General features: G+C 40.7%; 3 protein-coding genes across 4 annotated transcripts; 2 read left to right on the top strand and 1 right to left on the bottom strand.

The window, feature by feature from the left end:
* Positions 1 to 1,144: 1,144 nt before the first annotated feature.
* On the top strand, positions 1,145 to 5,148 carry LOC139213149 (organic solute transporter subunit alpha-like). Its single transcript, XM_070843783.1, has 8 exons — positions 1,145 to 1,505; positions 2,337 to 2,488; positions 2,683 to 2,756; positions 3,634 to 3,792; positions 3,978 to 4,089; positions 4,183 to 4,329; positions 4,765 to 4,870; positions 4,971 to 5,148. The coding sequence occupies exons 1-8, from the start codon at positions 1,403 to 1,405 to the stop codon at positions 5,120 to 5,122; spliced, it is 1,005 nt and encodes a 334-aa protein (XP_070699884.1). The 5' UTR covers positions 1,145 to 1,402; the 3' UTR covers positions 5,123 to 5,148.
* Positions 5,149 to 14,697: 9,549 nt separating this feature from the next.
* On the bottom strand, positions 14,698 to 29,653 carry phldb2a (pleckstrin homology-like domain, family B, member 2a). 2 transcript variants are annotated; one of them, XM_070843393.1, is made up of 17 exons: positions 29,580 to 29,653; positions 27,493 to 27,617; positions 25,703 to 26,670; positions 25,257 to 25,583; positions 22,346 to 22,480; positions 21,963 to 22,100; positions 20,863 to 21,009; positions 19,897 to 20,007; positions 19,730 to 19,819; positions 19,421 to 19,558; positions 18,883 to 18,982; positions 17,892 to 18,090; positions 17,335 to 17,425; positions 17,091 to 17,237; positions 16,731 to 16,950; positions 16,500 to 16,585; positions 14,698 to 16,294 (listed from the first exon to the last, which is right to left on the bottom strand). In XM_070843393.1, exons 2-17 carry the CDS (start codon positions 27,545 to 27,547, stop codon positions 16,154 to 16,156), a joined length of 3,093 nt encoding a protein of 1,030 aa, XP_070699494.1. In that variant the 5' UTR covers positions 27,548 to 27,617; positions 29,580 to 29,653; the 3' UTR covers positions 14,698 to 16,153. The 2 variants fall into 2 exon arrangements, with proteins under 2 accessions (XP_070699494.1, XP_070699493.1); XM_070843392.1 differs by having other exon boundaries at positions 19,421 to 19,561.
* Positions 29,654 to 46,032: 16,379 nt separating this feature from the next.
* gabrr3a (gamma-aminobutyric acid type A receptor subunit rho3a) lies at positions 46,033 to 54,536 on the top strand. The gene is made up of 9 exons (XM_070843512.1): positions 46,033 to 46,175; positions 46,809 to 46,921; positions 50,135 to 50,202; positions 50,299 to 50,522; positions 51,308 to 51,390; positions 52,131 to 52,268; positions 53,124 to 53,276; positions 53,914 to 54,107; positions 54,234 to 54,536. Exons 1-9 carry the CDS (start codon positions 46,033 to 46,035, stop codon positions 54,534 to 54,536), a joined length of 1,419 nt encoding a protein of 472 aa, XP_070699613.1.
* The last annotated feature ends 6,516 nt before the right edge of the window (positions 54,537 to 61,052 follow it).

Below are 61,052 nucleotides of genomic sequence, written 5' to 3' on the forward strand. Positions count from 1 at the left end.
TCTTATGTTATTAGTAGTGCACCCTCAATAGTTAATTTGTTTCCATCGCTGTCACTAATGCTAACGTACCTCCTCAGGGACTGAAGCTGTTATTTTTCTAATTTTTACCTGTAAGAGCACATTGATTAAGGCTGTGAGGACAATGACTGTTGGCAATCGTTATTAATAACGATAATAATTTTGTTTAAATTCCGCAATGTAACTTAGTTGGTGAACCTATAGAAAAGAATTAGTTTGATTTATTCTTATGATTGAACTTATTATCATTGTATGCTATTGTTTTCTGTGAAGCACGCCTAGACAGGATTAAAAGACTGATCACAGGCGGCATCATGCAGCGATGATAATTTCTCTGTCCTCCTCTGCCAAACATCGATACATGTTTTAGCATCGAAGCCTCCAACCAACTTTTCCCCTCACATACTTTCTGTTAAAATGTATAGCTCATAAGAACTACAGATCAGAGAATGGATTGACACATAATATATCAAAACTTAGAATGAATAATTCTTAATGCTTCATTATATATGCTTATTTTATGTTTATTGGAACTCTTTTAAAAACAGTAATATGAGCAAGGCTGGTTCAAAAACACGGCCGCCATCAATAAAAATATCTTCGCAGAAGGCATCACTTAGCAGAACTCCTCAACCTTTTCTCCATTTATCCTGAAGCTTGGTAGATATTTTCTGAACATGTTTGGGAATAGGCCCTTCCTACGTATGTTGAGCCTGACCCATAGGTGGCGCCATAAATGTGCACCTCATAACTCAGTGAACAGAATTTCACATGCTCTGGGTGTGAGTTTAAACCAAAATCTGAAGTGTCATATTGATCGGTACATGTGGGTGTGTCCTATCACATATCTGCTCATAACTCAAGATGCCTCTCAGCAAACTTTCACCTTCACCTGAGGGAAAAAGAAGTATTGTTTGTCTACTAAAGGCACTTAAGCTTAAATATAAGCTACATATAGTCCACATAGCTCAAGGAAGTGTCTTTTATATGAACACACCCTGTCAAAGTTCATCCCTCCTAACTCACCAGGTCGCACTCCTTTAACTAAAACTCTGACCTTGGTTTAATTACTGCAACTTAAGTCTGTGAATGAATGAGCAACAGTTACTTATGGGAGCCATCTCATAAACTTGTAAGCTCTGCACCTTTCATTCCACCATGACTCCTTAAAAGGCACCTGAAGGGTGAAGTACACTTTCTGTTGAATCTACTACTAGAATCCACTGGCTGACGCTGACACGCATTATTAAAGTAGTACTTTGTTATTTTACAATCTGAATCTACTGATTAGGTTTTACTGAAGTCATTTCTACTCAGAGAGAAAGCTCAAGAGTTCAGTATAAATTGTGTAGACCTTTTCTTTTTAAAACTAGAATTCACTAGAATGTCTCAGGAGGAATATCCACACGCCATGGAGGAAGCACTTAACAGCACCATCGATCCAGCTTGTTTACAAGAGCCCCCACTGGCTATCGACGTGATAAAGCGTAAGTGACCCACATCACTACATCCTGTTTGCAGATAATATTTCCCTATCAACCAGTCTGAGATAATGCCATTAACTCGGGAAAGGCACACACACACACACACACCAACAAACATCTGTGTGTCTAAGAACCTTGAATGTATCATACGATATTGGCTTCCTTTTGATCATTTATTTGCCTCTGGTCTAAAATTTAACAATGTGCCATAAAGCAGAAAATACAATACATACAGTATGCTAGTACTTAATAGTGCACAGTCATGGATATAAAATAATCACGTCTTACAGTTAATGAGTTGTGATACAGTATGAGTAACAGAAAAATGGATTTCTATAACCCAAGCAAAATCTGTTTTGTGGTGTTTGTGTGTCATTTTTTTTTTTTTTGATGGAAACCTGAAAATAAGTGTGAGGATTCAGAAATAAGACATTATGACATGCAAAATTAAGAAGAAGTATTTAGGATTCTGCGCTATTACTAACAATCACATTTAAGCAAATTTGCAGCACTGATCCACTTAACTCCTGTGTACAAAAGGTCAGATTTGACACTTGGCGATTTTGATCAACATCCTCTTTTGGACAGCGGAGTAGAATTCAATGCCATAAATTTGCTTAAATTTGCCGAATCTTGAATATTTCTTCCTCAACACATCCTGTGTTTTTAAATGTTTCTGGATCCTCAAACTCTCTAATTGTTTTCAGGTTTGTGTGAAGATATTAGAAGGTTTCAAAATGCTCTCAGACTCTCAGACACCACTACATGCTCTGTGCTCTGTAATGATTCGGACCCCTCTCCCTCCCTGTCTCTGCTCTTCCTGTTTTAAATCAGAGCTAGATGTGTTTGAAGTTTGCCTGTACTCCATGCTCACCTGCATGTCCTGCCTCTCCCTGCTGCTGTACCTGGAGCAGTGCGTCTATATTTATAAAAACCTGCCCTACCCCAAGAAGACAACCATCATCTGGGTAAACGGTGCAGCACCAGTAAGCACTCCAGCCCGTTTTGACATTCTATCATGCTGCTAAAACTATAAACTCAGTGGCGATATCAGCCACTTCATTTGTGGAATAACTTTAAAGAACTCTGGTACAGAGTAAATGGAACAATAAAAAACAAACCATGCTATGTTAACGCTAATCTTGCTTTTTATGCACTTTAATGTATTTCTCTGTTTCAGGTCATTGCAACAATGTCTTGCTTTGGGATGTGGATCCCGAGGGCAGTCATGTTCACAGATCTGACGTCTAACTGGTGTGTTTTCTCTCAACTACACCTAAATAAGTACACAGGACTGAATATTTATATAGAGGGTTTCTTTCTTTGACAATTTATCTCATCAGAAATATCTTTTTTCAGCTTTATTCAAAATATCAGTGTCATTTTAATGGGATAAAACCCTGCTCAAAAGATGTAAATGGAAACAAAACAACTCGTGTGTTCTCTCTTATCTGCTTCTTTTTTCACCTTGAAAAACAAAAAGTACCAGTGATCATCTGTTTCATGTCTGTGACCGGTAGTTACTGTTATCTTTTTTGATATATCAGCTTCCAGGTAATGATAGAAGTCCCTATCTTCCTTTATTATATTCCCCTAAATAAAGCTTTCTTTAATGACATGTAGCTCAAAAGTCTTTTTGCCTTTGAAACGGCCACGCTGTCACTGTCACTGAACTGAAGGCTGTTGCCTCCAAAACCGTCCATGCATATTCACCGTAAGATGATCAGGAGAGGGCATCAATCAAAGGCGTGGCGACCTTGTACGAGCTAGCAGAAGATTGTAGAAGAGTGTTACCACTTGATGAATCATTACACACCCAAAGATTGTGCCACATCACCAGCAAAAAGTTCAGTAAAATGCAGGAAATCTTTATGGGACTCTGCCACCTGCCATATAACTGCAGTGCTTTCTGATTCATGTGCATCATGTACAGTACACACAGTACATTGTGTTTAACAGCTGGGTCAAAATCCATTTACAAGGGCTGTTTTTGACTGTCAGGAGTAGTTGTGATTTTATGTAATATGCTAAATAAATGAATTATTTAGTGATTATGTGAAATTTGTTTTTGAGAATTCTTACATGTCAGCTCTCCATGAACTACCTAAATGACTTCTCTGTCTGTCTCTAGTTATTTTGCAGTGGTTGTGTATAAGATCTTGGTTCTGATGATCGAGGAGTTGGGGGGCACCAATGGTTTTCTGAAAGGGTTTTCGGGCAAAACTTTCAAGATCAGCACGGGACCCTGCTGCTGCTGCTGCCTCTGTTTACCCCGTGTGCCAATGTCACGGTATTTATACCTGTTTTATACAAGTACAGTCTGCATATTACTGTTCTGGCTCTAATAACTCAAATCTCTGTTCTTTGCCTCTCATAAAGTAGGATTTTAGATTAACCCTTGTCTTCATATACTATTTCTGCACTGACTGAAAATTGTCTCATGATTGTATAACATTTCTAATGTGAATTACTCAGGAAGTTGCTATTCTGGCTGAAGTTGGGTGCTCTTCAGTATGCAATCCTAAAGACAGTGCTCTCTGTCCTCGTCGTAGTATTGTGGTCAAATGGCAGCTTCGATCTCTCTGATGTAAGTGTTTGAAATGCTTCTCTACATGTGTGATTTTACTGAAACTTGAATGAACATGACATGACTGTAAATATTTCTTTGGTTCTCTTTCAGCTAGAGATCACTGGCTCGGCCATTTGGATTAACCCCTTCATTGGTGTTCTCACTATCATCTCTCTTTGGCCTGTTGCCATCATCTTCATGAACACTAACAGCTTTCTACGCTACCTCAACATAATACCCAAGTATGCCATCTACCAAGTGAGTCGACGCAAACTGAAAACTTAACAACCAGCCTCTCCCGCTCTTCTCTGTCAAATTGTCGATTGCTTTATGGCTCAAAATGATAAGAGTGCTACTCAGTTGTGTTTCTGTACTTTTTGTACACTTTTCTTAGGTATCTTACAATAGCAGATAGAGGGTTATCCCTCCCCGTGTGTTCATCCTATTCAGCGACAGAATGCTAAAGAGCAACAGGGTTCATGGGAAATGTAGTCTCAGTTTAGATAAGCATAAACACTACAAATACAAAATGGTTTGAACACCAATCTCCTTGGCTGTAGTTGCATCTCTTTGGTGTCGTAATGGCAAACTCCTACTGGAAATCACTGAGAAATGTCTCACACTGTACCTGTTACTGCTTTATACTATGCATGAACAGAATGTATATGATTAACAATTGCTTTTCTTCTTTAGTTAATACTTGTATTGAGTCAGCTGCAGACATCAATCATTAACATCCTGGCCTTGGATGGAACCATCGCCTGTGCCCCTCCCTTCTCTTCTCAAGCTCGTGGCTCCAGTAAGAAACATCTCTCATTGTCTTTCTACGTCCGCCGTCGACATGTGATGCAAAATAATCCACCTGAAAGCCTGATTTTCTTTCTCTCTCTGTCTTGCAGTGCTCAGTCAGCAGATGATGATCATGGAGATGTTCATTCTCACTCTGATCACTCGGTTTTTGTACCGTCGTACATATGACGCACCTCTCTCTGAGGCACATGACGAAGACAAAAGCGCTATGCAGGCTGCTGTCGTTGAGCATGATGTCTAAATAGCAGACAGCAAAAGAGCAGAAGACTCTTTGACGACGTATCAGATCATCTGAGTGAGGAGATCAATGAACTTGAGTTTGAGAAACTATTCTTATTTTAGATTTTCTGTCACCTCTAAAGCTAACACGTTATATCTCTTTTGTTTGATCCATACAACAACCAACATTTTAAAACAACACATAGTTGTTTTACAAGGTGTTATGTGCAGGACTTTTTCTTGCGTTTAGTATTTAGTGGGGTTGTATTCATCTTCTCTCATGAGTCTCTACAAGAATGCTTATTTCATATAATGACAAACTATTCCTTTAAGCTTTAAAAGTTTAAAAAGATAAAGAATTAATAGAGACATCAGTGCTTTTTGCAACTAATATATGAAGGAGAGGGACCGAGGCCTCTTACAAAATGCAGAATATACAGTCCGCCAGCCTGGAAGAACAACATTTTTACATTTGCAAAGAGAACAGGAAATAATGACATCTATTTATTTGTGTTGGTGTGTGTAGGCGTGTATGTGTGTGTGAGAGAGAGACAGAGTGTGAGAAACTGTGGTCATTAGAATAGTGTGGAGAAGTGAGGCCTAGAATGATATGTATTTTTTTTGTAGTAAAATGGACAATAAATACTGAGGTAGTATGTATGTATGCATGTATTCATTACAGTGCTCAGGCTGCATGCATTAACCTGTACTGAGGATCTGAGTGGCAAAACATAAATGCATTGAATAAAAACAATGTTAAAAGAAAATCTATTCTTTCCGTTATTCACTGAGCAGCATGTACAGGGAGATATTTGTAACACTGTACATTTTTAATTTAGCTTCAATCCAATGTTAGCTTTACTCTTACTCAGTCCATCTCTGCTGCAACAGACCAACCCTTTGGAAACATCTTATTAAGAAAACTCAAACTGTATGATATATTTCTTTGTCCTCTACAACTGTATGTCAGTGTAACTGTGCCTTTAAACCTTGTACTGTGTCTTAACACAGTCGGTAGCAGCCAGATTTGTTCAAAGATTGCTGACCTACTTGCTCAGACTTATTTGGGACAGGGAAAACATGTGGATGAGACAGCAGCTTTATTTTCAGATTCTGAGCACATTTTACAGCCAGCTAGAGTCCTGATGTTGTTTCTTAAGCAACCACAAGAGGCCGGGCTTGTTCCACCTCAAAGCTTCACTCAGTAACCTGGTAATAAAGAACGAGCAGCTGCTTGTCCCTGACTCACATGACAAATCTGTAAAAAACACAAACACAGTTCAAGGGAACCAGACTAATATTAAATTAGCATTGTGTTGACATCTTTGGGTCACGCCAAAAGAAACATTTAACTTCTAATTATTTGTTTTTACTTCTACTAAGAAGACCTACACAACCACCTGGACTTAACTAAATTCTATTTATTCATATAGACCGGTGTCCTAACAACATCTTGTCACATCAATCACCTGAAAAAGTGTGAAAATAAAAGATGGCCTTACAGGATTGCATTTGACATCTAATTTTCCAAAAATCACATCTCACCTTTTACCAAATGCTGAAATCCTTAAAAAAAAAAAATGCCCCAATTAAAATAGACAAGATAGCAGATAATAAAAGATGATAGATAATAATAACAATAATAGATAATTATATTGACAGACAATAAGAGAGATGATATTAACACTACCATGCTCAGTAAAGTAAAGTAAACTTTTTTCCCTTTCCCCTTTTGCAATGAATAAGATCTATTCATTCATTTACTATTATGTAACCTTTCTCAATGGCTCAATTGTCCTCAGAACTGTTGTTGACTCCGATAAGATGTTCAAAAGGTCACACCTTTGTTGCTTTTAATTAGATTTCATGAAACTAATATCAAATTAACACATCACAGGAAGCACTACATGTGTGTTTTTATATGGTCTCCAATAGGTGTTAAAAATATGCTTTTTGAAGTAATATGCAGCATGGTGAATATATTGAAAGAGGAAAATACAGTGCAAGCAAGCATATAAGCCAATATGCTAATTTTCGCCAAAACTTGAATTGGTTGCACTTTGCTGCAAAACTGATTCATAAAATGTAACGATTTTAGAACATTTCATAAAATGAAATTAGAGTGAGTTTCTATATAAGAGTTTATTTAGAATAAAAGCAAATCTATTCCATTAAAAGATTATTAGGTTGCATATAGACGTACACTGCATTAATCTGGATGAGATGTTTCTATAAAACCAGATCATTTGGAATTCAAAATTTGGCCCTATTAATGGAGTATTTGTCTTTGCTGTTTATGTAAACAGAGTCATCAGACAGAGAGGAAGAGAGAGAGGAAGAGAAAGCTGCGTTCAGGGTGGGTTGATGACAGCCCCTGGCTCTGCATTGCTGACGAAAGCTGCTTAGCTCCTCAGTTGCTATGGCAACCAGGGAGAGCAGCCAGACAAAAACGAGGCAAAGGGGAGGGGCTTTCAAGGGAGAAATAGAGGAGAAAGGGCTGGATGGGAAAGATAGAAAGAGGGAGGGATACAGACAGCCGATAAAGAAACGCACTGAGAGCAACGGAGGTTGCTACAGACGGAGATAAAGATAAGGTCTGGATATAAATGCTGAAGCCACTGGCTGGAGGATAATAACTGCAGCGAGTGGCAGGAGAATACAGAGAAAGGAGGAAACAGAGAGGAGATGGATGTACAAACGGAGAACATGGACCCCCCTCCTAGTGAATCCCAGTCAAGTGGAAAAATCAGAAAAGGATTTAAGCTGTTCGGCAAACGCAAGCCAGGTAACATCTTTAATATTCGAAACAAAGGGGATGGAAACAACAAGTCACCTGTTAACAGGAGCAAAACCCTTGATGGATTATCAGACACCACTGCACCAGATTCGGAGCAGGATCCAGACAAGGAAAAGGGACAGGAGGTGAGTCAAGGAGAGAGGGAGCAGGCAGAGGATGAGCCTCTCGACGAAGATGGCGTTCTAGCTGCCGCCCCTGCTCGCTGCTCCATTTCTTCAGCCAGCTCAGCCAAGTCCCTCAGCTTCCTGTCGTTACTGAGGGGTGGCAGGAGAGGAGGAGGGGACCGCAGAGTCCAAACTGTATCCCAGCCAGTGGGTCGGCAACGTCGTGGCCTGAAGGGTCTTTTTGGCAATGTTAAGTTACGATCCAAGGATAAAGAGGACAAGGAGGAAGCCCCTCCGAGCCCACTTCTCATGTCGTCCCGTGCCAACAGTGTGGAAATCATCAAAGAGGACCTCACCCTCACCCCCAAATCCCAGCCCCGCTCTCTGGACAGCCCAGAGACTGAGAGCAGTGAGCCCCTCAAGAGCTTAACAGCACAGGACAGTGCAGCCACAAGCCCATCAGAGACCACAACTCCCCCGGTGACAACAGGCAATGTGAGTAGAACTAATGAGCATGTGCCGCCTTTACCCACCTCTGAACCACCCTTGGTACCCGGTGATAACAGCCTGAGCTCCTTGCTGGCAGACATCTCCTCTCTCCTGACCTTTGACTCCATCTCAGGGGGTGGAGACATCATGGCTGATGTGGAGGCAGAGTGGGGAAAAGCCAGCAGTGCCATTAGTCCTGTGGTTACTGAAGTCATGGCATCATCCACATCTCTCTTCTCCAAGCCCACAATCTACTCTCCGTCGACTTTTACCTCTGCTAACACTGCTACTGCGGCAAAACCCTCTCCTGTAGCCATCCCCACAACAGCCATGACTCAATCTGTGACACCTCTGAAAAAGACAACTTCAACTTCTTCTCCTATTGCGAAGCCGAGCTCCATCATCACAACATTGACCAAATCTTCCACTTTGACTACTCACTCAGTCAAACTGAGCTCAAACTCTACTTTAGCCCCGGAGCCTTCTACCAGCATTAACATTACATCACCTCCTGCACCCACCACAGCAAAATCCTCAACTACCCCAGTAACGTTAACAAGCCTTTCAGCGCCAATAATGTCTTCCCCTGTGAAATCTTCATCGAGCTCCACCTCTGCTACCACCACAGCCCCTCTGAAGACTCCAGCCACAGAGGTGAAGGTTCCCTCAGTTAGTTCAACTCTTTCCTCTACAGTTAGCAAGTGGGCACCTCCTGAAACTTTTGCTTCAGTAAGCAAACCTAGCCCTGTAGTCACTCCACTTCCTACGCCAGCTAAACCTCCACCAGTAACCCACATCCTTCCCACCTCTGTTGCTTTTACCCAACCTCCACCTGCTAAACTGGATTCTGCTAGTATTTTAAACCTGCAAACATCCACTTCCTACAAATCGCCTGTGAGTTCATCTGCAGGACAATCTACAGCCCCAGTGACAGTATCACAGACCTTTACTGTTACAGCCAAACCCTCCTCTTCCCCACTGATTATCCCCTCCAAGATGACAACGGTTCCCACATCAACAACCTCAGGCTCGGTATCAGCGGCCCTTTCCAAGCCTACATTCACCTCGAGCCCAATGGACTTAAATAAGACCCCTTTTCCTATTGAAACTGTCCCAAATCTTTGTCCTTCCTCCAACTCAACTACGACAGCTAAAGCCCAACCCTGTCCTGCATTGGCCCCAACTCCATCTCCAGCTTCTTTAGATAAGATTCCTCCCACGACTAAACCCACTCCTGCAGCAGTCTCTTTAGATAAGATGCCACCGACTCTGGCCCCTACCACTCATGCTGTTGTTTCCACAGCATTCCCAACACCTCCTGCCCTGGGTCAGATCCCAGTCTCTCAATCTAAGGCTCCGACTGCTCCTGCTCAGATCCGAGTTTCTGTATCTAAAGAGCCTTCTGCTCCTGCTCCGATCCCAGTTTCTGTATCTAAAGAGCCTCCTGCCCCTGCTCAGATCCCAGTTTCTGTATCTAAACCCCCCCCTGCCCCTGCTCAGATCCCAGTTTCTGTATCTAAACCCCCCCCTGCCCCTGCTCAGATCCCAGTTTCTGTATCTAAAGAAACTCCTACCCCTGCTCAGATCCCAGTTTCTGTATTTAAAACCCCCCCTGCCCCTGCTCAGATCCCAGTTTCTGTATCTAAAGAAACTCCTGCCCCTGCTCAGATCCCAGTTTCTGTATCTAACCCCCCCCCTGCCCCTGCTCAGATCCCAGTTTCTGTATCTAAAGAAACTCCTGCCCCTGCTCAGATCCCAGTTTCTGTATCTAAACCCCCCCCTGCCCCTGCTCAAATCCCAATTTCTGTATCTAAAGAAACTCCTGCCCCTGCTCAGATCCCAGTTTCTGTATCTAAAACCCTGCCTGCCCCTGCTCAGATCCCAATTTCTGTATCTAAAGAACCTCCTGCTCCTGCTCAAATCCCAATTCCAGTATGTAAAGACCCTCCTTTCCCTGCTCAGATTCCAATTTCGGTGTCTAAAGATCCTCCTGCCCCTGCTCAGATCCCAGTGTCTGTATCTAAAGACCCCCCTGCCCCTGCTCAGATCCCAGTGTCTGTATCTAAAGACCCCCCTGCCCCTGTTAGTATCCCAATTTCTGTATCTACATACTCTCCTGGTCAGATCCCAGTTTCTCAGTCTAAAGCCCCTCCTGCACCTACCCCTGCCCCTTGCCCTGTCACTTCTCCTCCATCTACCCCTGCACCTTGGCCAAGTGAAGCGCCAGCCTCTGTAAAGATGAGGGGATGTGGACAGGCATCAGTGGATGGCCCAGTTGCCCAGAGCATGCAGCCTAAAACAGAAGAACTGCATGAATCACGGACAAGCCTCCAGGGCCCCTCCAGAGAAAAGAGGACATCACAAGGAAAAGCATCAGGACTTAGCAAAATACCTGTAGTTGGAGGGGGCAGAGCAGGCAAGATACCTGTCCGGGACAGTCAACATGTTGATGAGGAATCAAGCAGGGACCCACCTACTCCTGTGCTCGAAGGAGAGAGGCCCCATTTCAACTCACATGATGCTGGAAGCAAAGATAAAATCAGTGATGCGCCCACCTCAAAACACGTCCAGGAGGAGAGTCAGCAGCCTGCCCAACTGAAAGTCCTCACCAGTTTACCGCGTGACTCAAAGATCCCTGTGAAGCATGGCGCACAGTCTCACGCTGGCTCCCAAATCCCTCAAGCTAAAGAACCACCGCGCACCAAGATACCCGTGTCCAAGGTTCCTGTCCGCAGGGTTGGCAATAAACCTGCAGCTGTGGGTGGCAGCACCCAGATAAGAAAATGAAACAAAGGACTGAATCAATCAACGATACAGATGACGGCTTTGACTGCAACTTTTTCCCCTAATATAACTACATGACCAACTTTTTTAGATTCACATTTCTATACTGTTATTCTTCGCTTGTCTCTCTGTCATCTCTTGGCTTCACTACACCACAGGCAACAGTAACAGAGTCAAGGAGGCTGACAGCACTCAAGCACAAAACATCTCTACGGGGAGCCAAAGCAACAAGCCTGGCTCTATGGTGCTGAGCCAACTGGACATGCACTCAGGAAAGGTTCAGGGTCACACCTGAACACACAGCAGCATCGGTAACTAAGAAGAAGCAAGATTAAAGGTCTTCTGGGAACACAGTCTCACACACACACAACATGGGCGAGTGCCTTTTTACGGGTGCTTTTCCTAAGGACTCAGAATTTGTTCAGTCTTTTCTACAGTACTTTTAACTTTTGTTACTCCCACTTTTTGTAGTAACTGTCAAATCTTTTTGTCTTTCTTTCCAGCGAGTCTCTTTGATAATAACCAGTCCCTTTACGTTTTATTTAAGTCAGGAGAAGAACCGCAGGAGCTCTATAAAGAAATGCAACAACCAAATTTACATTCCACACCTATCTCTGGATGTATGTAGCAGAAAACGTGCCATTAATTTTTTGCACAAAATGTTGAACTGTACAGCGCCTGCTCACATGTAACATGAATCAGATCTCACTGTGAACTATGGGAGAGACTGGTTTTGGAGGACGAATGGAAATAACTCCTTCCAGTGAAAGGGACAGTGGACAGCAGCCATTGTGAATGGCACTGTGGACGTTGTGGAGCGAGACAGAGAGGATGCTGAGATGAGATCTCCAGCTCATACACTGGCACATCCTTATCCTTATCCCACTTATACTCAGATGAGAACAATATCTCTGTGTATAGTCTCATCTATGTTGTTCTGTTTCCTATTTAATCAATAAAACAATATGAGTACTTCGCAAGATGAGATCTGTTTCACTTGTGAATTATATCCTGTTTTCCATTTTGGGGCATTTTGCAGACATGTGAGTACATATAAAATGCTTTACTGGCTCTGTATTAAGTAGGAATACATCATCTCTTGAGTTAATCTTTTATGGAAGGAAATTACATAACTGCCATCTAGGGAAGAGCCAAAGATCAAAGTAAAGAGTAATGGTGAACATTTTATATTTTCACTGATAAATCCCTGCAGTGGCTCACCATCTTACTACAGCCTGGGCTCAGATTGTCCCCATAGGAACACATTTCCAACACTATCCGCACTCCAAGCTCACTGACCTGAATAGCCAGCACATGAATGTCAGCAGAGCCTGGCCAATCAGCTGCAAGGGAAATCGCTTAACATGCATACCTTATTATCAGGAAAAGGGTTAGGGAATGTGTGTCATTGCTATTCTTAGTGTGAAATGCACCCGCATGGATGTGCTGAATAATGCCCCTCAGACTGAGTGGGCGATTTGATTTGGACATTTAGGACCAGTTTGAGAATTTCAGAAAATGCAGATAATTACAAAATACAAAAAGCTTGAGTGAACTATAAAGATGATCTGCACAAAAGCAGAAAATGTAGGAAAAAATGTGGTGAGTAAAACCTCAGGTTAAGGATGGGAAGCTGATGGGAGTCATGGGGTAATGTTAAGAGGAGTCTGGTGTTGGAAATGAGTAAAGGACAAAGGGTGAATTTTTCACAAAAAAAAGCATTGCAGAGGTGACACAAAAAGACCTCTGTTTACTTTAAGAAGCCAGAGGCTGCAAGCTGAGAAGAGAAGACCATCATTTGCTTGAGAAAAACACGAGGGTTTCACCACATCAGGTGCTGATACAAGCCACAGAGGGTAAAACTATCTCCCTGAGAAAAGAACAGTTTCCCCTTGAGGCTGTGACAGAACACAGGTTTGCTTCTTGATAACACCTGCCACATAGGATTAAAACATTTAAAAATGAGCGAAAACAGCATGTAGCTTTACGATCACGTCTGTTAGAGCAGAGATCAGGTTGGTTATGAGGGCTCACGTTGTGCCACAGTGTGATAAATAATTTTTTTTGCTCCCTCGAACAGGAAACTGCTGCTACAAATATGATCAATGCACTTTAAGAGAGGAAACTGGCATATTCAGTGAATGCTGCCTTTTGTCAGCATCCATTCACATGATTTCTCAGCAGTGTGGCTTTCATGCTTATAAGTGATAGTGACAGCAGCCCTGAGTAAAGTACAACAGGGGAAAGTGTTAGAATAAATGTTTCAGCTACAGTATATTGCATAAACTGTCTCAGAGTTACCTCTGTTTACGGGGTTATTTGTGGGTCTTTAAGGCCAGCCCCCTTGCCCCAGATATGTTACACTAATTACAGCACCCATAATGCACTGAGGGCACCCTGGTTTTCTGTGGTCTGCATGTGTTTGTGTCTGCTCCTGCCTCTGGAGAGACGGTGCGCCTCTTTAGGTCCTAATTTAGCATGCTTCATTCTGTGTTTCCATGCCAACCCCACTAGGTCAACCAATGAAAGGCTGCAAGCGTCAGAAGGAGGAGTCTAAAAACACGAGTGTCTTAATGAGCACACTCTTAAGTATACATGCTAATAAGAGCAGTTATTGCTTCATACACCATTTCAAATGGAACTACTGCATGATATCAGTTTAGCGCATCACAATGATGCTTCACTGCAATTTTGCAACTTATTTTACAGAAAACATCAACATCCTTCTGAACTCTTTTTGCATTGACCTGACCTGAACCAGTGAAGTAGAAAAACAATTAATTTGCGGTCTGTGGATGCAATGCAATTGTTTATCAAGACAAATGACACCCATCCTACACATCTATAAATTTGATAGCTGAAAGAGATGAGAAAGAAGAGAATTGTGGAAAACAGATGTACAAATTTAGCTTTTTCTGAAAAGGGCTGCACCTCACTGTATTGTAGATAGTTCTGTCCCCAGAGAAGCTTGTTTTGAAGTTTTTAAGACATTTCAGATAGTTTTCAGATGTGCTATCAGGTTTACTGAATTAGCACAAAATGCCACAGTGACGATAGTATTGACTCTTATTTTTTGATCTTATAGTTTGATAAAAAAATATCTAGATGAACTGCACTAAAGGGTCATTGTGCAGCTCTAGAAAATGAGACCACTAATTCCCATGGAAATACATTACATAACATTGTAAGCATAATGCTATGGTACTCAATATCCATCGGAAAACACATCATCTTGCCATGTTTGCGATAATAAAAGCTTCTTTTCCACTGTTTAACATAATCAGGTTTTCATAGGCCATGAAACATAATGTTCATGTTCATCAGACAAAGTAGCCATAACATTTTACAAAAATGATTCAGGATCAAAAGTGTTTATTCTGATTCATACTGAAATATGACAAATATCAATTATAAAAGCATAATGTCAATTAAAATTACCCTTGTTCCTATGCAAAATATGAAATATTACAATTATTAAAATATATATAAATGTGGCAATTTGTTTGGTTCTTGTGGATGACTTAGTGGATTAGGTGTCTTAGTGTGACAGATACCTCTGCTCACTGAGAAGCATCTGGCAAAGGCAACAACCCATCTGCAACACTGTCAGGTCTGCAGCCTGATCTGCACCCTGCAGTCTGTAACCCGCCGGCTGGTCACACGGTGTTACAGTCTTCTTTCATTACCAAATACAGTCCGACTGTTGCAAATAATCAAATAAGAAACAGATCAAATATATGGATTTTATAACACAATTAGTACAAAATAATAAAAATCGTTTTGTTTTCAAAATCCTCAACAGGATGATTTCTGTTTTGCTTCCATCTTAAGTTTGATATTAATGCGCTTGTGAATGCAAATATTATAAGCGCTAGGAAATATGGATCATCCATTCTTTCAGTAACTGCTCATTTATGAGCCGACCAGCCAGAGCATTATGTCATTTCAGTTCAAAAACTCTGCACTGAGGACCTCTGCTGGTGAAAAACCATGATGAGATGCTTTGGAGTAAGGACGTGCGACATGACCTCATCATATCAGGCCTGCAGCCTCTACTATAGCTAGAGGGAGCTAGCTGCACACTGGTAGACATTAAATACAGTACCATTGTGACTTTCATGAATAAAATATTTGTCAGTACTAACAAATAAGTCATAACAATAAAATGTAAAAAGTGCCTATAATCATCTCCATGAATGACAATCATAATTCATGGAGAAAAGTCCTAATTAAGACTCACTGGAATGAAAGTGATGCAAAGAGAGGTGTGTCTGTATATGGTCAGCCACAAGACCAGCTCATGATGGTAATCTGGCAGCAGCAATCAAAATGCTGGTGTTCAAAATGTAAAACAATGCTCACTCGGATTACATTTGGATATTAGTAACAAGACAGAAATGATAAAATAAATTGTTCTTGCAAACACTAACACACAGGGGGGGGGTCATCTTATCTGGGAAAAGATCCCCAAGAAGTTGTGATCCACTGGCCTGACATTCACACACATTGCTTTTCTGATAAACTGAACAAAAGCTAAACATAACAGGGAATGTATGGCAGAGATTTAGTACGGGGAAGGAGAAAGTCGGAAAATGTTACAGCTGCAAGATTTAGTGATGCTTCAGCCACTCATGGTACAAAAACAAATAAAAAATTACTAAATAGCTTAATTATGCTGTATATCAACTCTTTACATGGTTACATTATAAAGTGTGTTTCTGAGCATGAGTTGACCTACAAATACTACTAAGTGTAAACAGAAGTAGATTTTTTGTTGACCTGATGAACATCCATCTCAGCTCTACACAAGCGAATGCTCGCTTTACGTTGTGTTCTCCAAAGGAATCTAGTGGTGTGGACCCTGATCTGTTGGGATCAGTCACACCATGAAATGCATGTGTCCTTCAGCACCCGTAACCATAACATCCATCCAGATACGCATGGCCTCAGGCGACGGGGCCACCATGTAGTACACCCGATCGTGGGTCTTCAAACTGAAGGTCAGCGAGGGGTTGGGGCTCTTGGGCGCGGAAGTGAATGTAATTTGGAGACAGAACATTAAGGGGGTGGGGGGTGAGGTGATGCATGTGTGGGAGGGAGAAAGAGAAATGTAGGGAGAGAAATAGAGGATAAACAGTCAACAATGTTCAAAGAAAATGAGGCATGTGTAGACGATTCCACATGCTGAACATCACACACACACACGTGCACATAAACTGACTTACTTTGTGTGCGTTCTTTAAATGGTCATAGTACACCTCCTCTATGGCTTGGAAGTAAATGACTCCTTTCATCTTGGTCTCATGTTTGTCTGCAGCAGAGAATATAAACAGAACTGCTCACGGACTGACGGCAAAGTGATCAAAGCTCGTTCTCTGCATCCAGACAACCCGGGCATAGCTCAAAAGTGACATCACTGTTGCAGCAACTTTGTCTGAGAACTGAGGGGAACTCACCTGCATAGTAGGTGAGCGTCCTGCGATTCTGGTCAAAGACAAACCAACGCTTCTTCCAGGTCTTGATCTTGCCGCCCATTTTGACCAGGAAGCCTCGACAGGTTTTGTCAGTGATGGCCAGATGGAAGCAGGCATCTGGGTTGTGTCCAGCTGCCTCAATGTGGCCGTGCAGATCAAAGTCGTCTTTCCTTACAGGGAGGTAGCGGCTCAACAGCCGCGACTATGAAAAAAGCATTGCAATGAAAGAACAGATGTACAGAATAAACATTGTACGTTACTTTGCTCAAGAAGTATATTTACATGAGGCTAATGGTGGAAAACATCAGATTTGAAGAACATGTGATTAGTTATTCTGAATACCTGTGACCTTTGTTTCTCCCTGAGCTTCACCTCCCTCTCTACAAGTCTCTGTCTCCTGCTCGTCTCCTCCTGCAGTCGTTTCTCCAGTTCCTCCCTTCTTCTCCGCTCCTCCTCCAGGGCCTGTCTGCGCATCTCCATCTCACGCTCCTGTGCATATGCCACATGGCGTAAATTACATCCATCGTCAGACAAACACATCCATATCCGTCCACGCGGAGAATTTTGGTTATGTTTGGCGTCTTACCCGATGCTCCAGGAGTCTCTGCTTCTCAACCTGGGCCTCTCGGAGTAAACGCTCCATCTCCTCGAGCTTCGCCATATTGGACGTGCTGGCACTGATGGAAAATGGAAAACATACGCTGTCAGACACAAGGAGAGGCAGATCTCTCTGACAAGGTGATGGGAGACACTCCTGTTTGTGGGACATATAGCATGACCTTAAACAATAAAGCAAATGTAGGTGACAGAAAACTGTAACGAACACAGAGAAACTGAGGCCATGCAAACAAACCAAAGATAGACTTAATGTAAAGGATTTTAGTTTTCAGGCTTTTGTTTATTATTTTTTCAATATGCTAATGTGTGTATAAGTGTGAGAAAGAGCAGTGAGATGGCATGTGGGAATGTTTTTGTGTATTTCATTTCCCACAAATGCACAAATACTCGGTGCATCACAGCCTCTTAACCAAACGCATCTCCTGTTTAGAATATCTCTCCTGAACATCTTTATGCTCCAGTTTCTTTCTTCTGAAAAAGACTTTTCAAAGCCGCCTCTCATCAGTGCGTCATCGCGGTTCTAACCTGGAGATGTTGTCTGGGGAGCAGGCGGAGAAGCTGGTCTCCAGGCTGTCAGAGCTGTCCACGCTGACCGTATCTGAGGCCTGGCTGTTGTCCGGGTAGGAGAAGGAGTCCAGGAACACATTAGGCTCAGAGACCATCCTGCTGCAAAAGTCGCTCCTTCTCTGTCTGTCATCATTCATGTGTGCATGGCTGTTGCCTGCTGACAGAAGAGAATATTACAGTAACAACATGGAAATACGCTGATTTCATGCACAAAATAACAACCGCAAGGTTGGAGTTCATGAGTTAGCTGGCCAAGTGGGATAGCGCCAGGAAAGAGAGAGAAAGAGGATGTTCATTTGAATAAAGAAGACGGGAAAGGTAAATAGTGTTGGTGAGGTATCACAGTACCTTACAAACAGAAAAAGGAAAGAATTTTAGCCACCGTCTACAGAACTAAGATGAGTATTTGTAGAGTAGCTTGTAGAAGTGCTGTTTAGCTTAGATTTGGCAGACAGTCTATAAATCTTCAAGCGAAAAAAAAACTTTGACGCATAAAAAAAAATGTATTGCTATCAAAACTGTTCCATTCAAATGTTACAATATTTAACATCATGCTTTTATGGGGTTTTACATTTTGACAAGATTTAATCTTTTGAAACCAGGTTTCTCAAAATATCAATTATACGTGTCTAATTAATTATACATAGTTCACATATCAAAAGATTACAAGCACTGCCATTAGCAATGAAGAGACTTGTTTTGAACAAGCTCTGCAAAACAAGTACTCTGCTTCAAAATCACAAATTCCTATCTTGTATAATGTAGAGTACTTCTGTTAAGACAAACATTTAGTCTTTGATATCAGATTTGGGCTAAATGTGGGTCCCTTTGTGCATCACTACAGCATTTCCTGCCCTGATACGTGTGTACCGCCTGAGGTTTTAAAGCTGCTCACACACAGTATGGATTTGATGCAGAAAAGATGCGACAGCCTGCTTCTGTGACTCACTCTTGGGCAGACGGCGGGCATTGAGGTCTCGGTGGGAGAAGCTGAAGGCTTGTGGAATGACGCTGCCACAGCTGGAGCTTTGGGACAGAGGCAGGTGGGCCTGAGGGGGACACAGCAGCAAACACAACCACAGACGGTCACACAACTAGAAAAGATCCCTCATGCACGAAGTACTTCATGAGCTGGATGGGTGTTGCAAAGTCAGACCGAAACTTGGGTGGATCATTCTCCAGGGACAACAAGTCCTACATCCAAATAATGAGGGCAGTGCATTCCACAGTCAGGATGAGCACCAGTATTTTGAAACTGTTATTTGAAATTTACGAATGTTTTATTCAGATATACTAAGATCCAGCTTTCAAAATCTGGGTTATTCTTGCTTTAAAGCCTCTATCACAGTATTAGAGTATGAGCTTTGAATAAGAGAAATACTAAAAGTCCTCTGAAGACCAATGGGTCTTTTGAGCAGAGTAGAAACACCCGGTTTGATCCCACTGTATCCAACCTTTAATGTCTGCTAAGATTAAAAAGTAATGACCTTAGGGGGGAGCGTGCGGCCCAGCGATCTACCATAAGAAGTTAGGAGCTGCTGGCTCCTCTTATGAGGTAGGCTGTCACTCGGGTGGGAAGAGTTTTCTTTGCTGCTTCTTCTCCTTTCCTTCAGAGAGTGCAAATGCTGCTGTGATCACAGAAATCAGAGGAATCACAAAGGATAAAATAAAAATAACAGGACTCCTTATCAGGGACATCTTAGCTTTGGTCGTTCATAGTGTGAGCTACTAAAAGCCAGAGGAGTGCTCAGCCGGTGGAAACATAAAGTGTTATTCTAACTGTAATTGACACCCACCTCTGTGATGGCTACAGGGCTGTTAGTGAAGGTCTGCCCCTCAGACAACTCTGCATACTTTCCCTCCAAAGACGCCAGTTTCTCTCTCTCCTGTGGACATCAGCATCGGAGCTTCAAGTAAATAAAATCAAATATTTACAATATCAGCATGCAGAAAATGTCCTTACCTTCTGAAGCATGATGAGCAAATTGTTTTTCTCTCTCTGGAAATTCTCTCGTTCTTGCTGAGCCTGTAAGGTAATCTGTGAGGACTGTTTCTTCAGCGTCATGAGTCTTTCCTGTGACGAGACACAGCACAGTATCACTACATGACATCCTGCAGCTTTAAATGAACCAAAGTAATGTAGAGAGTGCAGATGTGTTATTTTATAAAGCAGCAGTGAGGTGAAAAAGAGAAAAGTCTCATTTTGGGCTGGAAAATGTGATGTCTTCGTTACACATTAATCTTATATGCGCACCCTGTTTCTGCGCCCTCTCTGTGGATTTGACCTTGATTGAAAAATCAATTCATTCTCGCTGTCTTTATTACTATGCAAATAGTGTTTCATGCTTACCATTGCTGGTATTGTTGTTTCTTGTTATTAGTTCATGCTTTGTGCTGCAAATCTCACAATTTTGCAGCTTTATTTTCATGCACAACCTGTTGTAAGATTAATGACAACAAACCACAATGTAGTAATTGAAAAAAAAAGCAAGAAAAAGTTAAGATAATCACCACAAAATCTTTTACAGGATTTACATCTGCTTCAAGTTCTCCATATATGTATTTTATGGTTTATTTCATATGACTGGGGATTAAGATGAGATTATGCACTGAATAGTGCATTTCAACTGATTACATTGGATTAGATTAGATTAGATTATTTTAGATTAAATTAGATTAGATTAGATAATACTAAAAATTAGCACTAAAGATCTACTTTAGTTAAACCATACAACAGCACACATTTCAGATCTTGATCAAAATTTGGGGATTTAACTTACACTGTTGAGGTGTGTTCTGTTATAGTGATCGCATAAAAAACCCCATAGTAGCAACTACGGTACACATTGAAAAGTGATGCAGTGCCAGCGCTAACCGCGGTGCTAAACATGCACTACATGCACGCTCAGAAAAACCCCTCTCTCTGTACCTTGCGAGTGACAATTAGACGCTGACTCTCTGCGATCTCTCGCAGCAGCTCTTGGCTCTGATTCTCTTTTTCCTCGCCCTGATTAATTTCTCTCTCCAGTTTCTGAAACTCCAGATCCTCCAGACTTTTTGTCTGCTCCTCAGCCTCCTGAAAAACACACATACCCCAAAGGAATGAACTATAACTTTTAGTATGCTGTGTATGCCTCTATGGTAAACCATGAATGGAAAATGTGTAGTACTAAGCACAAACTAACTAAGCGACCAGCTGCTTCAGAGCCATGTAAAATAGATGCAAGTTTTGGCGATGTAGTGAGTTGATTTTCATGTCCATGATGTCAGGTTTCAGGGAATTTGGTTTTCCACTAAATTGGAGTCAGACGCACTAAGAATTTTTTTTACACATGGTAACTATTTGGGCCCCTTCCTAAAGGTGGGTCTAAGGAATAACAGGGCTGAAACAGAAGTTGTGAAAGTGAGACAACAGCAAGGGATCCAGGATTACAGAGACCAAGGTCAAGAAGGATAGTAAGGGCACAAAAAGAAACAAATTGAGAAGAAAAAAACCAGTATGGGTGAAAAATGAGAACTGAGATGTTTGGTTTTTCTGAGTCTTGGCATAACAGTCTTGGCTAACATGAGCTAATTCTGGAGAACAGAGAATAAAATGCAACGTATGGAGTTGGTTTAGATGTTCTCCCCAATGGTTTATCATAAGAATACTGCTGCAGAAAAAAGTCAGCAAACAGGATTTTTTGTTTTTACTAATCTTACTACTACTATTAGAAGGCCTTTCAAGTTGCTTTGCAGATCCCTTTTGTGATGACGCCCCTTGGTCTGGTGTTGTACACCTTTCCTCTTGGAATCATGATTTGTTTGTTTGGTTTTAAAGGAAATGTAAGTGATCCCATTTTAGCGGAAGCTGAGGTTGACCTGAACTGATCCCTGTTTGCTTGAGCTTTGGTTTCAGAGTCTCAGGACGCGTGTCCACACACAAAGTTTTGATGATGAGTTCAGCTCTGACCGCCCTGTGCTCAGTTCCAAATGTAGGACACACTAAGTAGAGGTTAATCGTGGCTTGACCGTGTTACATATTTTTACCTGTGACTTCTCAGTGTGGCTCTTCACCTCACTACCATGTATTTTTTTTTTAAGTTGGTCCAGAAGCTCAGTTTCTCTCTGCAGCAGGGCCATCTCCGACTCCTGTTCCCCCTTCAGAAGAGCACACTCCACCTCCATCTGTGGGACACAGCAGCACAGAGTGGAAAAAAACACTTAAAATGAAGCAAACTCAACTAAATATCTAAGCAGACAGAATAACAACACCACTGAGCATTAAGCAGCTCAGTTCATCGCTTCACTTTGATGGGCTTCAGCGGTAAACTACAGTGACACAATGCTCTTCAGTCATCAGTTTATCTGACCCCAGATGAGAAATAATCAGGCTGCTCAGGTGTCGGTTGTGTCCCTACACGGCACTCTACCTCTCGGACAGACTCCTCCATCTGGTTGTCCAGGTCTTTGATCTTCTGCTCCAGCTCCTCTATGTTGTTCAGAACTTGAATCCTCTCTTCCTCTATATGAGTTACTTCCTGTTTCAGCTGCACGCTCTCCAGGGCCTGAAGTGACATCAGGAATGCATATAAATACTTGGCTCTACAGGAGACTTCTGTGAATACTCATATATGCAGTACATCTAAGAGAAAAAATCCCCATTATAAAGTGTGTTGGTTGTAACTTCTCTTGGTGGTTATATCCAAAGTTTCAGAGAGTTTTTAAAACTTGAGGATCTACTTTTTCCATACATAGCTACAGTAAGTTGTTAAACTGATATGCTAGGCAGTAGAATCAGTTTTTTCTGAATTAGATGACAGCAGCTGCTGCTTCAACTCATCCACAGCTGGATCACTGACAACAGGATTCTTTTCCACTTGGTGTAATGGAAATCTCTGTCAGTGCACTCTGGTGCCGGTTGTGCCAAAGCACTCCTTCTCTCATCGTCTACCAACATCCTACAAATATTCATTCATACTCATATTTGGTGATCCTGAATCAAAAGGTATTCTTTTTTTTTTTTGGACTGTTTTTGTGGCCAGCGGCTCTAAGATTTATAGTTTCCCAGACGGGTTGTGAGCGCTCTGTCTTCCTGCACACACTGCTCTGAGGAATGCAGGAGATGGAAGAGAGGGTATTTAGAGTTTGTAAAACTCTGTCACAATTGACCAAGTGTGGAAATGATGGGCTCAACTTGTAAGTCTAATTTTATAAACTCTAGGTGTGTTTGAAAATGGTCTCTTTCACATAAAAAGGACTGGTTGATTACCTGCGTTGATGTGTTAACTACATTCAACCTCAGTATAAAGTTCAAAACATCTGGAAAAACGAATGCCTTTGCCATACATATACACTAGCATTCTTCCACTCACACACACACACACCGTTGTGCATGCACGCACATGTACACACCCACACACACACAAGCACACTAATTCTCCGTGGGATAAAGTCATTTCCTGTTCCCCCGTCCTTAAAGAGTTTGAGTGGCTGAGTGCTGAAACAAAACTGGGGCTTCTTCATTAAAACCAGACACACCACTAGGTTGTAACTGCCCTAGAGTGGAAAAAAGCTACACTTTTACAGAGACAGTAACTCAGCGACACTAGCACTGAGACAGTGGAGGAGGTGGCTAAAATCACAGCATTTTATACATTTGATGTATTTACATTTATAATTAAACGTGTTCATTCATTTCTCTTTATGTGCGGCGAGGCCTCCCACTCTGACACATTCAAAAAAGTTGATGAGAGAAAAGATGAGTCCAAATCATAGCAACATCAAAGCTGTGAGGAGGTCTTGTGCAACGGTGGTTTCCCTGTTTATGTGTCTGAAGAACCCACATAAACAGGAAATGCACGAACGGCTAACTGTACTTCAGTGATTTAAAGGAATCTACCTCAACCAAAAGAGGTTTATGTGCTGAATAATACAGCAACAGATAAACACTATATGCAACCGTCTTGCCATGGATGACTCAGAATCAAGAGCTTGGCGCCACACATGTTTGCACTTTTTGTCTAGACAAATTCACTTAGAACCAAATATGAGGCAAAATTTGTCACAATTTGTCTGATCATTATGTTTCTTGGACCACATTAGTCCATTCAGCTGGTTGTTTCTTTTAGTTTAGCAGAAATAATGGATGCATCAATATATAAATTGTAAAAATGTCTTGGATTTTGCCACGTTGCTCACATACTAACGACATAGTTGGCATCTCTGGAAAGTTTTTTAATCTGCACTAGATTTTAAAATGAAGTTCTGTGGAAATGGAAAGCCTGACCTGACATAGGTAAACAAAGATCAACAAGCTGCCAGAGGTCTGATAAACTACATTCCACAGCAGGGGTGTGCCCCATTAGTCTTCAACACAGATCAGTCCACTCTCTCCACTCACTTTAACACCCATTCTGTAGCAGGAAGTGACTGAAACATGGCAAAGCAATGATTAGAGGAAAGCAAGTAAGAGAGGAGGGGGACAGAATTGGGGCCTTCTTCATCGAAACATTAAGTCCAGGTGATGCAGCCTAATCACAAACTTCACGTCCAACAGCCAGATGCAATGTGTCACAGGTCTCTTTCAGTGCAGGTGTTACTAATATCATTAATGGTGCCTCTGTTCCCAGTAAGCTATGTCAACATACACAATACCAGGACACTGAAACTGAAGCAGCTAAATGGAATTCAGATATATTTATTTTACTTTTACACCTGTGAATTCTCTACTGTCTAAGCTCTTACCAGGACTACTATGACCTGTAATGTTAAAACAAAGCAGCCAAATGTTGCAGAGAAAAACGTGAAATTCCACTTATTAGTATTTTTATATTGACAATAACTCAAATAATGCCAATAATGAAATAGCAAGTTGCGTTTCAGGTTTTAACTTTTCTTTTAGCTCATTTAGCTTTTGGTGCAAGAAAAGAAATACCTCAGTCAGAACTTTGCATGGAGACACAAACTGTGACAAAAAGTGAGTGCTGGACTTACATTAATGTCGCTCCTATCTGCAGGATAAGTAACTGTTTGTGAACATGTTTGCTGATGGGTCTGCACAGTCAATTGCACAAAATGTACACACCACTATACAGCACGTACTGTACTGGACATTTTTTCACATAAGGGTACATCCTTTAGGTATTTTTGGTCATCTGCAGCTGATTCTACTGGCATTAACTTGACTTGTTATTCGGACCAAAATTTCCTTCCTTCCACTAACTTAATTTTGAAGATTCTTAGTCGATATAATTGACTGTGATTTGATTTAATTTCCCATTTCTTATACTATTTGGATGTTTGTGAGGATCTGTTGATAAGAGTGAATTTGGTGAAACTTACTTTGGCTCTGTGGTGGGTGGAGGGTGAGGGGGCACTGCTGTTGAGGCTGATAGCAGGTGAGTGGGACCTGGCTTCTCTGTAGCCGCTCTGCTGACGCTGGCTGGCCTGCTGCTCCTCCTGGAAGTCTCTGGCTTTGGCCCCAAAGCAGCTCTCTGGAGCAGTGCTGCTGGGAGAGTCAGAGAAGACCGACTCATCGTCTGACACCTGCAGCTTCTCCAGCTCCTTGTTGATCTTCTGCAGGTCGGACACAGCTGAACCTGCAGGCTCTCTCTCCACATGGCCCAACTCAGTGCAGAGGTTTAAGATGGTCTCTAGACGCTGGCACTCCTGTAGACAGGTGATCCATATATAACTATTTTAAATTATGTATTTTACCGTTAACTTTCATGTCTTATTTCCAAACAAGGTTGAACAAGATGTTAAGAGGTTGTTAAAAACAAACTCACCAGTCTCTGCACTTTCTGCTCCCTGAGTCGTTCATCTCTCTGGTGCTGGTGATAGTCTCTCAGCTCCTCTTTGCCATTCAAAGAGCTGATGCTGCCCACCCTCTGTCCAGGACCTAGCCCACCCTTCCCAAAGGACAACCTCCTCTCTCCGAAGCCCAGATCTATACCTGTCCCGTCCACCTCTACACCCAGAGAGCTCAGAGAGGCCAGGCTGGCTCTCCTGGGAGTGCTGGGCATGCTGGCTGGTACAGTCACATCTGGCGGCTGCTCCAGGGAGGAGAGGCTGCGCCGCTGCCCTGAAGAGCCCACTCCTCTGTGGGAACCCACTGAGTGGCGTGACGGTAGCGACAGAGCAGGGGGGTCTGCTGCATTGTGAAGCCGCGGCAGAGACCGGCTGTGCATCCCCAGGCTGTTGAGGGAGCCAGTTGAGTATTTCCTCTGTCTGGAGTCTCCTCCAGCTTTGCCCTGAGAGTAGAGCCTGCGGCCCATGCGAGGGCTGGATGGCACACTGGCTGCTCCACTTTTGACCCTGGGAGAACGAGGTGGGGGCTGTCCATAGGCAGATAGCAGAGAGCTTCCATCCATAGCGTTAGAGAGGAGCAGACTGTCTTGTGACTGGTGACGAGAGTGGGAATGACGGAGCAAGCCATTAGGGCTCAGCTGGCGTTCACCTTGGCGAGGTGATGGAGGCACGCTGCTGCTGGTCATGTAGGAGAGGGCTCTGGAGGCAGACGGAGGCCGTTCGGTGTTGCTGAGGATGGACAGTGGCCTGGCTGACTGGGAACCAACAGGTGAAGGCACGCTGAGGTATTTGCGGCTGCACTCAGCTGCCCTCAAGCTGGCCTCCAGAGCACTCTTCCTGCGCTGCAGCGTCTCCATCAGATCCTGCAGCTCTGCCTTAGAGCGGGAGCCCCTCAGCAACGTCCCACCCACTGAGCCAGTGCTGCTGTGCTCAATCTTCACACAGTCTGTAAAAAATAGAAAGTTGACAGAGCATGAAATCCTGTCTGTTTTTAGACTATGTCATAAAGTCAGGTTTAATGTAACCTCTCTAATAAAGCACCAGCTCAGCTTAGAGAACTGCTATCACACATGTGCTGAGTAAGGGGGGGAAAACCAGGGAAGAATGTACGCTCATACAGTTCTGAGCCCAATACAAACATTGGCTCAATCAGTGGTTAAGCCTCTTCTAAAAATGGAAGAATGCTGGTGGACCAAGACAAGTCAGAATGCATCGTAGTGTCGACTGTAAGAGAAATCCTGAGGACAGCCTTTACTCCAGCACAAATACCTCAGCAAGCAGTGTGGGGACATTGTCCTGAGTCATGGGTGGCTGGACACCGAACAAATGGACAGTGCAGTTCATACCATATTAAAGAATATTCATCTTCTGCACCCCTTTGCCATAAAAACTCCTTCACAAATATTTTTATGAAACAATTCTGGACCTTCAAAATGGCAAAGTTAGGCCAATAAAACTTGAATTATTAACACAAGATCTAACCTCCGTTATATTTGTGACAGTCTAGTCATCTTGAAGGGATAATCTGACACCCTCCTCTCTATAAATAAACAGCTGAAGTGACACTGTGCTCTCCACATTGAGATAAAGTCCTCAGCCCTGTTTTTTCAGCTGGTCATCATTGGAAATATTAGATATGAAACGTAGAACCTATAACTGCAGATTGTTGTGAGATTTATGTGATGAATCACTCGGTTGAAGCGATCAGTATCACAGATTCATCTAAATGTCACGAGAAAACAAGAAGCCATCTTGAATGCTGCATTACCTGTGCCGTAGCCCAGCGTGGCGACAGCACTCCTCTGAGGAAGCATGCTGTTCATCACACTGACCTCCTTTCTCTGATCCAGTCTGAGGATGCGGGATTCAGCTGGGCCTTATGTGCTTTGTTCCCTGAGAAGAGGAAATCAATATGAAACTCACAAACATGAAATGACTGTAAGAAACAGCAACTTCTTGTCTTTCTTATATTGTCACATAAGACCTATAAAAACAGATGCATCTTAATCTGGAATATAAATAAATACTAATTAGCTCAACTTTCACCATGCACCAATATTCCTGCAACATCATACAGATGCATGTTGAATCCATACCCTGTGATCCACTAAAAACAATACCTCAATTCAAGAAGATATTTCAGATGTGCATAGTTAAACGGAAAGAAAAAAAAACTTTCCTAAAGGCTGAGTAGAAAAACAGATCCGGAGGAACGTTTTTATGCCTGGCTCAGTGTTACCAATAAAAACCGGGTCTGAAAAGCAGCACTCTGCTCCTTAATTGATCTTTTAGCCTCAAACTCATGACTAGTCCTCGGAGGTATTCCCTCAGAGCCCCACACTCATTGAGATGGCAGTCAAAGTGAGAGGTGCAGGCTGGGTAAATCTGGACTGGGATCGTTTGAGGACTTAAGGTTTGCTGCAGCTCGTGCTGACACAATTAGTCCATCAACTGTAAATGGAATAGAAATTGAAAACATTTTTCTCATTTATGGAGTAAAAACACATATTTTGTAGGTTGTAGTTCAACAGATTCAAATGTTGCTTCATTTTCACTCATTATAAGTCAAATACTTAAAGTAGTTAAGTTAAATACTTTTTAAAACTGCATGCTCTGCTGACTTTAGATTTAAACTGATCTTATAACTGTTGACATTTTACTGAGTAAATGATGAATAAGGTTGTCATCAGCATAATCCATAGATTGGATGGTGATGAAAACTGCACTAACACAGCCTCCAACCTAAAGTTCTTCCAGTGAAGGTGCTAAACAGCCAAATTTAACAAAATTTGTTAAGTCAAGAAAACTAAAATAAATAAATAAATCCAATAAAACTAGGAAATAGATCTTCAGGTCCCCACACGCTATGTCACAACTCAGGAAAATCAGATTGAGTGAGGATATTATTAGTTCCAGTGATATATCAGAGGGATATTAAAAGTCAGACATTACTGTTTCCTGAATTCACAGACAGCACACACACACACACACACACACACACACACACACACACACACACACACGCACACACTGCAGAGAAAGGTGGCTGATCCAAGATTTTCTGGTCCTGCTGTCTGGAGAGAGGGCCTACAGGAAGTAGGGTATCCTTTTACACAGTCACACAATCAATCAGCATGAGTTCATTCTCCAGACCCCTGAAAAAAGGGGGGAAGAAAATCCTAGCCTCATGAGTTTTTACTGCATCACCCAGACTATAGGCCAGTGGGCCAGTACTGATCCTAAACACAGACGTGTAAACAGTTTGAAGAAGGGCCACTGATTAAATGCTGTGTGGTAACGCTGTGAAGATAAACCCGATCTTCAGTTTTCAATGACATAAAAAACAGAGCAAAGCAGCATATACATTAGAAATGTTTGAGAAATAACTTTAAAACAATCAAATATCTAAATAGTTGCAGATTAATCTGTCAGTAAACTAATCCATTCATTGACTAATTCAACTGTACACTGTGCACTTATGGATGCAGTTGTCCACTTTTTTAAATGGTTGTATCATTTTCCAGCCACAATAAGTCAGTGAGGATAAACATAGTGTGTAATCCACCATCTTTTAGCCTCCTCTTTAAAAAGCCAGATAACTGTAGCCATTACTGTAACCATTTCTTGTGCAGCAGCTTGACAGATTTGCTTTTGCCTGAGCTACAAAAAACACGATTCGGTTCAAGTCATTTTTCTGCCATTTAGCAACAACCGTGCATGCATTAGAGATAACAGATGTACTTCCTTAAACTTCACTTTAAAGTAAATCAGACACAATGCAGTGATGTGGTTTTCCCAGAGCATCACTGTTGGTGTCAGCCAGGACTGAGTCGACTTTGTTAAAGAAAAACTAACCTTTGTTTTCTGCCCCACTCACATAGTTACGCCTGAGATTTCTTTTAGCGTGTCTGTTGTTGTTGAAGCTGAAGCCCTCTCTCTCTCTCTGCATGAAAGTCTTCCCATGACAAAGGAGCAAATGGGAGACCCTCTCCTCCTCTCCCCTCCCACCTCAACTCTCTGCTCAGACTCTCCTCCCCAGGAGAGAGAGAGAGAGAGAGAGAGAGAGAGAGAGAGAGAGGGAGAGAGAGTGTTTACTTTTTAGCATTGGGCCTGGTTGCTGCCCCTCTCTGGTTAGACACAAAATTACTCTCATGTAGAGAAGTTGAATGGCAAGAAGAAATGGATGAAGGAATCATTATCACCCTATTAGCTTTAATGAAGTGTGTTACAAGGAATCAGTATGTTTAATCCCTTAAAGCTCCAGAGATCTCTCTGCAGCTCATTTTAACCTCTGACCTCGCAATGATCAATAAGCCACAGTATCATGTTCTCATTATGTCATGTTCCAGCATGGAGACACACTGGGTTCGAGTGAGTTACTGCAAATCTGTGACAGTATCTAATCGCCCTCCTTTAACCTGTATAGACTGTACTGTCTGTTTTTCACATGTTATTTACAAAGCCAACAGCTCTCCTGCTGTCTGGCCAACTTTTTCGTGACAAAAGTAAACTCTCTCACACAGAAGAGTCTCCCCACAATGTGTGTTTTCTATGGGAGAAAAAGCAAGAGTTGGCATTAGTGCTCAAAGTTGTAAAAAAAAAACAAAAAAGAAAAAACGTTGACTCTTAGATTGTTGTTTCAGCAGTGTGTGGAGGCGGGAGGAGGCCCCATCGCTGTGTTTGAAACAGAGCCAACCTCACTCCCCCTCATAACTGTGCAGGCAAAGAGTAAAAAAACCCCTTACAGTCAGAGACGTTACACAAACTGAAACAGGGAGCTTATCAAAAGCTCTGATCGTTTGTCGACCTAATAGATTCTTTATAAATACTGATTATAACAAATGGCATGTGGGCAACAAATGTAGAGAATAAAGCAGCAAGTTCACAGACTAGAATGAATGAAAAGTTACTTTGGAAAAATCCCCTGAATCCCACTGAAAATCTTGAAACATCACGCATAAAAACTCCAATTACATCATAGGGAGGGGGCTGTGGAGTGCAGCCTGGACGAGATGATTACTTCCAGACACAGAGCTGGGGTCTTTGTCATAAAAACACATGCACACACACACACACACACACACACACACACCAGGTCTGTCTGCCTCTCTGTCTCTCTCTCTCTCTTTCGTTCTTTACAATTTCAGGAAAATAAAATAAAACATATAAATCCCAGGAGGGTCTAATTTGAAAGCTGGGACACTTTAAAATTATTGCCAACACAATAATTTAATCATCATACCGCATTGGAATGTTATTCCACCTCCTGTCCAAGGAAGGTTACAGAAAAAAAGTCACAATTTTAAAGTACCCACGCCAATATTTGCTGTGTGTGCGTGCATTTTTGAAAACTACAGACGGAGACCATGTGTCGCGTGATTCCACAGTGAGTCTGAGTGAAGGTCGTGGAAAAAGGAATGGACGGAAGAAAAAATGGTGTCAGATTATGGATGTGGGTGGATGTGTGATTAACTCCGGTAATTGTTGGGAAGTCTGAGTCACAGCGTGAAAAGTCTCAAGTGTTTCAATCTCAAAAGGCTAAAAATTATTATTCCGTATTAATTATTGAATGTGGATCTGTTGTGTTTGCTCTTTTCACTTTGACCTTGCTGGCTCATCTTTCACGTTGTTCTGTCTGATTTGACAGACTTTCCCTTTAAGAAAGAAGAACCTCACCCCTCTGTCTGCATATGGATACTTTGGACCATCTCCACCTTTACGCATCTCATCTACTTCAATTGAAAAATGTGTATTTACCCAGAGCAGTTCCTCTGACCACTACCGGCAAAGTGACCCAGTCCCAAAGCCATGTTGTGGAGTCACCCCACAGTTCATCTTCATTAAGGAAACTTAATTTGCAGGATGTAGATATGATGATATGAAAAGAACCCACATTATAGCTGTTTGCAGGGTTTATCTAAATTCAGTTTAATTTGATAATTGGCTCAAGGTCCACTTGAAACCACAAAACAAGATGTCTGAGCCTTTGTTTTGCCACTGGGCCTGTAATTATATGGCTGTGGTATAATGCAAGTGGCTGTCTGGACATCTCTGGGCAGTGTCATGTTTATACATAAGATTCAATCATGTCCTCCTCTGTAGAGGAACTACTTAAAATCAAACCTGACCATGACCTCTTGTGGTTTTCTTGTGGGTCATTTAACTTTAGCAATTAAGCAAACAAACAGAAACAACCAATTCATGGCTCTTGCTGCCTCGTTTACTCTAAAGTGCAAACTTTGTTATTAATATTCGCCCCTTGTGGCCAGAGTGGGCATCTTTTACAAGTACATATACACATACGGAGTACTCCAGTGGACAGAGAGGGACATGGGGACATGGTAATGACTGCAATTGCAACCAGTGAACTATATGAATTGGTTATGAATGAATGAATATGAGAATGGAATCATGGAATGGAGGGTTTAAACCCGCTGACATCATAATGTCAGATGTCACAGTCTTTAGAACAGTAAACACAGTCTGAGATTCTGAAGGCAGACTGCTTCACTTCACTAGTTCACCATCCTTCAGCCGAAATCATCTCACCAGGAGACCTCATCGTGCAAGCCTCACATTCAGTGAGTGATTCAGTGAATGCAGCATCTGTTAAGTAAATACTTAAACAGCTAGCTTTTTAGCAATGGTGCACTGTAACATTTACTCAAATACTGTACTCAGGGACAAATTTGAGGTACTTTGCTATTTAATATTTCATATAAGTGTCTGAAAGCAGCTTCCCATCAATGTGTGACAGGAGTCCTGTAACCAGCAGACAGAGTCTTCCCTCTGGAAGAGTTCAGTGACAACAGGCTGCAGTGATACAGCACACAAATCATCCCTGTCACCAAAATGGATCTGATTGCAGAGATCGATCGGGCTGTAGATGAGATGGAGTGGAAAGAGATGGTTTTTATTCTCCTGGATACCATTTATAAAATCCTGGGTAACACAACCACTCCTGTCCCTGTTGGGCTGGAGCATAATGCTTACCTTCAGCCCGCAGAAAATCAGGATGGAGGATACAACAGGTGGAGCACCCATGGAGCAGCACCTCTTGTGTTTGAGCAGCAGAATCCAATGACGGCTGGGCCCAATCCCTACATTCACTGTGGACCGCTGCAAAAACAAGTCATGCAGACAGATCACCTTTACACTCAGGCAGGTCCTGGGCTGGCACTTCAAACCCACCCTCAGCCAGGACCACGTCCAGGCAGGTGTATCCCCTTGGGAGCAGCATCTCATGTGTTTGAGCAGCAGAATTCAATGATGGCTGCACCCAGTCCCAGCATACACTGCGGACCTCTTCAAGAGGAAATCATGCAGCCACGTCCCGCGTGCCCTCAGACAGGTCCTTCTAGTCACGGACAGGTAGGAAGTATAGATTAGGGACACGGGGATCATTAGGAGTGATCAGCACCTGTGTTCATACAGATACTTGGCAATAGTGGATGCTTTATGACAAAAAAGGGCTAATTTTACTGTCAGCCCACTCTGTTGACCCTTCACAGAGTCAAACAACACTAATGTGAGGCTCTGCTGATCAGTAAGCTTAATAACTGCCAATTGGTTGAACTGATTTCTGTTATTTCACAAAAAAAGGCCAAGTCATTTTTGACCAAGGCAGAATTAGAGCCAAAATTCTGTTTTAATCAAGTCTGGACTCATTAACTGCTGCACTCATTTGGCCCATATTTCGATTTTTGTGCAGTGGTCACCTTCAAATTTCTCTGAGCAGGAGTGTTCAGACACACTATGGTTATCTACCTTTGTGTTGTGGATTCTCTGTATGTTTAGTAATTATTATTGTCACCTGCTCTGTGTGTGTCCAGTATAACGATGCATCTCTGCTGAGGCTCCCTGAAGGCAATGAGCTGAACCTGTGTTGTGTTGGAGTGCTGTAAGTAAATCATGGTTCATAGCACATTTTTATGCTAAGAGTACATTTTCCTCATTGTAATTATACATTTACTCGAGTAACATTTTCAACGCGGGACTTTTATTTTTTGACAGTGTGGTATTACGGCTATTACCTAAGTAAAGAATCTCAATACTAACCCCACTACTTGCATCTCTCTAACTTTTATCTGTGTAGGAATGGACAGATGTTATACGAGGTCCCAGCAGATTTGGCTCCTCATCTCTTTGCTCCACCTCCACCCTACGCCTCCAATTCAAAGTAAGTTGAATTACAGTTTAAATGCAGGATGTTTACTTGCAAATTTTTATATATAACATATAAGATATTATTACTTTTACTTATGTAAAGAACCTCAGTACTAACTCTCCATTTCTCTTTATCTGTGTAGTAATGGACAGGTGTTGCACCAGCCTCCAGCACCTCTTGCCTTTGCTCATCCTCCACCAAACGCTCCAAAGTAAGTTTGCTTGGCATTTTTGTTCAAATTTTTCTTTTTTTGTGTGTGTGTGTTTGACCAGCTCATGATCCGTGGCACCAACCGACAGACTATAAATAAGCCTCATAAGCGAATCACAATCATCTCATATTTAGTTTCTTAGTTTCTAATAATATAGACAGTTTCTTTTAATGGGTTACATTTTTTTTCCCATGTCTTGTATTGTTCTGTTTATCTTCCTGTTTCTCTCTTGTTACAAAGTTTTAACGTGACCTCTTATTCGTTTTTGTTCCGTAGAAAGAGAGGATGTTACAGCCAGCAGGATGATGGCCAGCCATACATAAAGAGGCCACTAAATGCTTTCATGCTCTTCATGAAGGAGCAAAGGCCAAATGTTGATGCTGAAATCACCAGCAAGGGGAGTGCAGTCGTGAATACAGTCCTGGGAGAGAGGGTAGGTTTGTTTGTTCACACAGTCAGGCTTGTAAAATTCCTCCAACAAGTTTACAGTGATTTGTTCCACTGAACAAAACGAACTTTGAAGGATTTTATGACACATAAGTAGTGTGGGAGCAGAATTACAGTCATTAGTGTGGATCAGTTTGTGCATGTGTGTGAGTGTTGTCGTCTGTCCGCAGTGGAAGGCACTGTCGACGGAGGGGCAGGCCAAATATTTCGAAAAGGCCAATAGAGAAAGACTACTCCACGCTGAGAGACACCCCCAATGGTCCAGCAACAATAACTATGTAAGTACACCCTGCTCACACACGACTCTCACATGTTTACATCACTACACACTGGAGCTGTTGAAACACAGAAAGATTTTATCAGCCGATATCAGTTGGAAAGTCAGATGTTTCTGTTTTTGTGTAGGGCAAAAAGAGAAAGAGACAGAGGGGAAAGATTGCCCACTACGCTAAAGGTAAGACTATATTAATGACTCACGGTGTGTTTTCAGAAATCAAGATAACAAAACTTGATAGCATTTGACTATATCAGACCACAAATTGCTAAATTACATAATAATTTTAGAAGCTGCTTTTAACAAAAAATATTTTCTACCCTAGTGAAACAAGTTGAAGGTCTGAGCATTGTTTTTCTTTTTTTTTGTTGCAGCATCTGCATCTAAACCTGAAGGGGACACTCAACCTGACAACAAGTTGTTCTGTAGACCCCCTCAGACACAAGTGTTGGTGACGCAACGTGAGATGGAGCCTTCGTCCTCCCAGAGAGACGTAATGGAAGCTCTTCACAAGCAGCACACAGAGACTCTCGTAGCTGTGACCTTGTGTCACACCTGTCACCTGCAAAAGGTGCACGAGGTCAGACATGACCCCTGTCTGGATGCTCCAACAGCAGCGTCCACGTCGCAGGCCTCCCCTGCTGCACGGACATGGAGTCCAACCAGTCAGAGGACGTCAGAGGACAGATGTCATCCAGCGACAGAGCAGCCTGAGGCAGGGAGCTCCTCTCCTGTCAAGGACTTCTGGACTTTGGACATTAATCAGCTGAGCCTGTAAAAGAACTGAATTAAACCTAAAAACAAGGCATTTTCAATAAACTGAACTATACATCCTCCATTAAGTGGCTTTTGTACTGCCTCATTACCCTGTGAATGTATTTAAAGGTTTTAAGCTCATAGCTTTTGACTGTTCTCACTTTTGTGACCATCAGCATTGTTCCTTTCTGTTGTTTGAGATGTATCTGTTGACATATGATCTGTTGATCTGCGTGACAAGCCATCAAAGTTTTTGATATAACTTCACTTTCAGTTCATCATTGTAACATTCTGGGAAAATATAATCCAGCTTTGACAATTTCAAAAAATGTCAAATAGGCCTGTTTCATGTATGAAGCTCATAGTGGCATTGGCACCAGGGCAAACACTAAAGGGGGCTGTGAGGTGTCACATAGGCGCACCACATTTGGACAAACTTTGCTGCCAATAAAGCAAAGGAAATATTGGAATAGCCATCAAATAAGGAAGTAACGCACGTATCCCACTTTTAAGACCCATCACAAACAATGGCTCAAGGCACATCAGACCTGCGATCACCTGACATGTTGTGCAGTGCACTGTGTCGTTTTTGTACTTGTATATTTATATATTTATATCTTAATATCATCACTTGTAATGTTTCTTTTCCTGTAACCTGCCAAGGGACTACAGATGTAAATTAGCATTTTGGTATGTTTACATCTTGTATTTTTATTCTGCTGTTCATTAATGTGATTTGTCCCTGTCAAACAAACAAACAAACAAATAAATGAACAAACAAATAAAGCTGCTGCATACAATTACCTGGATAAACTGAATAAAGGTGAGAATGGAAGTTGATTTTCAGATATCATCACTTTTCATGAGCTCAGAAAAACGGCCACGTTTTCAACTTTGTGGCTTTGTAAACATATTTTCCAGCTAATCTAATGGAGGTTTTAAACAGTTTATTTAGTTTAAGAAGTAGGAGAATTTAATTTAATCCTTTAGTTTATCAGAGGAATTCACATTGAACTTTTGTAATTAAGTATGGTTCATGTGTAAATGTTGTTACTTTACCTTAAGTACCACACTGAAAATACAGAAGTCAGAAATCAGAAGTCAGAAAAATGTTTTTTTAAGAACCATAAGTAACAGTACTCACTGCCGAAAAATGTGTGCTGTGATATTTTTATTAGATTTTGAGCACTCAGCAGTTGGTTGAGGTGGAGCTGAACTGTTCAGTTGTTGACTGCAAGTAATGATTATTTTCATTATGTATTAATCTGCTGATCATTTTTCAATGAATCGATTTATTGTTTGGTTTGTAAAAATGATCAAAGTGGTGAGAAATGCCGTCACAATTACACAAGGGCCAAAGTGACACCTTGACAGTGTTTGTTCTATCCAATCGTCCACACGAGTGAATTAAGTCTTAAGTAAGCGAATTACTTAAGACTTAAGTAAAATACAAGAACCTCATATTTGTACTCACTTACTTGAGTAAATGTACTTAGTTACATTCCACCACTGGATATAATAAATGCACAGACAAGCTGACCATCTCCTCATTCATCCTCCAGGACGAGTCGACAGCAGCTGAAGTAAGTGAGAGGGAGCAACTTAGAGACAGGTTATAAAACATGAAATGAAGCTGCACACTTGCTTACCTCTGAAATTATTTTATTTGTCTCATTAACAAGGTTCCTGTTATAAACCTTGAATGATTAAGATGTCAGGTAGCAGAAAATTGCTTTTTGTAAGAACAACTGCAGACCACCAACAAAGAAATACAACTTAAGACAACAAAATGACCAAGTACAAAATTGGCAAAAGTACAGAGAATGAAAATGTATTAGAGGCAGGAAAACAAGCTTACATGCAATGTTACTAATAGTTTATCACGGTATATGATGCAGGTACTGCATACACACATTGATAGGTTTACACTTTCATTAAACCTTACAGAATCTCCTTATTGGAAATATAGTATAAGTTTCTGTGCACTATCCTTCACTCTGTGCTGCTCATTTATGGCAACATGCTTTCATTACTTGATGTTCATGGTATGTTGAAGCCCAGGCTCACTGTTTCCAAATCCATCCCTCTCTAGACTATTGGATTGCAGCCCATCGTTTCCCTCCACTGGTGGTCCTACTGGTTTTTCTTCTTGTGCTATTTCAGTACCTGGTGTTAAAGCCACAGTACAGTCCTCTGCTGTGTTTGGCGCACTGCCTGCCAGTTCATCCTGTGCTTCAAACTGTAGATGTAGTCTGCTGCATTCACCTCCATGTTGTCCGTTTGTGTATGAAGCTGTCGTGTTCAGATCTTTGTGAGGCCCAACTTCAATGAAACGTACTCCGTTATATCTCTGTGAGGCAGTTCTGGTCTCCACTGCTGCACCAGAAAGAGAAAATTAAGATGAGTCATTCAACAGTGGAACCACGCGAGATATTACATATGATATCAGGCTATATTTTATTTTTTTTCAATTTGTGTAATGTGTCGAATGTCCTTTAGTCAAAGTTGTACTGCTGAATTAGCATTATTGAAGATTCCACAAATTAGGATGTTTATGACCCATGGTCAATATGTGTATTTACATTGAGGATGCAAAATTAAAAATCGCAACAGCTAGAATGCCTTACACACTGAGTACCTTACATACCTCTTCGCCTTACACATTGCGGGAGAGCCACAATAATGGTGAACAAGAAAAAAGCTGCAGAAGCTGCAGTGCACCACCATGACCTCTGCACACTCTGCTCGTCTTCACCTGCAGTGTAAACATTTCTTTTAGTGATCTTTTTCTATCTTTTTTTCCTGTGTGTGTTCGCATATCCCCAGAAACAGAACGATCTAACACTCACTTATTGATGAAACGGTGATGTTTACTTTGGTTTGCACGATGTGTCTGCTCTGCAGGCCTGACAAGGTGCAAGTATAAGTCCCAGAGTGTTCCTCAGTGTCTGGCTTGTGAAGCAGAAGAGATCCGTCTCCCTGAAGAAGCAGGTCCTGGTTCAGTTCAGCTTGACCCTCCCACAGGTTAAAGGTGTGTCTGGTTTTTGTGTCATACCTCAAGATGACTGTGGGCTCACTGGACGATGTGAAGGTCCAAGTGAGGGAGAAATTTTGCAGGCTGTGCGGGGCGATGCATGGGATGGTCAGTGCTTGGCCCTCTTCTTGTGTTATACCCTCTGAAAGATATTATGCATACACCTTTTATCTTTTATTCATCAGAATTAATCCTCTTAAAGAATATCTTTATGTGACCAAAACGCACCTTGGTTTTTCCGAGAGGCATTCCACACCTGGGTCCTGTCAGTCGATGTGAAAGAGCAGACGTAGGTATAGGTGGAGCGATTACCCAGAATCCTCAGCATGCTCTTCACAGTGAACAGACCCTTGTGGTCGGTGGTTTCGATGGTTGAATTTTCCAGAGCTTCCGGGGCAGAGGGGGGGTATGTGGCCCATGTCACCTGAGGGACGGGGTAGATGTTGTGAGAGGAGCATGTGACCATCTCATCAGTCATCTCTATGATCACTGACTGGATGACAGCTGGAAGTAAAAGCAGAAAAGACAACAGCATGAGCATTTCATGGGGACATGATTACATTTGTGGCACTGGCAACCAGAAACAAAATATTTCTGCTGGTCAGCTGCTTATATACCCAGTCTCAGTCCATTTACTGTGAGCTACGCTGTGCTGATTCTCTGCAGCAGTTGAAACCATGTTAAAACCTGTAACTGACTTTCTGACATCTGTTTTACTAAGAAAGAAGATTGTGTAATTTCTGTGAAAACAGCTTTTTGAATTTGCACTATTGCAGAAAAGACTCGTCACCACACTCTCTGCCTGAGAATGACAGCTAACTAGACAGCTAAGCTAACGTAACACACAGTGACATATGAGGTGAAAGATAGCTTGTGAGACAGCCAGCCTAAGGCTAAAACTAGTCACTAGTTTAGTCACCGATTTTCCCCTTTATACATCAAAATGAATCCATTTCGATGAACTGACATTTTGGTTATTCAGTTTCTTATTATACAAAATTAAAAAGACAGCAGCTAAATCAATTCAACCGGATCAAAAATACAAATGCTAAACTCCTGCGAAAGGTGGCTAGCTTTTTAGATCTCATTAGCTGTCATCTTATTTTTTGAGTACATTTTATGTAATTTGGTGGTTAAACCTCCTGAAGTAAATTACATTATTAAATATATTAAGCTGTAAATGAATGTACTATATTGATTTAAATATAAATATGAATAGAACTCAGAGCGATAGAAACTTGGTCAAAAACATTTGATTGCTATATGGACTGTAAATAATAGTAAAACAGTTTTTCATAATTTTGGTAGTCTTGGTACTATGGCTGTGATTTTCCTGGGTAAAATAATCAAGCTTGAAAAATATAAAATAATTTTAAAAATCACATCATGTCAAGCTGATTAACTGTTTGCTGTCCAGCATGGGCACTTGGACGTATGATCATGTATGACTATTTTCTTTCTGTTTCTGTAGTTGCTGCTCTTTAGGTTAGTAGGGCAGGTAGCTAAAACAGTAGTTGTTATCACACAGTGGAAGAAATTGGTTTTTATAATGTAAACCGGACTGATGGACTTTTCATTCCTGTACCTGTACCATCCTGCTCACTAATCCCCTTTTATACAGCCTTCATATGTGGATTTCAGTCTCCTGTAAGGATTTGCTACAAATGCTGCTAAAATACAACAACTCTATAAACCTCTTTTTTAATGCACCAGTGCTCTTTTGGTAGAGATTTTAGTTCTCTTATTCAAAGCCAGTACATTTTAATAATGAACTAAATGTCCTTCCAGTCCTTAAAAATACACTTTAGTGTTGGATTTATTGCAATGCTGTTGTATTACACTGCATTAGTTTAAGCTAGATGTAACTAATAGTCTACAAATGCAGTGTATGACAAATGTGTTTCTGTATGATAGCAATAAATTTAACCTTTGCTGTCTGCTTTCTAACTGATTTGCCATTACAACACAGTCAGGCGCCCGTTTGCTGGGCAGAAGTGGAAAAAAGTGCAACATGTTCCACCTTGTTGTCACGACCTTGAGGGTAATGTATGAATGGAGACGCTTCGCCACTCAAAGAAAAAGCCAGAGGAAAGCCAAAACAACATAGAAATGTCTTGAAATTAGCAACATTTCTGATAAATTGCCAACAAACTGTACTGACCTTTGACCTCCAGGTTGATAAAGACCTCCTGGTTGCCCTTTCGTGTGCTTGTGTAACATTTGTACCTGCCCCTGTCTTGAACTTTGACCCTCCTGAGGAGCAGGGAGGCATTGCCGTGAGGGATGTGGGAGTTGAACAAGCACGTCCTTCCACTGAAGTGCTTGTTCTGGAGTCCAAACTGATCCTTGTTGTAGTAGTAGCTGTGAACGGGGATCTGCTGCTTGTACCAGTGGATCACCACAGTGCCAGTGGGTCTGAAGCTACAGGGCAGGATGCAGTCGTCAGGGATGATACAGGTGACGTTGGCATCTGGTAATATGACTGTGAGATGGTAAAGGTACTGTCAAGACTCAAAAGAACGACATTGTTTGGTCATTGTAACTTAACAGTTTGAATTTTTTCTAACAGAAATTAAAACATTGTTCCATCTGACCAGCTGTTCCAGTTACATTGTCATAAAACACTTAAAATAATATTATTACCATTATTTTGAAAGTTAAATCACAGTATGAATGGTCAAAATATTGACAATGCAATATGACAATAACAAGGGAACAAGAGAAAAAAAAGATTTTTCCATCATAATGACATACTGTATTTTTTCTAGCATTTGCCAGCCACATCTGTGTTTGGGTTTTCAGTTTTCAATAGCATGTGATCAACATTTTAGATCAAGATGAGCACCAGTCCAACTCTAAAATCTGAAACTGTTAAGCATGCCACCCTGATTGTGTTCTAATATTAAACCACATATGTATATACATGTGTATATCTCCAGATTATTTTGTTTTTGATTTCATCACTGCTGGTATTTGTCCATTTGATTTCAAAGACAAATCTGCTGCTGCGACATCAACGCTGTGTGTCAGAATTTTAGAACATTTCATTGATTCAGCACGAAAACATGAAACTGCACATAAGAGATATAAAATTATTACAAAAGAGCTCAGATGATTTCTGTCCTCCGTGTTTATCTAACAAACATCTGAGCTGTTTGTTTGACTGGATTACAATTTGAAGACATACTTCAGCACTAATGAGCAATCATTGTTTTCCCCCAGATGTGTGCAGCTGTCACAGCTGGGTAACACTCTCAGTGTGCAGCTGGGCCGACTGTCTCTGTAAGAATATCATAGCGATGTTTTCTGTAATTTGATTGAAGCTCTGTCATCCTTCGGCACACGCCACTGCTCAGAGACAACTGGCATTACATTAGATGAACTGTAAAATTATTTCCGACATGCTGTAAGTGGTGTAGGACACATATGGTGCATTGTCGTGTTTCAATCACTGTAAAATTAATAATCAAATTGAATTTACTGTACATCCATGCAGTGCTCTTCCTGTGGCACGCCTGACCTTCAGTGAATAGATAAATTGATATCATCAGTGTATGGATGCTATCACAGCTTTGTCCTTTCTACAGTGAAATACACACACATACTTTTACAAGGTACTGTGGACACCGGCTGTAAAAATAAGCACTATTATTTATTAAAAAATGCTTTTTCAATTGGACAAATTCACTTATGGTTTGCTGTAAAGATTTGTAGATTTTGCCTGAATTGTGAAGAAAAAGTTGTATTCTAAATGTAATGTCCCTATAATGTTGTACCATCAAACACCTTTGATTTTTGCAAAAAAAAAGAAGGAATAAATAAATTTGCTGACCAATGATAATGATACTGATATTTACAACAACAATTCAGCATTTTCTTACATCCTACATAAGTTATACATGGCAGTAACTCTTTGAAACATTTTATCTATTTAATAGCCTTTGCACAGAATGAACGATTCTCCTGTGAATTACAGGAAAAGATGTTGAGTTTTACAATACCTTTTGAGTTTGTTAATAATGATTTCTCCAAGAAAATTAGCAGCATAACCATGAGTCCATGTGTCTCTGCCATGTCAGACGGCCTGCGCTGAGTTGTTGACCCTGTAGCAGTATTTGGCCTGCATGCGTGCATGCTGGTGTGCAGTGAACTGTTTCTGTGTGATTCCACTTTACATCCTTCCTAACACCAATGAAACACTGACTAATTAACCAGGCAGGTAAAAGTTTAACCTGCCTCTTTGTGGATGCTTCACTACACAACACCTCTACTGAAACAGTTCACAAGAACACATCTAACACCTAAGTGCATGTCATGTGTAAGATGTTCGGTAATTTTACCATGAGAGGAGAATCTCAATCACAGATCTATGTAATAACAGAAATACAGTGATTTTCCCTGCAGAAAAAAGCAAAGGAAAACATTTAAGTGAATGAAAGAATGAAATGAATACATTAAACAAGACAACACAAGGCAATCTAAAAACAAGGCCTGTCTTGTTTCTCTTATAGTAATGTGACAATCTCATACATCCTGAAAAATTTGTATGTTATCTGCACTATTTCTGTTACAAAATCAGTTATTAAAAACAGATGTACTAGTACTACTATAACAAAAATAAGGTCACGTCTTTATTGTATGGAATGTGCTACCCTATATTTTATGTCAAAGGAATTAATCTGAAATGCTATGATATGTTTCAATGGTTTTTATTTGCTGGTTTTGCATAGAAAATGTCCAAGCGTAGTTCAAAACTAAATTACACATTCTCAGTATACACACTTGAAGAGGGGACCAACAGATACAGTATAGAAATAACAACAATGAGTCAAACCTGCCTCCTGCATTGGGCCACAAGTTCTCATCCACATCCAAGAGGGGCATCTGGTGGTCATGAACTTTCTACCTCCCTGCAGTCTAGTTTACAGCAGGCTGTGATGTTAGGTTTTGAATACAAATGTGAATGTTTTTACAGTAATATGTAAGAATGTGCAAAATGTAGATTTGTGTAAATACACAGAGTTTGGGTGGTGGTTGAGTTTGAGTGAGAGAACAATTCATGAAAAAGTGGTCATGAATTGCAAAGCAATGAAAAGTGGTCTACAGTTTAGTCCACGTTGATCTTTGTTGTTTTGTGTCATTAATTATATAAAAAAGAACAAAACAACAACAGGAATGAATCTCCCTTTTGTTTTATATCTTGATATTTCCTTTTGTTCAGCCTCAGTGACACATTACACAGGCATTAGACAATACAGTGAATGAATGAATGTGTTGGTATTAATGATTTTAAATTAGCACAAAAACAATTTCAGTAATGTAAAAGGAAGTTATGAAAACTTTGGAGCACATCTATAATGATATCTGTTATTTCCATATTTTTGCATAAACACAAGTAATGCTGCATCACTGTGGCTTGTCATGGATTAAAAAAAAACAACACTTTACTGTGTTCTCAGTATGTTCTCAACATAAGTTCTCAACATATTTTGACAGATGATGACCTCTAGAGGGCACAGATGAGATGCCACTTCCACATGTTGAACGGCTGCCTGCTGTCCAGCAGCTGTGGGGTCACATGTACAAGAGAACCAAGGCCCACGTGCGTGATTCTTTAAGATGGCACTGCTCATGTCTGCCCTCAATCAACTTTAATCCCAGATTAAAGGGACCATGCCACTAGAGTGAGGCCATGCTGTCCATGTTTTGATTTCATAATTGGTTCTGGGTAAGTTTCTCTTTCTCTGTTCCAGGATTTCTTTACTTCCTTGATTTAATTTAATATCATTACATGTGGTTGTTTCTATAAACCTTGTTTTTCCTCATCATTTCTTGTCGAGACTTGAATTATCAAGACTTTCTATTGCCTGAATGGTATCCCTCTCCATCATTCTCATTAATAATACAGGATAATTAAGTATATGTCTACAGTGTAATATATCACATGGACACACACAGACCATTAGCAACATCAAATCATGTCAAGTTGAATGTACACCAATATACAGCATGCTGCAGATTTACTGTCTATGTGCTCTGCCTACTGGTGACGTCATGATGCAGCAGTTAAATGCATTAGTGTCTGAGCACTTTAAACAACACAGAGAAAAATAAATCTGATCCCATGATTTGTGTGTTTACAGATTATATTTGCAGGATAATATTTTGCTTGTATGTAATCAATAACTATACATTTTGAGTAAAGACAGTATGAGATTTTTAAAGTACATTTACTATTACCCCAGACATCATAATGATAACAAACAAAACATCTAGTAGCTTCAACCTAAGTGAAGTAAAGTTGCTTCAGAGAAAACAACGCTTGCCTGAATAGAATTTTTAGAATGTAATCCTTTGAAAAACATCAGTAAACACATGTAATGAAGGTATATGGACCAGCGCTCTGGTGATGTGGGCATGACGGCAGCCCAACTTTAGAGAAGTCTGGGTAGAGATACAGCGAGTTATTAAAATTATCGTATGGCAACTGTATGACATTCTTCATACATTTCTTTTCATTTCATTTTTTTCACATGACACTATTTTGTGCTTGAACTGCGTTGCATTTTACTACAAAGCATTGCTTTTATTTTATCCATAATGCAGGGGATCCTGTGGTCTCTAAAAAACACAAGTTTTATCTGAAATGTTTGGTGTCTGAGTATGTGAGCTGACTCCATGTTGTGAATGGTGTTGTTTTGAATGGGATCCTAAAGCCTCAGTTTAGGAGTCATATCCTCTGCCGTAATATGTCCTCAGGAGCCATAAGTGCAATGTTTGCAGATGTGGCCCAGACATATGCTTGCATCTGTCTCCTCTCAATGGGATCATTTGTGTCCACCCACCACCACAGTGTACAACTCGAGGGAAAATCCTGCACTGAATAAAAGTAGGCTACAGGCTTTTTATTTTTATCTGGTCAGAATGATGATGAAACTGCTGGTTGTATTATCCCCCTCCCCGCCCTCTGCTGCCTTCAGTTTGTAGGTTACTGAAAGATTTCACCAACCACAGATAAGAAGATTAGAGAGGAATTAATGGTATTCCTTTGTCATTATAGGAATAAATTGATATTTGAAATCAGAGGGTGGGGACAGTGGGGAGTCAGAGCAACATGTTGATGTCAGGAGACGTAAGCAGAGGGAAGGCACAGTGACAAGCGAACTCACACGGGGGGGATGCCTGTGCATTGGAGCTAAGCGCTGGATATCTAGACTGATGTTCACCATGTTACAGGAGATGAAAGCGCAGGATAATGCAGAAGTAGCTGGGTGTGTGCGTGGTGGGGCAGAATGAGTGCTGCTGGGACATGGACGTGCCAGTAGAGGACGGGGGCAGCTGTGGCATTCCCTGGGCGAGACACTGACGCAGAGGGAGGAACGTTTGGGTTCCTCTCATCTTTCCAGCCCCAGCTTAACCATGAGAGTGGCCCTCCTGGCCTTAAGACTGATGTGCTTGGCCTGGTTGTGGCCTGTCACCCAGCTCAACAGCAGCCATTTCCCAAACAAGAGGAGACACAAGGAGGTGTACGTCGGAGAGAACACCAAACAAAAACATGGAGGGTGAGCCAAAGTGGGATTTCTTGTTTGACTCCTTGCTTTGTTGTGATTGTGGAGCTGCCTCTGCTGTATTTTGTGGCTTTATGGGAGACTTTTCTGTATGCTACTTAACAAATCTGATTGGAAGGGTAAGAGCAGGTGAAAGGATCGGTGAGGTGAAAGGTGATCTGTGCATTTGATAAGATTGACTCTTTTATAATAAGATTTAACTTCACTTAAGTTGAATAATGAAAAAAATGGTTATTTAAACCATCAAAAGAGTTTTTGGTTCACATTAATCACTTCATGAGGATTTCTAGGAGGAAAGTGAAGACAGATGGCCCTCTTACAGCAAAAACATTCAGGTGCAAGGTCATCAACTCATGAGACAGATAAAAGAGAGGCCCTGGCAATATGTCTGACCCAGTTCCAACCGTGTTAGATCAGTGTCAGTGTTGAAAAAAAACAACAACTTTAATTTCCTTCAGATCACTGCCTTTGGTTGTAATCAAGAGTGCTCAAGTCCAATTAACCATCACTAACACCCTCGACCAGATGTCAGTTCTGCTTCAAGTGTTTGTCTGTGTTAGAAAGAGAAAGATGGGGTCTTTCCCAAAGTTTCTACGCAAGCTGCTATTTGTTCTGTTTGGTTCTCAGAAGGGTGGATCTCAAGCTGAAAAAGATGGACAGCACCAAGTCTATGCTAATTAAATCTGAGCAGCTTCTCCGGATTGAAGACCATGACTTTGCAATGCGGCCTGGCTTTGGAGGTAAGACACACATGTAATCTATCAATGTAATTTTACTCCATCTTCTTTCTTGTCATTGTTCTTTGTATTTTTGATAACCATGTGCTTTGCTGGCAACTCAGTAAGGTTAATGTAGGTTACTGTGCTGTCTTTGGTATTACCTTCCAAAAAAAACCCTTAGTGACCTAGATTGTCTGCCGTGTGAGACAATGACTGCAGACAGTAGTACAGATAAAATAATCTGAACTGCGTAATGAATCCTGTGGGCTAAAATGAAAACGAAAAAGGCCTAAAAACCGTAACGTTTTAAGACCTAAATTTGCCGATTTTGTAGGTCTACCAAATTCTGGTACAATGTTTAATTTCAATTTCCATATCTGACACTGTCATTTTGCAAATCTGTAGAGGACACGTTTAGTATTTTCCCTGTGCTTCCAAGCATAGGGCTGGATTTAGTTTTATTGCATTTTGTTTTTGCTGTTAATTTCAGTAAATGATACACACAAATAATCAACGATTATTCTACATTTACACTTCATGTTCACTGTGTTCACACTCCATTTCAATTTCACCTTGAATTAAACACAAAGGGTCCTTTTCTTCAGTCAGAAAGGAAAGTAGATTGAACAAATGGTTGTGTGGTTCTTTAAATATTCTTAATATGTGAATGTTGCAGACACTTTGAGGAACAGTCCTCTCAAACTTCTAGGGACCTGACCTGATAAGCCACTCTTACCTCCCATTTCGTTACTGTTACAACAGTTTTATCATGTGACTGTTTTTTTTTTTTAAAATACTAAAAGCAAAAGTACCTGTTCCTGTGGCACCCTGGTGGCTGCCTCTGCATAAAAATGGCCCACATTAATATGTCTGTTGTTTTTACTGCATTTTAGTGGTGTAAATGTTTGTGGTTGTGCTATATATATATATATATATATATATATATATATGTGTGTGTGTGTGTGTGTGTGTGTGTGTGTGTGTGTATATACATATATATATATATATACATATATATATATATATATATATATACTGTTGTGATTTCATCTCAGCAATGCATCGTGGTCTGTAAGATCATCACGCATAAAGCGTTGCTGTCCTGTGAGAACCACGTATATTTCTGAAAAAGCCAACTTTTGATGGGCTCAGAAAAGCAGAATTTTTCTATAAAGATGGGTAAGTGCGATCAGAGCGATCATTTTGAGATACATGGTTCTCACGGGACACAAAGAATATCACAAATGGTCAGCTGCTAAGTAACTAAAGCTGTTAGACAAATGTAGTGTTTTACAAATACAAAGACGTATAAAATGGAAATATTCACATTCAGTACAAGTGCTTCAAATTTATACTTAAGCACTGTTGCGGTACTAAATGTGCTTAGTTACTTTCCACCGCTGGTCCTGTGACCAGTTGGCGTGACTATAACAGACTGTGTGTGTCTGTGCCAACTCTTACGTCATTATGTTTTCTTTGCAAATAACGAGGTCGTACAAAATCAGCAAAGTGTTGATGGTGAGACTGAGCTCCACAAACATTTAATGTTTACACGTACGTGTTTGGTTTTCATTTTCCACATTTATAAACTCAAGCACCTCTCAATCTTGCTAGTTCCATCTAGTTCCAGCTGCACATCAATAAATAAATCTGCTGCTATTGTTGCCAATAACTTGCTTTTAATTTGAATTTGAATTTACTTGTCAAACATTGTATTTTGTTTGAATTGATGGAGGTGAATGGCCAACAAGACCTTTCTGATTCCTAAACTGAGTCGATGAACTGACTCTGTTTTATACCTCTGATGTCTTTTTATTCAGTGTATCGAATGATTTTCACTGCAGTAGCTCTTTGTTGATACTGGAGAGTTTCATTCATTCCTATTTAAAAGTTGACAGAGCCTCCATGACCTGACATTGTAAAAAATAACGGACAGGGCTTTACTTCCAGGACCCTATTTGACTGATATAATCCCTCCCACTTCACTACTCTATTGTTATCGTAGGCTGACGTTTTTGAGTGCTTACCTTCATTAGATAATGGCATTGAGAGAACAGGATGTTTACAGTACACATCATATGTTTCCAGTATCCCGCCAGTCCATGATGACATAAGGACCATCCCACTTACTATGCATTACACTGGATATTTATGTAGTAGTACAGAATGGTGGTATTTAACATAGCGTTGTAACATTTCGGTTTCTTTAGGGTTTATCCATGCAGACTGCTCCAAGACCAAGCTGAACCTCTTCTTTGCAATCTGTCAATAATGAGCCGGCTCGTAATTTTCTCCCAGTATTTGTTGTGGGTTTACTTCAGGTCATGAGAACTAAAATGCCCACTGATAGGATTGTTAGTGGGAGCATTTGTTTTTCTTGTTGCATGCTGGGATAAGCTTCAGACTCTTATTGAAATAGGCCGGTAAAGAACATGAACTAATGAAGGCATAAGTGTTTCGTTAATCTACATAGTTTGCCACCTACGTCACGAAAAGGATATTTATATCCATGTGAGCCAGAGTTTTTCCCACAGGGAGGATTTGATAAAAATTGACTTTGAATTTATTACCTGCCTGAAACAGTCTAATTTCTGAAAGAATTAGTCAGTGTTTTGCAATCCCTGAACCTGTACCCTAATGTTAGCTATTACATGAATGCTGCTTAAATCGTGTAAATTAAATCCATATCGTCTCATGAGGGAATTTATAACAGTACAATTAGTTATCTCTTTAAAACAAGACTTTTTCAGTTTCTTTAGTATTGTCTAATAGTTCCCAGCCAAGTATTCAATAATACGGTAATAGCTCATCCAGAAAATGAAAAGCTGATTACAAGTTCGAGATAGCTATAAATGCTTCAAGTGTTTTGCAGCATGTTATCTGTGCGAGGATGAGGACTACTGTTTCACTAAAGGTATTGTATTGCATTGTATTGTATTGTGCTAGCTGGGTGTAACTGATGAAGTAATATTGTAGCTCTTCAGTATTTACCACAAGATTATATAAGCGCAACTCTAAGCTGAGTCATGCTTAAGAGCCAGCATGATGTCAGGGTTGTCACTTTTATCCAATCTTTTGTCTCTGTCATCCGTACGATATGGCTTATGTTGTATAGCCCAACAGCAGGATTTACACATACATAATCTCCGGCAGATGTGCAGATAGATGACTCATGGAGGATGTGATCCGACTGTTGCTTAAGGCTGATCCATTGCAATTGTTTGACTTTTGCAGGTTCAGCTATTCCTGTTGGCATTGACGTCCAGGTGGAGAGCATTGACAGCATATCTGAAGTAAACATGGTAGGTGTCTCTTGGGTGTCCAACCAATATATAGCATCTCATTTTCTCTTCTGAGCTTCAACATCAGTGTTGTTTTTGTTATGCTTCTGTTCTCAGGACTTCACCATGACTTTGTACCTGAGGCATTACTGGCAGGACGATCGCCTGGCCTTCCCCTCCAGCAGCAACAAGAGTCGCACCTTCGATGCTCGTCTTGTGAAGAAGATTTGGGTTCCCGACGTGTTCTTTGTCCACTCTAAGCGTTCATTTATCCATGATACTACCATGGAGAACATAATGCTGAGGGTTTTCCCTGATGGCAATATCCTCTACAGCGTCAGGTAAAAAAAAAAAAAAAAGGTTTCTTTTATATTATTCATGAAAAGATTACCATCATCCAAGTAGGAATGTTTAAAGCGAGACATTGAATTTGTCTTTATTTCTTTAGTTCTTCTTTAGTAAGTTGTTTCAAAGTTAATCCAAGACATGTTAAAATGTTGTGTTATACAAGTAAAAGTAGAAAAGAACATTAGCCACCAGAGGCTACTGGTCAAACCAGACCAAACATGGCTGTAACAACAAATCTGCTGAGTACACCAAAAAGATCAAGGGTGTTTTTTTTTATTGCTTTTAAATTCTACTTTATATTTGCAAGAGTGAGAGTGTGTCATCTCTACCATCAAAAGGTTAATAGTCTCACTTTAAACTTACATGTGCATATAAATCTGATTGATTGAGTCATCATTTAAATATTTAAATGGTATAAAACAATTCACTGAGTCTGAATGGGATATAAGAGAGTGGCCAGGAAGCTCTCAGACTAAATTCATCACATCCATTTCAGCCACAAATGTCAGCAATATGGCGTCATTGGAGCAGCTTGCTGCAGCCACAGAGCCGGTCAGCCACAGAAACAGTTACCAAATGAACACACCAGTTCATGTCACCATCGACATCCTGACAGCTTAAAAATCCGCCCAGTAGTTTTGTTTTATCCTCTCTTTGACACCTGATTGACTGAACTTAATCTACGCAGCCATTCTCTTAAAGTCATTTTAGCCTTTTCTGTTGCTAATGCTGAATGATTGATTGATTCAGCGTTCTTTAACTGTACGCTGTGTTTTAGGATCACTGTGACTGCACTTTGCTCAATGGACTTCAGTAGTTTCCCTCTGGACACACAGAATTGCTCTCTGGAGCTGGAGAGCTGTGAGTATCACACTGCAGTTCCGAACACTTGATAAGATATCCAAAGCATATTTTCAGAGAGATTATGTTCCCTTTGTACAAAACTCCATTTTACATAATGTGTTTGATTACCATGATTTACTGTAAAACATGTTACACAACCTTTGACACAATTAGTTATAATTAAAAGCACCGGCCAGTGATACCGCTGAGCTCACTAGATTATTAAACAGTATGCATGTTGCTGGTCACAAACATTATAGGATATCTTTGAGCATTGTACTGATGGGACAGACACACATTGTACAGCTCACAGCACATTACCATACCTCATAAACACACATCATCTTCTTTTAGCGTAGAGTAAATAAAACATAATCCTCTGTCCATTATAATGCACATGTCTGTGTTTCTGATGCAGGATTTACGAGGGATTCTTTTTTTCATTCTGTTCTGCTCCGAACTACACGATAGTCATAAGTGACAGAGTCAGGATTACTTTCTGTAGAGTAGAGGGCCTGGCCTGCATCTCTCTCTCTCTCTCTCTCTCTCTCTCTGTATCTCTCTGTTTTGAATTATTACATTGCTAAAGCATGGATCCTGATCTCAGAGGGAGGTTGGGAGTCCCATTTCTGTGCGCTCTCTCTCCTCTCCTCTGAGAAAAACATCCATGATTCTTCTAAGAGAGGCAACATGTGAAGGTGTCCCCCTGCCCTCCCCCTCCCCCGTCCCCTCCTCATTCCTTCTCTCCTCTCTTGAAGATGCTTACAATGAGAACGACCTAATGCTCTACTGGAAGAACGGGAACGATTCATTAAGGACTGACGAGATCGTGCTCTCACAGTTTTTTATTGAAGACTTCCAGCCTTCCTTTGGGCTTGCCTTCTACAGCAGTACTGGTATGTGAGGTTGGAGTCATGGGGCCCTCTGAGCTGTACCCGGTTTGGGAACAACCAGAGAGCTCCTGATTTTATCAAAATAGTGCATACCATAAAAACCCTACTGTTTTTCTAAAAAAGGAACATTTCAGAGGTTTATACCTTCACAAATACTAGTAGCCACAGCAAGCAGTGAGAACAGAGTGCTGATGACTAGTTTATGGTAGCCAAAGATTCATGCTTGCAAAACTAAAGTAAAACTAGACTTCTCTTTTCAGAGCTTTTCCACCTCCACTGATCGACTCTATTCTTTAACAAAGTATCAGTAACACTGTAGGTCCCTATAAAATAATAGTTTTGGACATAAGCTTGTTCATTTTCTCGCTGAGAGTTTTATAAGGAGATTGAGAGACTCTTACAATATTCAAATGTAATATAATATTGCTTTTGTTGGCTATGCTTTATATTTACAGCGGTTGTTTAGGATTCTATGACTGACTGCTAAGCCCACTTTTTGAAACTTTGCCTGCTTCACATTTTCAGTGTGAGAAAGAAAGATAAAAAAAAGGGACGGGGAGATTTGCTTCTCAGTGTGAAATAATCTTGTGGGATACTTTCCGTTCTAAGAGGCTGTTATATAACTTCAGCGCTTGACAGATCTGCCCCAGAAAATGATTACTTTTCATGTGAGTTCTAGGTTCTTCTTGTAGCTCCATCTTGTACTTTCTTAGATTCACAACTTACACAATCCTGTGCAGTTGTGCTGTTTTTGCAACATTTTCCCGAGTGTTTTCTGCCGCCATTCACTGTTTTTATGCCCCGCTCCCCGCCCTGCCTGCCCCACCTCCACTGTCTATCTGTTTATGTCTGTTTCAGGTTGGTACAATCGGCTCTACATAAACTTCATTCTCAGGAGGCATATCTTCTTCTTCATGCTTCAGACTTACTTTCCCACCATGCTGATGGTGATGCTGTCCTGGGTGTCTTTCTGGATAGACAGGAGGGCCGTACCTGCCCGTGTCTCTCTGGGTACTGAGACCATGTGTCAATATGGCCACTAACACATGTTGTACATACAGTATAGATGTACAAAAAAACATGGATACTTTTTTAAACAATATCATGAATTTGTATTTTTATTGAAATTGGTACTAAAACATTTCAGCATCTAGATTTTTGTGAGTTTTTTTAATAATCTGACATTTTGTGAAATGTTCTTGCCGAGAGTTGGAAATTTATCTTTTCATTTATGTAACTCTCACCAAGACAACAAATGAGCATGTTTTCCAAAATGTTGGTGGCTAAGGCTAGGCTAAAATATTTTAGGTAAAGGTAGGATGATGATTTGGTCATACTTTGCTCATTTCGCAGTAAAAACATTCATTCCGTCTAAATGGGCTCCTGCTTTCGCATGCACATCAGACCTGAAATACTGAATTTATTTTCCTACAAATAAATACTAATTTTCCCAGAGACACTCATGCACCACAGAGTAGTAGTAGTTACTAATACACAACAAAGATGTTTTTTTTTCAGTACTGGAAAGTGTAGGATGCAACTGGGTAGATGTGGTGTCTATTGGTTACCAATCATCTAACTATTGTGGTGATGTTTCTGACCTTTTTAGTGACTTTTCATTCATTGTGCTGGTGCTTTCTGTATCCAGGCATCACCACGGTTCTGACAATGTCCACCATCATCACTGGTGTCTCAGCCTCTATGCCGCAGGTGTCTTACGTCAAAGCTGTAGACATCTACTTGTGGGCAAGCTTCCTGTTTGTCTTCCTGTCTGTCATCGAGTACGCTGCCGTCAACTATTTCACCACAGTGGAGGAGATGAAGAAGCTCAAGAGGGCAAAGGTCACTCATATTCACTCTTTTCTGGCCTCTAATGTAAATCTCATATATGTTCGACCCACAGAAAGTTGTTACCTGCCATCGGGAGCTCATGGACCTCACAGCCTAACGCTCCTCTCCTCCCTGCAGATCCCCACTTCCTACGACGCCACCCAGGCTATGGCATTTGATGGCTGTTTCCACGACAATGACATTGACCTGACTTCCTTTCCAGAGGTCTCCAGCACCCCAAATACAGAGAGGAACACCCAGTCTCGAAACTCCACTGCCTCTGCACCCACAGAAGGCACCAGGCTACGCCGCAAGCATCCTTTGAAACAAAACCTCAGCTTCATAATGAGCAACAGCTACATGATCGACTCCTACTCCAGAGTCATATTTCCCCTGGCTTACCTGCTCTTCAACATAATTTACTGGAGTATGTATGCATAGTACATCAACTATGCAGCAGAATATACAGCATTCATTTTTGACTATTTTCACCGATATACAGTGTAACAGGCTGCAGTAAGTTAGCACAGTGTCTGCTGACGAGCATAAATATCTTGAATGACGTCTCTGCTCAAGAAGTGTTCAGATGTAACTTCAGATGTAGCTGTTGTGTTGAATGGCTGTTATTTTTGCAGACATTTATGTATGTTTTTGGAATGCCTGTTTTATAAGAGAAAAAGATTTACTCAAACAAATATATTTCCATTTTTAGGATTTTATTTTATTGCTTGACTAGACACAAAACATTAAATTGTATAGTTACTGAACAACCTCTTTAAAAATAAATGTATGCTGTTAAACACATGTGTCAAGTGAAACATTTTCTGACAAAGCTTCACTTAACTTGATTTACCTTTTATTTGTCTCGGGCAGCACACATTAATTAACAGCAATGTGAGGAATTTCGTCATTCAGCAGGAGCCGTGTTTCCAATTAGTCCAATGTTTACTCTGCGTTAAGCTCAGTTTTTGGTATTCAAAAACTCCTGAGAGATATCTGGCTCTTAATGTTTGCTGGGTAAGTGGTGCACAGTGAGTTTTTAGGACCTTTTCACTGACGACACCTGCTATGTACAAAAATGAAAACCATGAAGCTGAAGATTCAAAACTCATTATCAACCTGCAAACAGCAGTTGTCAAGGCCATACCTGCATCTGCTCAGGACAATCATGTAATATGATCAAAAGCCAGAACAGCAACTAACTTGTGCTGAGTTTGTTTTCTTAACTAATAAATGCTGTATATCAAACAAAAAGATACAAGGACATTAATTAATGGTTGGTAGTTCTTAATCTATACATGTCTTAATGGGAGGCCAGTGACTATGTTTTAATATTCCTAATAGCGAAAAGGGTATTCCACGGTAATAAAGATTTATAAATGCTCATATATTTAATATGAGAGCATATATATAATATACATAAACCCTGTTCCCCTTTACAATTACAGACTGTACTGTATAGCCCACTTAATACTAATTATGTAAAATAGTGATTAATAGATGAGAATAGGACAAAATATAGAGAGAGGGGATTACATGCCGTAAAGTCACTTATACTCGGTTGCATAACATTTTGCTTTGGTACATGAAACCAGCAGGACGTCAGATTCATCAGCGGTGATTGACGGATAATGTGATGAATAACCGTGATGAAAAAGTGATTAAACATGACCAGAGCCCTGTTCAAAAGGCACAGTGGGGGGCATCATAAGTTCCAAATATGGCTAAAAGTGACCATTAGGTATTAAAGCTTTAACATCCGGGCTTGTTTTTTTTTTCACCTCTGAACTGAGCCAGATGAGCTGTTTCCACATGTTTGCAGTCTTTATGCTCAGCTTGACTGCCTCCTGGATCCAGCTGCAACATCAGCATCCAGACAAGAAAATTGGAGTCAACCTTCTCATCAAACTCTTGGCATGAAAGCCCACTTCTAAAAATGTCAACTAGTCATCAAAACTATGTGTATAGTATGAGAGAATCATTGAGCTCACACAACTAGTCAGATCTCCTCTGACTCCCAAACTGCACAAAGAGAGAAAACGATCGGCCGTTATAGGATACAAACAACCTCCACTGTGTGGTGCCAGAGCTTCTATAATCCTCGACTTAATCTTCATGACTCCTCTATTACGCTGTATGTTTGGTTTCCATAGTAGTCTTCATGTTAGTCTGTCACACAAGTCATACTGACTATGGATCATTTTAAATCTACTTATGTATCCATGGTGAAGCTGTTGTGAATGCTGCAGTATGTGGTCAAAACATCAAATGCAAACATCAGCAGCAGACAGTAAACATATAAAGACATTCACCCTTTAAATTTCACTCCAAACAGAGCAGAAGCCAAAGGCTGTCCAGGCTGAATCTGCTCTGCTGTCACTGTGTTTCCCAACCCTCTTGTTATCTTTAGCCTGCTGACTCCCTCTGGTGTTCACATAGAGAACTATACATTATATTTTTCTGTTTTTCACTGTTCTTTAGTTACAAGAAACTCAAGCTGATACAGCATCAAATCTGTTTGGTACCACAACACAATAAGATATACTTATAAAAGTTTAGAAATTGGCACTAATTACCCTTTTAATGTTGATAAATCATTAATGTCGTAAAGACCAAACGGCTGTTATAATGCACAAATAACAACAAATCTCTGGGTTACCAGGCTGTGAAGGATCAAATTAATAATCCCTTTGTTTATATCCTCTGTCAGCATAGTTTCTCTTTTTTGTCCAGCTCTTTAGTGACAGTTTGACCCCTGACCTCCTGGAAGAAAGCTGCAGCTCCTGGTGTTTTCAACTTATGGTCCAAATCTATTTTAGTCTAACACAGGTTGTATCTTTTTATGTGGTTGTCTTCTTAGTGGACTGAGTTAGGTTCTTAGTGTCCCTTTGAAATGACTTAAAAAAAATCATCTAAGCACCAACACACTCCCAGATGGGAGATGGGTGTAACTATATTAAATACATTGTTTGCCTGGTTAAATACATGTTATGAGCCACAACAATGGAAGAAATAGTGTGTGTGTGTGCGTGTGTGTGTGTGTGTGTGTGTGTTAATGAATGCCGTGGTGCACGACAGACGAGTTCCTCCCAGTCACAGTCCTGAAAAGCAGGTGCGTTACATGACAGGCATAATGCTTCTGGTGCATGACTTCTTCTGACGCAACAGTAAATGTCTCAGTACTCTTTTAGCTTTGTAGTGTTGCCCTGGAAACACTTGTTCACAGTCATATGTATCACTGTGAACAGTCACAGTGCTACGACACGCCTAAAGGCACACCTTTACTGACAAACAAACAAAAATGGAACAGATTTCCCAACTCCAAAAACTACATTAGTGGTGTATGGGAATTATTTTGGACGATAGCACAGTACGGTGGGCCTTTCTTGATCTGGTGTCTGATTTTCTGTTCAGGAGGACAATTGTTGAGTGAGACTTGCTGGAGGTAAAGTGACATCCACTTCCTCAGGTTGGTGTTTCAGGGGCGTGTCACATGTGTCAGTTAAGTGATCCCACATGAGAAAGTCACAGCAAAGTTACACAGCAGCTTGGCAACAGCAGCGGCGCAGTGTGGGAGAAGAAGAAGAACTTTATTAATGTAATATTTATGGTTTGGCTTTGTTTGTAAGTGCTCCATCAGAAGTTATGCTCCATAAAAATGAAGATGAAGTCATGAAAGCTCCCGGCGTTTGTTCTGATGGATCTTCATGTCGCCATATGTCTGCCCTCTCTGTCAGGTAAAGTGTGGTGATGGTGATGTTTCTCCTTTTCCTTAATTGGGATCTCAGAAATCACAGGCAGATCTGAATTTATTCAGGAATACTTATCAGGTTCATCTGTTTATCTAAACCAGTTATCCTTTATGTTATCACACTCCTTTATGATTTATTTTAACCACTTAAAATGCGTCTTCTCTTTTTGTCATTGTATCTTTATGTTTTTATTTCTGTGACTTTTTGGCTGTTTGTGAATATTCTGTTTGACCTTACTTGTCGAGTATTAAGTGAAGTTATTATCAATGTTTCTAAGAATATAAGATATGATGCACCTGTTGCACCAGAAACACTGTTGCGGCGCAGTGATAGTTAGATTATAATAAGGGGCCAAAGAAAACTTTCCAACATTTACAAACTGAAACGAGACATCTGGATTTGTTGGACGAGGCAACGCTGCTCTTCTCATCAGTCTCTACCAGTTTTGGATCTCACACATAACTGTGGCTGCCTCATATTATTCTTTCCTGTCAGCGTCAGCTGCCGTTTATTAGCTGTTTATTGTCACTGAGCAGTGATTTCCAGCAGCAATATCCTCTCTCATTCACTCTGCTCCTCTCTTTCCCTGGAAGCCGTTATAACAATGAACAAGTCTCACCATTGTTTCCACCCACTCATCTTCCACTGTCTGGATGCTTCTATGTCTCTTGCCCCATTGGGGGGAACATTTTGAAGATCCGGTTTGTGAAACGTGATGTAGGAGGGAGTGAATCTTGTTTCTCTGGCAGTAAGAACATGTTTAAAGTTACCTTACGTATACTGCTGTTACGTGTCGCTACATCTTATGTTATTATATTATATCATATTATATAATATTAAGTGGATAGATGGGTGTTTGAAATTATTTAATTTACTTGCTATGGACATTTCTGGACAGCTTGATTTCCTTCTCAGGTAAAAACTTTTTATTTTATAGAATCAGTTCACTTATGAACAGTTGTTTGTGTGTGGATTTTGTTGCTTTTGTCTTCTTTTGTTCAGATTTTGTTTGTTTTGTTTGGACACACCTTCTCATTCAAAATTTACAATTTAAAATGTTATTATTTTATTATTTTACACATATGGAATTATGTGGTCAACTGACCAGAATATGTTTTATATTTTAGATTCTTCAGAAAAGCCACCTTTTGCTTTGATGACAGCTTTGCACACTCTTGTTATTGTTTCAGTCAGCTTCATGAGGTCGTCACCTGGAATGGTTTTCATTTAACACGTGTGCTTTGTCAAGAGTTCATTTGTGTTTGAGACCGTCAGTTGTGTTGTGCAAAGATACTTCCATCTTCCATGTCTTTGTGTGACACAGAAAATTTGAGCGGATGGTTTCTACATGTGTGGTTCCCTCTGTGAAGTATGGAGGAGGAGGTGTGATGGTGGTGGTGGTGGTTTGTGCTTAGTGGGACCATCATTTGTTTCAACAGAACAATGAGCCCAAACGCACCTTCAGACTGTGTGAGGACTATTTGACCTGATGGAGGCTACGTCAGATGACCTGACCTCCACAATCATCCGATCTAAACCTACTGGAGATGGTTTGTGATGAGTTGGACTGCAGAGTGAAGGAAAAGCAGCCAACAGGTGACTACCTGATGAAGCTGACTGAGGAAATGCAGAGTGCAAAGCTGTTAGTGAAACAAAACGTGGCTGTTCAGTAGAATCTAAAATGTAAAACTTATTCTGACTTGTTTAACACTTTTTTGTTTACTACATAATTCCATATGAGTTCCTTGTAGTTTTGATGTCTTCAATACAAAGTCGAAAATTTGGACTGGTACTGTATATGTACACAATATGTAGAAAAAAAGCAGATAGCAAAGTTTAGTTTAGTCAAAGTTTCTGCACGTCGTCTGCTACCACAACACTATTTTATTCACTGCATGGTAACAGTTTCATAATAGATATAAACACCTCCGAAAAGCTCTGGCCCAAGCAAACATTTCCCATTTGTTCATGGAGACAAACATGTGTTTATTCAGTACAATATGTGCCACTCTACATATATATTACTGTTTGCATTTTCCCAAAGCTGTGATAAAGGTAATGTGTTTGTTCTGATTATGCTCTGAATATACCCAAAGGTGTGTCTGAATGGGAATGCATGGTGTGTGTTTGGCATTATTTGTAATTCATTTCTTCCAGACATTGTAAGATACGGCAAATGCACTGAATGATCAGAACCAAAGATAAAAACCTTTCAGACATATAATTAGAGGAAAGTCTTTCAGCATGCATTAGCACCACAATGATTAGCCTGAGAAGTTTTCTGCATGACTCACTCCTTCACTCTTTTGTACTGCCCTTTTCACCCTTTTTCAACAATAGTGTCTACAATCAAGCTTAAACCAGACATTTTCATTACGTATAACCATTTGAAAAGGGATTTAAATGACTCTACTTGCTATTTTGCAGGGAGAAGAAAATAGGAGTCAAACGTCTACACTGGTTGCACATAAATCTACTGGTTGTCCTACTGGCAGGTACGACTGGAGTAAAACAAGGGTTGTTTACAGACAGTGTAGAAGCAGCTTCTGTCTCCTTATCTGGATGGACAACTCTGCACCTATTTATAAACTGCAATGTCTGACATGCCAGTCATTCAGCGTGTGTCATGTAACGCATGTAGCACAATGCACAAGCAGGATGTGTTATATTCAAAATAATACTGTAACCTGTTGTTCCAGTCTGAATGTCATTTGTTTCCTAATCAGTCAAAGCTTCACAGTGCTGCAGTGTCTTTGTTGAGGAAGGTAGGAAATAAGGCAAAGACGAAGAACGTTTTTATGTAATTTAATGGTTTTCAACCATTTTTGTGGAGCAAATGTAGGCAAGATGATCCAAAAATGATTATATAGAAATGATCTGATATTTTAGTTTAGTTTCCATGTTTATTCTATAAATGTATGGATACATTTTATAGTTGTTTCTTTTCTATATTTCTTTATCTATTATTACTTATTAGTATATAGTGTCAGGATTCCAAAATCTAGCCTATGTACACATCAGTTAACTCAATATGAGATCAAATACAAGATTAAGATACTGTAATGTATAAGCTGAATTTAGTCCATAACAATGCACAATATCATTGTCATGATGTCGAGTGTCTACCATGCACATTATGGCTGTGGGTCACAATAATGGCCATTAAACTAAAGACATGAAGTTGAAGTATGAATTTCCTCTTAAT

The sequence above is a fragment of the Pempheris klunzingeri genome, chromosome 14 (genome assembly GCF_042242105.1).
Source record: "Pempheris klunzingeri isolate RE-2024b chromosome 14, fPemKlu1.hap1, whole genome shotgun sequence".
Classification (NCBI taxonomy): domain Eukaryota; kingdom Metazoa; phylum Chordata; class Actinopteri; order Acropomatiformes; family Pempheridae; genus Pempheris; species Pempheris klunzingeri.

Excerpts from the sequence above, each read along its gene's own strand:
- LOC139213149 (XM_070843783.1), top strand. The coding sequence starts at position 1,403 with ATGTCTCAGGAGGAATATCCACACGCCATGGAGGAAGCACTTAACAGC. Across the intron at positions 1,506-2,336 it reads GGCTATCGACGTGATAAAGC|AGCTAGATGTGTTTGAAGTT; the intron begins GTAAGTGACCCA and ends GTTTTAAATCAG. Across the intron at positions 4,330-4,764 it reads CCAAGTATGCCATCTACCAA|TTAATACTTGTATTGAGTCA; the intron begins GTGAGTCGACGC and ends TTTCTTCTTTAG.
- phldb2a (XM_070843392.1), bottom strand. The coding sequence starts at position 27,547 with ATGAACAGCATGCTTCCTCAGAGGAGTGCTGTCGCCACGCTGGGCTAC. Across the intron at positions 21,010-21,962 it reads GCCACACTGAGAAGTCACAG|GAGGCTGAGGAGCAGACAAA; the intron begins GTAAAAATATGT and ends TGTGTTTTTCAG. Across the intron at positions 18,091-18,882 it reads TGCCCGCCGTCTGCCCAAGA|CAGGCAACAGCCATGCACAC; the intron begins GTGAGTCACAGA and ends CTCTTCTGTCAG.
- gabrr3a (XM_070843512.1), top strand. The coding sequence starts at position 46,033 with ATGAGAGTGGCCCTCCTGGCCTTAAGACTGATGTGCTTGGCCTGGTTG. Across the intron at positions 50,203-50,298 it reads GCATATCTGAAGTAAACATG|GACTTCACCATGACTTTGTA; the intron begins GTAGGTGTCTCT and ends TTCTGTTCTCAG. Across the intron at positions 50,523-51,307 it reads AATATCCTCTACAGCGTCAG|GATCACTGTGACTGCACTTT; the intron begins GTAAAAAAAAAA and ends GCTGTGTTTTAG.